General features: G+C 46.1%; 5 protein-coding genes across 12 annotated transcripts in view; 4 read left to right on the top strand and 1 right to left on the bottom strand.

Annotated features, from left to right (window-relative positions):
• The window catches only part of gle1 (GLE1 RNA export mediator), a 12,827-nt gene extending 11,053 nt beyond the window's left edge, over window positions 1-1,774 (top strand). The window contains exon 15 of one of the 2 annotated variants that reach the window (XM_015960256.3): window positions 875-1,774. In XM_015960256.3, the coding sequence (XP_015815742.3) occupies window positions 875-943 (69 nt within the window). In that variant the 3' untranslated portion in view covers window positions 944-1,774. Of the gene's footprint in view, window positions 1-856 lie in introns of both variants that reach the window. The other variant, XM_070555623.1, reaches the window with a different exon arrangement.
• A 2,515-nt stretch (window positions 1,775-4,289) lies between these two features.
• Window positions 4,290-10,894, bottom strand: ptgesl (prostaglandin E synthase 2-like). Of its 4 annotated transcripts, none has more exons than XM_015960258.3 (7): window positions 10,571-10,894; window positions 9,826-10,014; window positions 9,674-9,729; window positions 7,549-7,701; window positions 5,454-5,654; window positions 5,262-5,379; window positions 4,290-5,144 (listed from the first exon to the last, which is right to left on the bottom strand). In XM_015960258.3, the coding sequence occupies exons 1-7, from the start codon at window positions 10,877-10,879 to the stop codon at window positions 4,998-5,000; spliced, it is 1,173 nt and encodes a 390-aa protein (XP_015815744.1). In that variant the 5' UTR covers window positions 10,880-10,894; the 3' UTR covers window positions 4,290-4,997. The 4 variants fall into 4 exon arrangements, with proteins under 4 accessions (XP_015815744.1, XP_054587037.1, XP_015815743.2 ...); XM_054731062.2 differs by having other exon boundaries at window positions 5,454-5,666; window positions 9,826-10,035; window positions 10,571-10,890; XM_015960257.3 differs by having other exon boundaries at window positions 9,826-10,035; window positions 10,571-10,889.
• Window positions 10,895-12,225: 1,331 nt separating this feature from the next.
• On the top strand, window positions 12,226-53,514 carry ralgds (ral guanine nucleotide dissociation stimulator). 4 transcript variants are annotated; one of them, XM_070555622.1, is made up of 18 exons: window positions 12,226-12,394; window positions 42,489-42,793; window positions 42,895-42,969; window positions 44,479-44,672; window positions 44,833-44,957; window positions 46,135-46,350; window positions 46,993-47,096; window positions 47,188-47,272; window positions 48,663-48,740; window positions 48,871-48,957; window positions 49,034-49,066; window positions 49,157-49,278; window positions 49,351-49,446; window positions 49,528-49,732; window positions 51,090-51,164; window positions 52,431-52,697; window positions 52,777-52,891; window positions 53,163-53,514. In XM_070555622.1, exons 1-18 carry the CDS (start codon window positions 12,374-12,376, stop codon window positions 53,336-53,338), a joined length of 2,379 nt encoding a protein of 792 aa, XP_070411723.1. In that variant the 5' UTR covers window positions 12,226-12,373; the 3' UTR covers window positions 53,339-53,514. The 4 variants fall into 4 exon arrangements, with proteins under 4 accessions (XP_070411723.1, XP_015815747.3, XP_015815746.3 ...); XM_015960261.3 differs by lacking the exon at window positions 12,226-12,394 and adding an exon at window positions 22,394-22,705; XM_015960260.3 differs by lacking the exon at window positions 12,226-12,394 and adding an exon at window positions 28,364-28,603.
• On the top strand, window positions 19,006-21,052 carry LOC139072141 (uncharacterized). The gene is made up of 3 exons (XM_070555412.1): window positions 19,006-19,216; window positions 19,358-19,452; window positions 19,928-21,052. Exons 1-3 carry the CDS (start codon window positions 19,006-19,008, stop codon window positions 20,912-20,914), a joined length of 1,293 nt encoding a protein of 430 aa, XP_070411513.1. The 3' UTR covers window positions 20,915-21,052.
• Window positions 53,515-58,240: 4,726 nt separating the features above from the next.
• smarcb1a (SWI/SNF related BAF chromatin remodeling complex subunit B1a) lies at window positions 58,241-65,061 on the top strand. The gene is made up of 9 exons (XM_015960263.3): window positions 58,241-58,392; window positions 58,981-59,092; window positions 59,168-59,297; window positions 59,562-59,699; window positions 60,568-60,695; window positions 60,783-60,949; window positions 61,017-61,207; window positions 62,910-63,041; window positions 64,672-65,061. The coding sequence occupies exons 1-9, from the start codon at window positions 58,309-58,311 to the stop codon at window positions 64,709-64,711; spliced, it is 1,122 nt and encodes a 373-aa protein (XP_015815749.1). The 5' UTR covers window positions 58,241-58,308; the 3' UTR covers window positions 64,712-65,061.
• The last annotated feature ends 3,901 nt before the right edge of the window (window positions 65,062-68,962 follow it).

The following is a 68,962-nucleotide window of genomic DNA, read 5'->3' as shown; positions in this document are numbered from 1 at the left end:
AACCCAAAAATTCCACTATCTCCGCTCCGCTGCGCTCCGGCACAAATTCCGCAGCAAAAACAGTCCCATTGTAGTCAATCAGAGCTGTTCCACTACTGCGCCCGTGTGGCGCAGTGCGCCGCCCTCCGTTCCGCCATTCGGCAAAAATAGGATCGATTCTATTTGTGCCGGACGCCGGAGCACCTCCGCAGTAAATGGACAGAAATCACAACCGCCCAACAGGAAAGGGAGCAAGCACAACTTCCGTTATTTCACAATAAATTGATAAACAAAAAGCGTTTTTTGTTTCATATGCACAGGTTTAACAACTTTTAACAACTATCAATGGCGGCTGAACTTTAAATGCACAAAAGTAAGCCATAAATACAGTTTCTACTATCAAAGTAGTCACACTTTGTTGATCCAAACACTGCTGATCTCTCAACACAAATGATGGGCAGATTCAACAGTTCATGCCGATGCTTCTCCCACACAACGGTGTTTGGATCTAACTTCCGTGTTTATTGCTCGGACTGTATCGCAAGATCTCGAAAATCCCACGCATGCCTGTTTGTGCACCTCAGGTCTCCGCACCGGAGCGGAGCCGTTGTAGAGCGGGTACCAGTATAATTTGAGTTCGGAAGCGGAGGGCGGAGCGGAGATAGTGGAATTTTGGGGTAACGCCGCCCCTGCTAAAAAACCATTCATATTTAAATGGAGACATCTTCTGGAGTTAAGAAAGTAAAACACACACACACACACACACACACACACACACACACACACACACACACACACACACACACACACAAGCAGCAGCAGCTTAGTATGCCATTAACAGCTGAATATGTTGTTTTTACACATGAACCCCACATAGATTTTATTTTCTGTGCAGACATCGCTGCAGAACCGACAGATCAGTCAGCCCAAAGGTCAGCTGAGCTCCACCTTCTGGAGGTCGTGATGGAGGTCGTGATGGAGGTCGTGATGGAGGTCGTGGTGGAGGTCGTGATGGAGGTCGTGGTGGAGGTCGTGGAGCTTCATGATGTCTGTAAGACCTGAATAAATCAGACCAGTGTGGAAGCAGCTGCTGGTCTGGTGCCAGAGAGCTGTGGTTCTTAGCTAACCTCTCCGTGGGCGAATACACACTGAAGAGCTATTAAACACTTTTTTTGTACTTTTTAATTTTCTTCTCATTAGTAAAGGAACGTTTAACTTATGAAATATTTTCTTCTACATAAACAAATCAGATTTTTGCTGAAGCAGAATAAAGATCAGCATCATGGAGTGTTTCAGCTGAAATCTCTCCTAAATGAAGAAACTTTATCCAGGATGTGACGCACACACACACACACACACACACACACACCTGTCCAGCCTACACGCAGGACTGTAAGCTGCTCATGGTTTATGTGCTGCAGCCTGAGCTTTGTTTGACTTTAGTTTACATCTAAGTTAGTTCTTTTACAGCTTCAACATTAACCGTGCCTGTGTAACAGATCTGGACTCGTTTTTTCATAAGTCCACCGTGTGGAACGAAAGGTTTGATCAGCTGTTGTTGAATCATTCAGGATGAAATTTGTTCAAATTTACAAAACTGTGCAATAAACAAAATGAGAATCCGCGCACTTCAATCTGCGATGTAGGAGTTTACTGGTCAAGCTTTCGGTCAGAGACCTTCATCATGAATTCCGGATTCTCGTTTTGTTTATTCCACTTTTTGATCCAGCACCTTTTCCCAGATGAGCGGTGACTCCTTCTACAAAACTGTACAATAAAAACATTGAAGAAGAAATTAGATTTTTTTTGTCCAACCCAGTAAGTCCTCAAAATCCACTTGATTTTACTGATAAACTGTATAAATGAGGGCCTAATTGGTCTGTAGACATGTGGTCATTCATTACTTTGTTCTTCTTTTACACGGTTTAGTAAATGAAGTATTTTTTTAACCTGACTTGTTTTGACTAACGCCTCTAGTCATCATCAGAGTTCGTCGGTGTTGGTGGCGTCCCTGTAGATTATGACTAGAGGCGTTAGTCGAAACATGTCTGGTAAAGTTTTTTTTACTAAACTGTGTAAGAAATAAAGTAATGGATCCCAAAGTTAAACAGAATAAATGCACAAAAGATGTGTGGTCATTATTTTGGCATTTTAGTCCATCTTAAATGTTTCATCAGCCGTTGCTTCTGGATAGGAGTACCCATGTTACCTGTGCTGTCCTACGTAGCAGCAATGGACTGGACCGCCGCCGAGTCAGCCACGCCTCCGCTGGCTCGGAACCGCTTGCCTCTTTAGAGAAAAGTCGCTTGTTTTTTTTGTTTTTTTTTCCGGAACTGCGCTGCCCTGGGCGGCTGCATGTTGGAGTAGCTCTGTTGACTAAATGTAAGTTTTGCCTTTTCTTGGACATTTTTTCTTCTGGTTTCTCAATAAAAACTGTATTTTTGGACACTTTACTTTTCTGTTTCTGGTGCTGTGAAGCTTGGAGGATTTTTGCTGCTATTTTTTAGCTTTTTTCACTTTTTGAGCATTTGTTATGATGCGTAACCATGGCAACGAGCTGGTTTACAATCGGGAGCAGCCGATTAACATTGGAAAGGCTGAAATAATACCTCAACTGAAGCCACAAATCCTAAATGAGCTAAAACGCAAGAAGCGTGGGTGCAGAGCGGGAGCAAAACGGAGACAGGGAAAGAGGAAATTCAAACCATCTCTTCCATCGATCATAATGGGCAATGTGAGATCACTGGCCAACAAGATGGAGGAACTCCAAGCCCTTTCAAGGACTCAGCCAGAGTTTCGGCAGTTTCAGAACCGCTGGAGGAGAAAATGCAAAGAAGGATTCTCCAGAGAATCAAGAAAATGATGGACAACCCTGAGCGTTCTCTTCACAAGACTGTCCAACAAAAGAAGAGTGTCTTCAGTAAGAGGCTTCTTCAGTTTGGCTGCAACACTGACCGCTACTGGAGATCCTTCCTGCCAACAGCCATTGTAATATACAACAACTCTTTGATGACTTGATTATTATTATTATTCTGAGCTACTACAGCAATCAATGTCCCTCTGGGATTAATAAAGTAATTTTGATATGAATTGAAGAAATCCTCCAGCCTGCTGCTGTTTCCTCTGCTCCTCCACCTGAGCGCATACCCTCCAACCCTCCCGATCTTTCTTCTTATCCCTCTACACGTTTTTACTTTATAAAGCAACATATAAGCGTGTGGTATTTATATATTCCATACAAATCAGATCACCATTAAAACTTCGTCCCACATACGGTCAGCTCCCTTGGTCCGCTGGGCGACGCTCTTTTTGACGTATTTTACAAGCAAGAGCTGAATGGTGACTTTTTCTTTAGAGATTTTTGTCCAAAATGACTTCCTATCTCTGGCTCCTTCAAAGGCAGTTCGAAATCTGGGTGTTGTGATTGATGAACACCTGACCTTTAAAGATCATGTTGCCTCTGTTGCTCGTTCATGCCCATTTGAGCTGTATAACATACGAAAGATCAGACCATACCTAACACATTATGCCACCCAGCTCCTGGTGCAATCTGTCATCTCCCGCCTCCATTACTGCAACGCCCTTCTAACTGGTCTTCCAGGCTGTACTGTGAGACCTCTTCAAATGATCCAGAACGCAGCGGCGCGTCTGGTCTTCAATCAGCCAAAAAGAGCACACGTCACCCCTCTGTTCATTGAGCTCCACTGGCTACCGCTAGCAGCACGCATCAAATTCAAATTGCTAACACTAGCATACAAAGTCCGAGATGGTACGGCTCCCATCTACCTGAATCCTCTTGCAAAGGCTTACATCTCGGCCCGGCTGCTCCGGTCATCACAAGATCGTCGGCTAGCAGTGCCGACACCACGCTCAGGACAATCCAGACTCTTCTCATGCATCGTTCCACAAATGTGGAATGACCTTCCAAGCACTACCAGAACAGGAGCTTCCCTTTTAACTTTCAAGAAACTCCTGAAGACCCTGCTCTTCAGAGAGCATCTTCTTAACTAGCACCCTCCCTGCACCCGTCCCCCTCTCTACTGTCCACTCCTTGTTCCCTCCTCTCCATGATTGATGTCAAGTTGTTGTTGTTATTGTTGTTGTTAGCCTCAAGGGCTACATGCCGATTATCACTTGTAAGTCGCTTTGGACAAAAGCGTCTGCTAAATACATAAACATAAACAAATGAAGAACATTAATGAACATTTACCGTCCTGAATGTGGGTTTGCTTCCAGGCAGCAGCTGGTGAATCAGAATCAAACCTCAGTTTGTTCAGTTTAGTCAAATCTTCTAAAATAAATCCAGAACACACGGTTTGCTTTTTATTGCTTCATACAGTTTAAATACATTAAGCAGCAAGGTACATTCCAACTTATCCTGCATCAGTTACACAGAAACTAACAAATGCAGGTAATCTAACCTCGTCCTTGCTGCAAACAGCAAAGGAAATATCTACCAGCTGTTTTTAATGTCATATGAGGACGAACTGAAAAAGAAATCACAAAAATAAAAACTAAAAGTTCTGAACTTTTACACTAAAAAAGAAAACCATCTAGATTTACGTTGGATCAACTTAAACCTGCAAGTGACCTAAAGTGTGCATTTTTGAAAAGAGGTTTGTCTTTCGTGTTTTAGTTAGGAGGGAAATGCTTAAGAATAATGATAGATTTTTGTTTTAATCTATAAATCCAAACTGGCGGACTCTTTATTACACAAGTAAGGTGTCCACTTCTAATTTACAGAGCTGATATTTTAATTTTGACTTTTTAAATCCTAGACAATAACTGGGAGTAATCACGTCTAAATGCACATTTTCTGTATTCTGAAAAAAAAATTGACTTAAAGAGGTGGATGCAGTTCCTACGTCCACCTGCAGGTGTCACTAACCCAGATACAGCCACAACCTCTGCACAGGATTTCAGCAATTAGACAACCAGTTAATCAAAGTGGTGCAACTTTTTGCAGACTCTGGCAGCGTTTGAGAGTCCAACACAGAGGTCCCTTTCCGTTTGAAGGTTCAGTGGTTTGAAGGACTTTGTGACTGACCCTCGTGGTTGAGCGTGGCTCTCTCCATGCGCCTGTACCAGAATTTAACTTTGGTATTCTTCATCATGTCATCAAACGCCTCGAGGCCTTCCATCACTCTGAGGACTCCAAACACTGCCTGTGGACGTGTGACATCGGACTCTAAATCAAAACTCAATTTTCATGGATTTACTTTGTATTTCTAACATTGAAGTAGAAGCTAAACTGGTGGTGAAGACGGAGAGCGTTCCCTCACCAGGTCTGCCAGGTTGGGCTGATCTCCACCCATGAACTTTCTGCTCTTCCCAACTGCTGCCACCCAGTCGTTGACTGCCTTATACAGATCCTGCCTGACGTCGTCCTGCAGGTTGTGTCTGTTGAGTCGAGAAGAAGTTCAGCCCTTTAAGTCCCACTATTATCTTAGATGGAGTCAGGACAGTCAACTTACCGACTTTTCAATCGTTTTGAGATGATGAACATTGCTGCTGCTCCTACGTATTTAGCAAAGAAGCCTTCCACAGTACCGAACTTGCCTTCACGTACGATGTAGTCGAAGGAGGCCAAGGCCTCGCCGGTGGTCCGGTACACGTTTGGAGATATAAGGTGCACAAGCCAATCATCAGCCCATTGACGCCACTTCATCTCCTCTCTGGGACAAAAACTCATTTTTACAGACGTTAAGGTCTATTGCAGACTCTCCTGTTTATTGTCGTGCTATTTCATGCTAATTGTAAAGCACATTTAATTGCCCGTGTGTGAAATGTGCTATATAAATGAAGCTGCTTTGCCTATAGTACCAAAAGGTCTGTTCTGTCTCTGACCAGCTTTCTCATGTGAGTTAGTGAGTTGTGATGACTGTTGACAAATGTTTAGTCTCAGAAAAGCTGGTTAAACACAACGTAAGCTTAGACACACCCCTTAAATTGGCATATTCCAACCCAATTGCTGGGTTTCACTCACATGACTGCCATTGTGCGAAACTCAAATGAGGAACACAAAGTGTTTTGCTCCACAAAAACACAGCACAATGATGAATTTTTTTTTACTATGGATTTAAATGTCATGGCTCAGATGTGATATCAGCCAAAGCTACTGCTAACACCATCCAGAGCAACTGCTGACACCGGCCAGAGCTACTGCTAACACTAGCCAGAGCTACTTCTAACATTGACCAGAGCTACTTCTAACACTAGCCAGAGCTACTGCTAACACCATCCAGAGTTACTTCTAACACTAGCCAGAGCTACTTCTAACACCATCCAGAGTTTCTGCTGACACCAGAGTTACTGCTGACACTATCCAGAGTTGCTTCTAACACTAGCCGGAGCTACTGCTAACACCATCCAGAGTTACTGCTGACACCATCCAGAGTTACTTCTAACACTAGCCAGAGCTACTTCTAACAATAGCCAGAGCTACTGCTAACACCACCCAGAGTTACTTCTAACACTAGCCAGAGCTACTGCTAACACCATCCAGAGTTTCTGCTGACACCAGAGTTACTGCTGACACTATCCAGAGTTACTTCTAACACTAGCCGGAGCTACTGCTAACACCATCCAGAGTTACTGCTGACACCATCCAGAGTTACTTCTAACACTAGCCAGAGCTACTGCTAACACTAGCCAGAGTTACTGCTGACACCATCCAGAGTTACTGCTGACACCATCCAGAGTTACTGCTGACACTTGCCTGAGTTACTGCTGACACTTGCCAGTTACTGCTGACACTTGCCAGAGTTACTGCTGACACTTGCCAGAGTTACTGCTGACACCGGCCAGAGCTACTGCTAACACTAGCCAGAGCTACTGCTAACACTAGCCAAAGCTACTGCTAATGTCCTCATTGAATGAGAGGAAAACAACAAAGAAAGTCACATGTAATGTTCCAGGATGTACTGGGAATATCCAGATTTGAATGAAAGCTAGATGCATCCATAGCTTGCCTATGGAATAATCTGGATACTGTACATGGCTGTAGAGTTTTTAGCTTCAGGGAGCATCATAGTGCCATTGGTGTAAACTGGCCAATCAGCACACAGATAATTTAATATGTCTTGGCAGAGTGGGTGAGGCAACCAAGTCTTCATTATAGAGCAGGGGTATTCAATTCTGGTCCTGGAGGGCCGGTATCCAGCATGTTTTAGTGGTTTCTCTGGCCCAACACACTTGATTCAGCGGTTGAATCACCTGTGCAGCATTAATAAGACTGTTAATCACATGCTGATTGAAATAAGGTGTGTTGAAATGGAGTTAAAACTAAAACAGGCTGGATACCGGCCCTCCAGGCCTGGAACTGAATACCCCTGTTGTAGGGCTTTATTATGGGATTGTACTTGGTCATTAATCACGACTCCTGGGTCATTGTGCGTTTTTTCTGTTATAGAGTCTCACAGAACAGATTCCTGTTGTGAAAACAAAGTTTTTTCCAGATTTTCTAGTTTACTCACAATGAACTGTAAGTTAAATCATTGCACAAACACCATATTTCTGACTTATCGTTGACCAGAGCTAAACAGGAAGTTCAGATAAGAGCCTACTTACTTCTGCATCCCCTTCTCAGGGTAAAGTGCTCCGGTCTCAGCCTCGCTCAGCATCAACCAGTACTTGTTGTTGTACTCCATCACCTCCTTCCCTCTTTCGTTCAAAGACTTCATCTCTGGGTAGCAGCGGACAATGTCAGACATTTTTTTCTCCCTGAATCACACAAATTTCAGGTTTTTAAATTCAACCCTGCTGAGGTTTGGTCGTGTTGCACTGTTTATCATACCTGCAAACTTGTAGCTTTTTGGCGAAAATCACCATTTTTGAAACCAAATAAGGTGTTCAGTCGCTATTTCTAAGAATCCATTTTCAGAGAAAGGCAGCTTTGTTTTGTTCATGAACGTTTGTTGTGGTGGGTCGCAGAAATACAGACAGTATTCAACCCTGTTAAAACCTCATTTTAACAACAAGTATTTTTCCAGTCAATCAATCAAAATTTATTTATGAAGCGCTTTACAATATTAAAAACAACCAGACAGCAGTCGGTTTCCCACCCCTCCCACACAGATTCACATAACAGATCCCCTTTGTTTCTCCCTCCTCCCACCCTCAATCCCATCCCAAGCAGATGCAAACTCCCGCACACACACACACACACATGCACGCGCACACACGTAATAGAGAAAGGGCAGCTGGCTGAGTGCAGATGTAGTAGACACAAAGAAGACGAAAACGCCATCAAAGGAGCCAACCGCACCAGGATCACCAAGATTGGCAGCAATAGCCTTGGCAAGAGTAGACATGGGAAGCACCCCGGCCGCCACAGCCCACCGCTGCCCCCACAGAGGAAACACTAGTTTACTAATGAGACTAAGATAACAGTTAAGAAACAAATTAAAAATAAACAGCTGATAAATAAAAATCTAAATAAAACACAGTGATAAAAGATAACCAAGTAGAAAACATATAATTACATTTATAAAATATTGTACAACAAAGTATTAAGACTGGCTTAAACTAATAATTATTACAAGTTAAAATAAATATATAAGAAAATGTGTTATTTAATTAAAAAGAGTAAGTAATAAAACACTGATAAAATATATTTAAAAAAATGGTAAAAACAGGCTAAAATAGATCATTTTAACAAGTATTTTTCCAGTAAGAAATGGCCACCAGTACGCTACAGCCGGTCATTTATAAAGACATCCCAATTAAAGGACACAGTAGCACAAAACACGATGAGATAGTTTCATAATGAAGTAACTTTTCTGCAGCACTAAAGCGGAGTCAGGACAACTATTTGCTCTTAGAACTGTTCTATTAAAGAGCTGCTTTTCCCTGCAGCTCCAGCTCATTTTAAACATGAATCCAAACCGACTCCTCAGAGCACCTGCACTCACAACATCCTCTTACGGATGGTTGCAGTACGTGTGGAATACTTTTAGATGCTTTCATGTTTGGTGTTTTGTCTCATAATTCTTGGAACCCTGATCATTTTTTGATCATTTGATAATTTCTCACTGCTAGTGACGGTCCTCAGCTGTCAGGTGTGTTAAAGCAACAGACAGCTACAGCTTATAAGCGTGGCTCTCCCGTATTCCGGTTAGGACTGACAAAGCTCCTCGGATGAGAAGTGAAACGTCTTCCAAGAAACCTAAAACGTCCTGCTGCCTTCACCTGAACCCTCTGGAATCACCATGACCTGGCTGAATGAGAACCTTCACCAGCATATCTTCTCTGTCCAGCTTGACCTTCAGGTGTAGGTGGACTGCAGAGTCCTGACCTGAAGAGGTGGCTATCCTGTGTAGTGCCATGCATTTGTGTAATTGTTGTTTAGTTTCCCCGACGTAAACATCTGGACAGTCCTCACTACACTGGACTGCATAAACGACGCCACCGAGCTTCTGTTTGGGTGTTTTGTCTTTAGGATGGACCCGTTTCTGTCTGAGGGTGTTGTTGGGTTCGGAGATTTCTGTCAGTTCATAATATATTTTCTATTTTTCTGAGGTGAGGGACTGTCTAAACCTCGTGGTAGAAAATTGTTTGCATTTTGCAAAAAAAAAAATCACATTGGTGATGTTTTAATCATTATTCCTGCAGAACACTGCAGCAATAAAAAGTATGAGAATGTCAGAGGTCACTGCAAAACCCACTGATGCAAATCTGCAGCATGCAGACTCACTTGTTGGTCATAAACGTTCTGATGGAGCTGATGATGACTGATGAGTCGTTGAGTTGCTGCAGATAAGGAGGACACAACGGACAATTTAAGCACCTTCCACATTTTAATGACTAGAAAATCAGTGTACTCCTTTTAGTGTGTGATCTTCTCACCAGCTCTCCGTCCACCATCAAGATGGGCACTTTTCTGTAAGACGACCATTTGATCTCCTGCCTCATCACCGGGTTCACCTCTACAATGTCATACTCCAGGCCGTAGTAGTCCAGAAAGGCCCGCACCTTGCTGCAGAACGGGCAGGTCTTGTACTGGTACAGAGTCAGCTTCAAACCGTCGCCAGACACCTGAAACGAGGCTCCATTATCCTGTCACATCAATTCATTTAGTTTTTTATATGTATATATATAGCACCAAATCTCAACAAGAGTCATTTCAAGTCACTTCACAAAGAAAATATTCCATTTGAACCTACTTATTATTGGTAAAACGTTTCCTATATAAGGATCCCAGCAGGTTGCATCGAGTCACTGACTAGTATCAGAGTGCCTCGCTGAGCAAGTATGCAGCGACAGTGGAGAGGAAAACTCTCTTAACAGGAAGAGACCTCCAGAGGATCCTGGATAAGCAGCCTCAATGCTAAAACTGTGAGGACTCTCAACTTCCACTCATTCTCGTGACTTTATAATTGCTAACCCTAACACCTCACCTCTAAAAACAAGTATCGGGGATTTTTCACTGTGAGGACCTGCTAAAATGTTCCCACATTATAGGTCAAGTCAAAATGTGTCCACACACACACACACACACTTGTTAACAACTGAATATGTTTTAAGGGGGACCGCTACTGCTCCAGGAAGGCCTCACACACAAATTTGACCCCGAACCGGATCCCGAACTCACCTTTCTGTCCTCGTCAGCCAGGTGCTGCTGCACGGACAGCTTTACCGTCTGATATAAACCTAAACCTCCACCTAACAGAAAAGCGCAGCCCAGCGCACTGCCTGCTCCTGCCCGCACGGAGGTGAGCAGTTTGGACCGAAATCCCGGTTCGCCGGTACTGTACGCCCTTCTAGATCCGTGTGCGCCCACATTTCCCAGTAGGTAGGAGATGGTACCGGAACGAGTCTCCAGAAAACACCGGCCGACCTTACCGAGCCGTCGCACACAGGCGGCCGCCATGTTTGCTTTACGTAAAGTTCCACAATGCATTGCGAAGGTGGTCTTAGGGCTGTACTGCCCTGAGTTCAGTCTTACAGGATGTTTCCATCAGACAAAGGCCTAAACGCAACCTGTGACAGTTTAAAGAACAAGTCACACATAAATATTTATTTTGCTGATAAACAGTATAAATGAGTGCATAATAGTGCTGTGGTCACGTGTAGTCATCATTTGGACACATTTTTGGCCTGAAACTGTCACTGTGGCATCGCTAAGCCAGTGGTTCACAAGTGTGTGTGTGTGTGTGTGTGTGTGTGTGTGTGTGTGTGTGTGTGTGTGTGTGTGTGTGTGTGTGTGTGTGTGTGTGTGACTAAAAAGTAATAATAAAATGGAGCATATCTTGTTGATTTTTTGTCTTAACCTGCACGACAGCGGCCAAACATTCTATGTGAGACAGGTGTTTCTGTTGTTCGTCAATCAAAACCCAATAAAGATCAAAGACATACTCTGAAAATGAACTCTGACCTCGTTCCACTTGCTTGGACGCAGTGCTGTCTAGAAGGCGATTAATATTATGCAGGTGAAAGTAGGTAGACCAAGTGATGGTATTGATGTGGGATTGAAAAAAAAGAATGCCAGAAAGACATGCAACGTTAAACGAATCTAAAATGAAAATTTAAAAGGCCGGTGCTAAATTAAAATAGATTATATTTACAACATTTTTACGAGAAGTACAAATCATTCCAAAGTACAGCATTAATCAAAAGATACAATTACACCAGCGTTTTCTTGGGTACATTTCTGCTTTTGTAATGGTTTGTAGGTAAAAATCTGTAAAATACATCAAATAAACACTTCTAACTGATCTGATGTCTGTTTAAAAGTCCAGTTTCGTTCCAGCCGTGATGCGTTCAAGAGCGTAGTTTTTCCCAAAGATTCCTCAGACCGCATCTTGTCTCGCTGAGTGGAGGTTCCTCGCCAACAGCAGCATCCACAAATGTGTCACAGTGGCTGGACCCCCACTTCACCCCTCGCCTCGGATTCCCTTCTCCCCAATAAGATGTCGAGCCACGGCGATGGTTTGTCGGGGAGAGCCGATGCCAGCGGACGTCTTACTCTCGGACTGTTTCGAGCGTGACTGGAAGGGAGCGGAGCGACAATGGACGAGGATACAAGGGGACAAATAAAATTCTGATTTTCTCTGCGTTTAGCGGGCTGACGCTAGCAGGCTAACTAGCCTTCGGTTCGGCGCTTGTTTTCACCTCTGGTCACCGACAGTGGAAGTTTTCTCCACCGAACAAACGCTGCAGAAAACCTTTTACACTGATGCTGAGACATGCTGGAGTCGCTTCTCTCGAGGATAAAAGCATCGTAGCGATTTAGCCTCCCACTGGCGACGCTAGTTAACCGTGAGCATCAGTAACCTTCATTTTTTTTCTTGTTTTTTTTCTCCTTGTTCTGCTGAACGATGCTGACAGAACCGGAGGCTTTCTAACGGGGAACCTGCTTGGACACTCACTCCATGAAGGTCATGATACTGGGAGAATGATAATGCTTGAAAAACAGGTAAGTAAGCAGCCATCGGGCTTATGTTTAAGTACACACCTGGGCTCATTTACATAAATCACAGGGGCATTACTGGAGCCCATCATGGGCATTAATGGGATCCATCAGGGGCGTTACTGGAGCCCATCGTGGGTGTTGCTGGGGACCATCAGGGACATTCCTAGGGACCATCAGGGGCGTTATCAGGGCCCATCAGAGGCGTTAATGGGATCCATCAGGGGCGTAACTAGGGCTCATCAAAGGCGTTACTGGGATCCATCGGGGCGTAACTAGGGCTCATCAAAGGCGTTACTGGGATCCATCACAGGCGTGACTGGGATCCATCAGGGGCGTTAATGGGATCCATCAGGGGCGTAACTAGGGCTCATCAAGGGCTCTATTGGGGCCCATCATGGGGGTTAATGGGATCCATCAGGGGCGTCACTAGGGCTCATCAAAGGCGTTACTGGGATCCATCGGGGCGTAACTAGGGCTCATCAAAGGCGTTACTGGGATCCATCACAGGCGTGACTGGGATCCATCAGGGGCGTTACTGGGATCCATCAGGGGTGTTAATGGGATCCATCAGGGGTGTTAATGGGATCCATTGGGGGTGTTAATGTGATCCATCAGGATCATTAATGGGATCAATCAGGGGCGTTAATGGGATCCATCAGGGGCGTTAATGGGATCTATCAGGGGCATTAATGGGATCCATCCGGGGCGATAATGGGATCCATCAGGGTCGTTAATGGGATCCATCAGGGTTGTTAATGGGATCCATCAGGGGCGTTAATGGGATCCATCAGAGGCGATAATGGGATCCATCAGGGTCGTTAATGGGATCCATCAGGGGTGTTAATGGCATCCATCAGGGGCGATAATGGGATCCATCAGGGGCGTTAATGGGATCTATCAGGGGTGATAATGGGATCCATCAGGGGCGATAATGGCATCCATCAGGGGCGATAATGGGATCCATCAGGGGCGTTAATGGGATCTATCAGGGGTGATAATCGGATCCATCAGGGGCGATAATGGGATCCATCAGGGTCGTTAATGGTATCTATCAGGGTCGTTAATGGGATCTATCAGGGGTGATAATGGGATCCATCAGGGGCGATAATGGGATCCATCAGGGTCGTTAATGGTGTCTATCAGGGTCGTTAATGGTATCTATCAGGGTCGTTAATGGGATCTATCAGGGGCGATAATGGGATCCATCAGGGTCGTTAATGGTATCTATCAGGGTCGTTAATGGGATCCATCAGGGGCGTTAATGGAATCTATCAGGGGTGTTAATGGGATCCATCGGGGCGATAATGGGATCCATCAGGGGCGTTAATGGGATCCATCAGGGGCGATAATGGGATCCATCAGGGGCGTTAATGGGATCCAGCAGGGGCGTTAATGGGATCCATCAGGGGCGATAATGGGGTCTATCAGGGGCGTTAATGGGATCCATCAGGGGAGTTAATGGGATCCATCAGGGGCGATAATGGGATCCATCAGGGGCGTTAATGGGATCCATCAGGGGCGATAATGGGATCCATCAGCGGCGTTAATGGGATCTATCAGGGGTGTTAATGGGATCTATCATGGGCGTTAATGGGATCTATCAGGGGCGTTAATGGTATCTATCAGGGGCGTTAATGGGATCCATCAGGGTCGTTAATGGGATCTATCAGGGGTGTTAATGGGATCTATCAGGGGCGTTAATGGGATCTATCAGGGGTGATAATGGGATCCATCAGGGGCGATAATGGGATCTATCAGGGGTGTTAATGGGATGTATCAGGGGCGTTAATGGGATCTATCAGGGGTGTTAATGGGATCTATCAGGGGTGTTAATGGGATCTATCAGGGGCGTTAATGAGATCCATCAGGGGCGATAATGGGATCTATCAGGGGTGTTAATGGGATATATCAGGGGCATTAATGGGATCCATCAGGGGCATTAATGGGATCCATCAGGGGCGTTAATGGGATCCATCAGGGGCGTTAATGGGATCTATCAGGGGTGATAATGGGATCTATCAGGGGCGTTAATGGGATCCATCAGGGGTGATAATGGGATCCATCAGGGGCGATAATGGGGCCCTGCACCTCAGCAGCAGCTTGAATTTGACTAAATTGCGTTTATTGTGGGTGAATTTGTGCCTCTCTCTGTTGTTTTTTAAATTAGCTAATAAGTAAAAAAAACATTATACAGTAAATAAATGCCCATTTCTGCTATTAAATGACACGTTCTGTTTTTGTAGCAATCATTTGTTTAGGACAAATCCAATTTTATTTGATCTACATTTCCCCATTGGCATATGCATTTCCCTAGCTCCTCATCCTCATCACACGTTTCGGTTTTAAGAGTCTAAAACAGAAACGCTTTGGGAACTTATTGGATGAAATAGTATTTATTTTTCTGTTTTTGATGGCTTAAAATAGTCTGAGCAGCAGACTGGAAGCTCTTTAGAAAATGTCCTTCATCTTATAACCTCCTAAGCTGAGGAGCTGGAGGGGTGTGGATGACCTGAGGATGATGATGATGATGATGATGATGATCCTTTACTCAGGGACCAGACGCCAGAGCTGACAAGTCCTTCGAGCTTCAGACTCACCAGACTGGTGACACGTCTCGGAGAAGAGTCTTCTTTAATTGAGCTGCTAGTTTATCTGATCGACCAGCTGTTGCGAATATTGACAAATCCATTTCATGATGGTTTAAGCACTTTTGCCTTCTGGTGAGCATGAGTGTGATGCGTTTGTGTGTGTGTGTGTGTGGGGGGGGGGGGGGGGGGGGGGGGGCTCTGTGATATTTTGAGATGTACTCAGCCCACTGCATGCTGGGATTTCAGCCACCTGTGAATCCGACTCATGAAATTACCAGGAAAAAGAGCCGAGACAAACGTAAAAGTCCTCATGGTTAGCTGCTGATTTACAGTGTACTGATTTTAGGACTTCTGTGTCATTTGTTCACATTTGAATCTCCGATATTTTACATTTATTTTGCTCGATGTGAGGAAACAGATTCTGATTTAATGAATAACAAAGATCAGGAACCTTTTATTGCTCTTTTGTTCCATTTTCTCTTAACATAATCTGAATACTTCATTTCTTGTTTTTGCAGCTTACTAAACTTAAAACTACTTAAAATGTAGATTATGAATTAAAATTCCGTATCTGTAAAGCAAAAATGTACAGTACAGCATTTCTGGCAAATATGCAGTGAACTTGAGTCTGCAGTTACTAGATGATTTGGTCTCGTGCAAGCTTAAGAACTGCATGTGTGCCGACAGCTTTTATCACCTTTACAGGTACAGGTACTCTAAGTCACGCCCATATACTTCTGCGCCATGGATCCCCAACTCTAATCCCGGGTGACTTGTGCCTTGGATCACACACATCTTTGACTCTGCTGCCAAGGAAGTGCTTAGTTTTGACAGGCAGCAAAATATATTTTAGGTTTTGTGTGAGAAGATGTAGCAGACTACAAATGTTCTCCTCACCAAATTGGTGTCAATCAAATAAGACGTGCAGAGGAAAAATGGCCGAGTTTAGCGAGCTACCAATCCTTCTTCCAGGACAACACAAGGAGCACTAAATGTGGATAAAAGCACTCTAAACCCAAGCCCCCACAATAGGGGGGGAAAGATTGAGGCCAACGCGGAAGTGACAACAATTGCAGTTCCACCCTCATCCACTAGGGGCTGGTGTCCGAAGCGAGCAAATCCTCATTGACTCCCATGTTAAAAATACTAATTTCACAGCAGAAATAAACATGTTTACAGCCTGGTACCAAAACATGTTTTTGGTTTAAATGATCTAGTTTACACTCATGACAACTCTGTGGGGGGTGAATTTATTTCTCACTCTTCTGTTTAAGTGTATTAAAAGCCTAAAATTCGGTATAATTAATGAGCATCAGACCCACGTGACCACAGAGCTAGCTCCGTGGAAAGGCCTCAGTAGAGCCTCGGTCTGGCCTGGAAACTGCTCCGGGATTTTGAGTCTCTCAACTTAGACCATTAGTTGTAGCGTTTGTGCGTTCTTATTTGGATATTATTTGTGCAATTGTTGGACAAAATGACTTGCTGTGGCATTAATTGCACTAACAGAGCGTCCAAGGAGTCTCCACTTCATTTTTTTCGGTAAGTAAAATTATGTTTATGTATTTTAGGTCACTGCCGAGCTTAGATTTTAACATGTACTGTTTAACCATGAAATTTAAATGTAATAGGGTAAAACCCAGTGCATTTAACATAATGCTGCACGTTAGAAAATGGGTTGGAATATAACATGTTGGTGGAGCTGGATTCCGACTATCGGCTTGTGGAGCTCTCGGGAGACCGATGTTTTCCATCCGTTTCTCCTCGCAGCTCGGCGCATCTCTGTCTGATCGCGGCTTCTGTCTGCTGCACGGGCTGCAGGCTTGTGGAGCTCTGGGATGGAAACCTTTCCACCCGGTTCTCCCCAGCGGCAGCTCTGTGCATCTCAGATCACAGCGGCACTTGTCTGCTGTGCGGCTGCCGGCTTGTGGAGCTCTCGGAGACCTCTGTGTTCCACCCGGTTTTACCCAGCGGTCAGCCCGGCGTATCTCTGACTCAGAAGCTCTGGTGTTGTGCACAGTTAACTCCGGTTGTAGCTAGGTTGCTACCTCTGTTAGCTTAGCTCCCACCTCCACGTTAGCTTTGGGTTAGCTTCAGGTTAGCTTGTAGCTAGTTCGACCGGGTGTCGTCAGTTGATCCCAGCCTTACAGCCCCACCCTCAGCTCCACCTCTCTTCCTTTTTGTGGAATTGTCTGGGCTTGACGGAACCTGTGACACGGTCAAAATGGCGGAGGTGGCCACCTCCAATTTTTCTTCAAAAATGTGTTATTGGAGTCTATGGAAACCCATTGTCCAATATTTATATGTCGATGTCTGAATCTGGTCATGTGGTCAGCAGGAGCTACGCTGGAGGAGATGTCATGTGACACGTCTGATTTGCAGTTGTTTTAATTACATAAATTTACAAGCTGACGAATCTTAAATTATGTGACAGTCAGAGCGGATATGAAAATAGCTTTCATAGCCCCGTTCGGGGACCTTTGAGCCAACTGAGAGGGGAGGAGCCACGTGGCGTTTTCACATCTGGCCCAGTCCAGTTCAGTCCAGGGTTTGTTCACACAGCGTTCTAGGGCAAGTGGGAATCTCCGAGCATATGGGCAGGGCTAAAGACGCGCAGATAAGTCTGTGGTGTCGGCCGTGAGCGGTGTTGCTTTTTGGAGAGTCTGACGCTGATATTGCTTCCTGCTCTCTCTCTCTCTCACTGAGACTGCTGTGTGCTCGTAACAACATTCCTTCTTGGTGCCGCCACGGCTGGAGCAGCGTCTCTGCTGACAGAGGAGATGTTTGCCTCAGCATCCAGAGTGATGATGACTCATGCATGTAGGAAGCCCCTGCTGTGAGTCGTGGAGGATGGCTGCTTATACTGAGCCAGGATCCTCTGGAGGTTTCTTCCTGTTAAAAGGGAGTTTTCCTCTCCACTGTCGCTGCATGCTTGCTTAGTATGAGGATTGCTGTGAAGACTCTGACACTAGTCAGTGACTCGATGCAACCTGCTGGGTTCCTTATATGGGAAACTTGTTACTGGTTGACTCAATGAACCGACCTGTATTGCAATGTTTACTGTGTGAAGTTCCTTGAGACGACTCTGGCCCTGATTTGGCGCTTTATGTATGTTTTTGAATTGAATTGAACTGAATTGATTTGCTGGCTGATTCTACCCACCAATCGGAGGCTCCCCCTAGTGGTAGGTGTGAATTTCAGCTGGCCAATCAGTCGGCAGTGGGTGTGTTGGGTCAGTTCAGTCCGAAATGGACCGCTGGGATAGGAGTCTGAAAAAAATGGTTGGCTGAGCACGTAAAACACACCAGCGACCCAGATGTGAACGCAATAAACCCTATCAGGGCGGGTCCAGATGTGAAGGCTCCCATATCTGACTGGTGCTCTAGGGTATTAACTAACTGGTTTTAGTCATTTTTATCCTTCGTGCCTTAAATGGATCTCACGACTCACCTTTAGGGGTTTTACATCAGATGTGTTTAGATGTAAAATATCTGAGTAAACTTTTGATCATTTCAAATATAATCCTGATAAATTTGACAGAGAGAGTTACTCAGCTTGAGTTCTGCCTCCAGATGTTAGGTTTGGGTCCTCTCTGTCTGAATCTAGCCGTGGTGCGTGCACCCTAAAGGATTTTTTGAATCATGTTCCTTTGTAATAATTGGAAAAATGATTTAAGGACCTTTCCCCTCGGTGGGGAAAGCTTGGTGTCACAGCAGCCATGACGCTCACTACAGGAGCAAAAACAGAGGAAAAAAAAACAAGAATAATGAATAATACTAATGAGAAATGCGTCACTTTGTCCTGGTTGGGGTTTTGTGTTTGGGATCGTTTTTAATTAGGTTTAAAAATGATCTTTTTCAAACCGAGGCTTTATTTCTGCGCTGTAATCCACTTCCTGGATTCACACGAACGTTTCAAAATGATACTGAAGGAGGTGATTGTGGGAATGTGCTGAAAACAGGAAAAAAGCTGATCAGAGCTTTGATTTTTAAAGAGAACATCTCGTGCTGCTTCAATCATCCAGTAAACATGGTGGACGTGTGTCAGAGGTCAGCGTTGGTTTGGGATTCTCCACGTGCCGCTTCCCTCTGCTCCATATTCTTCTCCAGCTTCCATATAAATCCTGTTTCCTGTCGCTGCTTTTATGATGTTTGTGTTTTTCAAACATTTATAACTGGGTTTCAGCTTTTGAGGAGGTTTCAGATACAGTCTCTGCTTCTTGGGGCTCGAGTTCAACAAAGTAAATCTGATGGAAAGAGTCTGATTCATCGTCCTCCAGAGTTTTATTCTTCAGTTTTTTTTTATTTGCTTTCACATGAAACTTTATCATGTAGTAATTTACAATAAAACACCTGTAAGCAGCTCTAGAACTCGTGTGTAGGATTGGGGCCACAAAGAAGGGCCCGGCCCGCGGGCCGCCTGTTGAGTGCCGTTCTTTTAGTGATTTCTCTGCCTGTTAATCACCTGCCGGTTGAAGTCAGGTGTGTTGAAGCAGGGTTAAAACTAAATCGTGCTGGTACCGGCCCTCCAGGACCAGAATTTAACCTGTTATTCAAACATCCCATTATCCTAAAATTCACTGTAGTTTTTCCCTAAATAATTTTCTGTGCACGTTTTTAAAGGATTACATGCGTCTTACTAACTGGTTGAGCTGCTAGTTTATTTTTCTGTTTCCACATACTGAGTTACAAAATGCTTATGCTGAAGCCAGCTGCTTGAGTTAAAGCCGCTGTAGCGGCTCTGCAGACAAGCTAGGTTTTAAACGCAAACACGATCAGCTGCGTTGTCGGAGAAAACAAGATGATGTCATCTAGATAAAATACACCGTGTTAGCCACCAGGTTTCATCTTTCGCTCATTCTTCTGCTCGTATAGAACCGTAGCGCGCTTTGTGGCTCGGCCCTCTGAACAGTCAGTCAAATGTTACACGCTGCTTTGATTAGTCAGCTTAGAGGAGGTCACCTCCTCCACTTGCACCGTCTCCTCCACTTGCACCGTCTCCTCCCATCAGCACCACCTCCTCTCCCTGCACCACCTCCTCCAGCTGCACCTCCATCAGCACCACCTCCTCTCCCTGCACCACCTCCCTCAGCTGCACCATCTCCTCCACTTGCACCATCTCCTCCAGCTGCACCACCTTCTCCATCAGCACCACCTCCTCCACTTGCACCATCTCCTCCAGCTGCACCACCTTCTCCTCCTGCACAACCTCTTCCACTTGCACCATCTCCTCCATCAGCACCACCTCTTCTCCCTGCACCACCTCCCTCAGCTGCACCTCCATCAGCACCACCTCCCTCAGCTGCACCTCCATCAGCACCACCTCCCTCAGCTGCACCTCCATCAGCACCACCTCCTCCAGCTGCACCTCCATCAGCACCACCTCCTCTCCCTGCACCATCTCCCTCAGCTGCACCACCTCCTCCAGCTGCACCACCCCCTTCACCTGCACCACTTCCTCCACTTGCACCATCTCCTCCAGCTGCACCAACTTCTCCTCCTGCACAACCTCTTCCACCTGCACCACCTCCTCCATCAGCACCACCTCCTCTCCCTGCACCACCTCCTCCAGCTGCACCTCCATCAGCACCACCTCCTCCTCCTGCACCACCTCCTCCAGCTGCACCTCCATCAGCACCACCTCCTCCTCCTGCACCACCTCCTCCACCTGCACATCTCCTCCAGCTGCACCACCTCCTCCTGCACAACCTCTTCCACCTGCACCATCTCCTCCAGCTGCACCACCTCCTCCTCCTGCACCACCTTCTCCATTTGCGCCTCCTCCTCCAGCTGCACCACCTCCTCCTCCTGCACCACCTTCTCCATTTGCACCTCCTCCTCCAGCTGTCCTGTTTGTGTCTGAGCCTACAGGAAGCAGACCTGCAGCTTTAAATCTGGCTTCCTGCTCTAGTGTATCTGTAGAAGGAGGAGGGGGGTGATCTTATGTAGCCCTCGCTATGAGGAGCTGGCTTTACCTCCTTGTTTCCATGACAACCAGTCTCCTACAGTATTCAGCCACGGGACGGCCTCTGCATCTGAAAACGGTTCCCAGTGGTGATTGAGAGCGGCTTGTTCTTTTTCTTCAGCTGCTGCTCCTCTTCCTTGTCTCTGTGGAGCAGCTTCAGCCGCTGCCTTAACCGTTAAACCTCCACGCCAGACATCTGAAATCGGCCTGTTTAAATTCCTCCAGAGCTTCCGCTTGAACTGGCTTCAATAATTAAACCGACATCCAGATACGTGTGAGCAACACCACGAGTGAGCAGCAGGAGAGCACACCAGACCCTCAGACAACCACAGAGGCTGTTTTTCTCTCTGGGTAAACGCTGTGTGACCCACATCAGCTGAGTCTGACCGGCATCTCGGGCCGTCGGGTTCTGGCTGCAGACGTGATGAAGGAACGAACCCCAAACATCTGGGAGTCTAGCTCTGATGGATCAAACAGCCGCCCAGCGTGATCTACTGTCTGTCTGGGTTCCTAACTTCATCCCAGCTGCTGAGATTTCTGTTCTTAAGAGGTTTTCGTCTCCAGAACTTTCATGCTGCTGTTTTTGGATCTTCAGTGATTTCATGGCAGGAAAGCAGCAGAGCAGCTGGAGGATTGGCTACCGTTCCCCGTGGGTAGGATTAGGGTTGGTTTGTATCTGTATTTAGGTTTCTGCAGACCTTTGGCCTTCAGCAACACTTCAATGACGAACCTCTGCGGTTTTGTAAGTGGAGCCTAAACCATTAATTGTGTTTTCCTTCAGCCCACCCGCACCTGTTCTGAGGTCAAACGGGTAAGAGAGCCAGCGAATTGATTCATGGAGATGATTTAATTCCTCCCAGTGCTTGTTTCTGGTCTGTAGTGCGAGTCAAACCTCTGAACAGACCTTTGACCCCATAAGGGTTTGCTTAGAGGCCTTTTCTTTAAACAGTTTGTGTCAACGGTAAAAGGAAGAAGCCCCGGGAACCCGTCACCATCGGCTCCTGTCTGAAAACTACAACCCAGTGATCGCTGGGTGAGAATTTCCCCAGGACAATAATGAAAGTGGAGGCAGATGCATACATCACTCAGCCTGCTCCATCTTTAATGGGCTCACACGGGCAGGCTGCCACGACCGGACCGGACCCGAAGAGAACCGGTCCCTCTCTCCTGATTAAATTTATGCAGCAGAAAGATTCAGACATGAACTCGGAGAACCTCTTGGCGTTCCTGCATCTCATATGTTCTGCAGCTCTTCCTGCTGGACACACGCCTGCAGACGTCATGCGGGTCTGACCAGCTCAGCGTGAGCGCCACGGAGACGAGGGAACGCCGCGATGGAGGTGGAGGGACAGCTGAGTGTGTGAGCTGTTGGGGGATTTCTCCAGAAGAAAGAAAGACGGCAGCACCTGCTTACAGTTAACGTGGCGGAGGAGGCGGAGGGGAGGGACAGACGAGAGGAAAAGGAAGAGGGTGGGCAAGTGAGAGAGAGAGAGAGAGCGAGAGGGTGGGGTGGTGGAGGTGTTCCTCTCCTCCCTCTCTGGTGAGAAGCAGAGGGAGCGGAGAGGGGAGTCCCTTCCTCCTCCTCTCCCTTTTTTATGCCTTTTTTTTTACTTTGTTTTTCTCACCGTGTGTGTGTCGTTTCCACGCCGTGGAGCTGGAAGTGTTCAGCATGGAAGCCAAGCCTCTGTTCAGTCTGCACAGAGCGCTCGCTCAGCCTGTCAAGATGTGCATGTTTGATTTCCCTGTCAGCATCCTGGACGACCTGGTGAGCTCCGACGCCACAGAGGGGTGCGTGTGTGTGTGTGTGTGTGTGTGTGTGTGTGTGTGTGTGTGTGTGTGTGTGTGTGTGTGTGTGTGCGTGCGTGCGTGCGTGCGTGCGTGCGTGTGTGTGTGTGTGTGTGTGTGTGTGTGTGTGTGTGACAGCCTGCAGAGGCTGTGAAACGCTGGCATGTTGGATCATGTCTTTTAATTCCACTGAGTTCTGAATTGGTTTCCTCTTTGGTCTGAAGTCTTCGGGGCATCGCCGAGGTCTGTTTGGGTTTTAGAAACGTTGGATTAATGTTCCGCTGGGTTCGAGGCGGGAACCTGCAGCTTTTGAGTCAAACATGTTTTTGTCCACGAGCGTGTTTTAGGGACGGTGGTGGCAGAGGCGTCGAGGGTCCGTCTCGTAACCAGAGGGTTGTGGGGCTGATTCCCGCTCAGTCTGTTGCAGTTGTTGTGTCCTTGGGCAAGAGACTAAATCCCATGTTGCCTTTTGGTGGTGGTTGGGAAAAACATATTTATCCGGAACTACCTGCTTCATGGACAGCTGTTTTGTTCTGAGTCATAAATATTTTCTTGAATTCTGATGAATTTGGAATATTTTGCTTCGGCTGAACTTGTGAGCGGTTTAGTGCTCTCGAGGGTGAACGGGAGCAGCACTCGTACTGATGGCCTTGTGGGTTAGGGTCAGACGTTTTGTTGTTAAGGTGGTAAAATAGGTTTATCATTAAACCAGAAGAGGGTTGTGAACGAAAGTTGCTTCGGGTTAACCAGCTGTTCCAGACCCTTCCGATGGCGTTTGCACGTTTATGAAGGGAGAACTTTTCGAACTAGCTGCAGACGTTCGCTCTACTTGATTTTTCAACCACTTTCTTCCCCGTTGCACCTGTCCCTGCCCGCCTCTTTCTTCCTCTCTGGATCTAACTGCCCACTTTGCCCGACTTGCTGAACACGTTTCTGTTAAAAGCGTCAGAAGGTGATTGGTTGTGGTGTGTTGACAGCTACAGGAGACCGACTAAGCGTGCACTTTTTTCACTGACGTTGTCCTTAAAAGCATGAAGTGGTGTGAAGCTTCGAGTGTTCTTTGGGCTTAGGTGAGGGAACGAGTCCATTTTCATTCGGCTCATTTCTGTTGATGTGAACTCAGTAAAACTCTGATTTGTTTGCATAAAGATCATAACCTAGGAATGTTTGATATTAATGTGTTTTATACTCAAAACATTCTTCCATAAAATCAAGAACAAAAAAAAACGTTTTGTTTTGGTGAGATGAAAATATGTAGGTCTTTTACCCTGAAATGGGCCAGACGATGGAGATGGAGAGCTTATCTGCTAACCTGCCCACGCCGGTCCTTGTTAGGGTTAACCTTCCCACCGTCACCAGTGGTGGCGCTCATGCTCAGGTTTAGCTGAAGATTTAATGAAAGTAAATTAAATCAGTCTTAAATCTGACCCGTTGCTTTTTTGGACCGTCAGAACCTTTTTGTGAGCTGGTGATTTCTAAATAAACAGACTTTTTCCCTTAGTCAGTGAATGCAGCTTTACAGGTCTGGTTCCCATAGAAACCATGTAATACTTCTGGGGCGACGGTGGCACAGGAGTTAAGTGCTCGGCCCGTAATCGGAAGGTTGCAGGTTCGAGCCCCGCTCAGTCTGTCGCTGTCGTTGTGTCCTTGGGCAAGACACTTAACCCACGTTGCCTGCTGGTGGTGGTCGGAGGGACCGGTGGCGCCAGTGCTCGGCAGCCTCGCCTCTGTCAGTGCGCCCCAGGGCAGCTGTGGCTACATCGTAGCTCATCCCCATCAGCGTGTGAATGTGGGTGTGAAAGGGTGAATGACTGATTGTGTTGTAAAGCGCCTTGGGGGGTCCCAGGACTCTAGAAGGCGCTATATCAAATACAGGCCATATACTTGTTCTTTCTGAAGTACCATCCGTCGTTCTGAGTTTCACACGCACGCTGAACGGGAAAATGTTCTCCGTCCCGTCTTCTTCTTCAACCGCAGAAAGGAAACAGACAAGAAAACGGTCAGGTCAGAAAAAAGCTGGGAAAATTAGTATTTGTGGCCCCGCCCACCTCGGCTTAGGCCCACCCATGGGAGGGCTGAACGATTTAAGCACGCAAAAAAGCGATTTTAGTTTGATGCACGATTTTCTTCCAGCCAGATCGGAATCAGAAGGTTTTATGGCCATTTGTGCGAGAATCACAACATTAGGAAATGACTGCGGTGCAAGAAAAAAATTAGAATAAAGACATAAGCCCAATGAAATGATAATAATATAGGGAGGCAATAATAAGAGAAGCAGCTACTTTATACGAGTCAGTGTAGATAATCAAGCTTCTGCACAACATTGACAATCTTCAGTAATATTTCCAAACATCGAACCATTTAACTTTGAATTACCGTAACTCTGCAACAGTTGAAGAAAGAAGAAGAAAATATAATTTTTATAGTTTGTGCCATCGGAGAAAATCAGAGAAGTTGCACCTTCAAGTCAACTTAGTGTTATTACGGTGAATCCCGTTCCACCGTTGCAGGAAGCCAGAGAATAGACGGGAACAGCATTAGCATCAGCTAGAGCAGAACCATGAAAGAACACCAACCAGGTGTGCAGCTCTTAACTGAACCTGGACTGTGAACTGAAGGTAAAATCTTCTACTTTTGGTTGTGCTGCTTTTTCTCAGATTCAGATTGAATTGAACCTCGTTGTGAATGTAGCTGACAAACAGTAGAGCTTTAGTTTAGCTGATCCATTGCAGCCGTGCTTGTTTACTATGATTTCTTTAGGATTTAAATGTCTTTAAACCAGTTATTATGACACAAATGTCACCTTTAGCCCGGTCCCACCCTGCTGAGGCTCTACATGAAGCCGTTTGGACCCAACTCTGAAAACCTCCTGGGATTTTTGTTCAATACATTGTTTTCCTTGGGAAAAACATCTGAGCCTGTTCCTGTTGAGTTCATATTAATTATCTGGTGGTAACTTGTGAGTTAGTTTAATCAAAGATTTAAAATATGTGCTTCATCACTAATTTATACCAAGTTCTTAGTGATGTTGCTGCGTCGTTTTATCAAAAACCTGCCGACCTGTTTTTTCTTCTTTTCAAGTGGTCAGAAACAAGAGTGTGTAGGGATTGGATTAGCCGTTGTTGACGTCCAGTGGCGATAAAAAGTCAAACAGCAGTCGGATCATTTCAGCTGCAGACAGATCAGACTGTCGGCTGACTGGAGGAAAGGGGTGGATGTCTGCTGACCTGTTGATAATGTTCCCAGAGCATCTGAATGATCTATGCTAACTCTAATCCTCCGGGCTGGCCCTACTCAATGGGATCATTTAGGGCATTTCCACATGTTGAGCTAGCCGACTCGTCAAAACGACCAAAAGTAGCAAGTAAAGGCTAATTAGTGGGGGGGGGGGGGGGGGGTGTCTGTATAGTTCTACGGTTTTGCAACAAGACAGTATAAATATTTGCTTCCCAAAGTACATCTTAAAGGGATGTTATTCTGATGGGATGTCGTATATCTATGCTAACCAGTCTTTCCATTGTAGAGCTAATTATATTTAACCCTATTGCACTGAGCATGCTCGTGATAAAATAGTTTCCCTCTTGATAATAAAGTTTTGTCTTGTCTTTATTAATCGGGTTGTATTTGGCCGTTTATCGGGGCTCCTGGGTCATTGTGAGCCCCAACAAAATAAAAAAACGTTCTAGGACACCTTTAAAAGAAAAAAGGCTTGATCAAAGAGCTAAGGGATTTGGCAAAAGCTCTAAAAGCAGAGGAAGTATATAAGCAGATGACATCCTGTGGTTTCAGAAGTTGGCACCAAACAAAAGCTGCAGGGCGTTTACAGGAGGGAGCAGGTGGGTGTGGGGGCGGTGTAGGGAGGCAGGAACACCCCGGAGACGTCGTCTGGACGGAGACGGCTGGAAGAAGGTTGTAGGAAGGAGAACACATGCATCAGCGCTGCTTTTTATCAAACACTGTTGTTTCTGTTTATTTTTTCTCTAAGTGTTTTTCTCCTCAGAAGAAGCTACAATGATGTTCTGCTGAGCTGTGGTGGCCTCATGGAGAGGACCATCGGCTAGCACGCTGCTGCTAACCACTTAAACATTCTCCCTCTCCGGATAATAACTTTTTACTCTGACATTGGATGTGCTACTACTAGTTTACCCATTTAACTATAGATTCACTAGGATAAATACAATACAGTTGTGTGTTTGTATGCGTGTGTGTGTGTGTGTGTGTGTGTGTGTGTGTGCGTGCATGTGTGCGTGGGTGTGTGTGTGTGAGTGTGTTTTCGTGTGTGTGCGCGTGTATGTGTGTGCATGTGTGTGTGTGTTCGTGTGTGCGCGCGCGTGTGTGTGTGTGTATGTGTGCGCGCGCGCGTGTGTGTGTGTGTGTGTTTGCGCGCGCGCGTGTGTGTGTGTGTGTGTGTGTGTAACTTAAAGTTCTGACACAAGCCTCAGCCTTTTGTTGTTTTGTCTTCACATGTGGAGTTAGGAGGCTCTCCCGACCCTTCATGCTGAGAGTATTGAGTTGTTGTGGATATTTGTAAGTTTCTAGACTTCTTTACCAGGATTAGTACTTCCCTCTAAAACCTGCACATGTTCTGCCCTGAAGGTTACAGTACCGCGGCTGAAAAGTGCTAATTGTTTTGTTTTATTCACGTGTTAGAATAAACATTTAGTCCTGAATGAAACGTGTCACATAAAAAACATGAATCAGAGCTAATATTTATATTGCAATAGCTAAGTTTGTGTGCTTCGATGGTTCTGTGTCCAACTTTTTATAACTGGGCCATCCATTTTCATCCGCTTATCCGGAGTCGGGCCGTGGGGGCAGTAGCCTAAGTCGAGAGGCCCATACTTCCCTCTCCCCAGCCACTTGGGCCAGCTCCTCCGGGGGAATCCCAAGGCGTTCCCTGGCCAGGTGAGAGACGTAGTCCCTCCAGCGTGTCCTGGGTCTACCTTTAGGTCTCCTCCCGGTTGCACGTGCCCAGAAAACCTCACCAGGGAGGCATCCAGGTGGCATCCTGACCAGATGCCTGAGCCACCTCAACTGGCTCCTCTCGATGTGGAGGAGCAGCGGGTCTACTCCGAGCCCCTTCCGGATGACTGAGCTTCTCACCCTATCTCTAAGGGAGAGCCCAGCCACTCTTGGGAGAAAACTCATTTTTATAACTGATTTTCTAAAGAAAATATTGACATGAACATTTTAACATGCTAGGCTAATTGCTATTTTATTGCCATGGTAACACCCAGGGTGACTTTTGCCCACCTTTTCCTTTTCTGACATTTAAATCCATTCTTCCTCATTCTGTTGCTCTTCCAGGTTACTCTGACTAAGCCATTTACTCTTCAGGTTATGCTGCAGAGCAGGTAAACTGGACCATCCACTCGTGGTATTCTGTTGTCATTTCCTGTGGCAGTCTAATAAGGAAGTCCTCTTGTTGTGTTTAGCTTTCATTTTCTCTCAGGGTTGCTACGGCGTGTTTCAGCCTCATGCCACTCTTGTTGTTAGGAGTCCAACATTCCAGCTGAAAGGTTTCACTTCACCCTTGACGGAACACACGGACTAGCCGAACTTCCCCAAAACTGATTTCTGTTTTCCGAGAACAGGTTAATTTTTGTCTAGTGTTGTTCTTTGCGTTGTTGACACAGCTGGTAAAGTCAACACATGCGAGGGTCCGGCCAATCTGCGACGAGGGGAGTGGGGCCCCCGGGGGTCCGTTGATGGGGTTTTGCTCCGGGATCATCTGGAACGGAGGGTTTCTGGACCGGTTCTGAGCAGAGTCGTTATGTGGTGCTGGGGCCGGCGGACCTGCAGGCTGCTGGTCAGGTCGGATTTCTGCTGCTGGGACGGAGAGGATTTTTACCACGCAGTCCGGAGAAGAGACACACAGGTTGGATTGTTTGTCTTTGGTTGTCAGACAGCAGCTGATTTTTCCCCCACTTAGATTAGCTTTAAACACGTTTGTCTGAGGATATTCTGATAAAAACCATCAACTTTTTTATTCTCTTTCCTGTGCAATACGTAGCCCTGAACTGGCATAACAATAAATATAATAGTTCTTCATCTTTAGTATTATTTTTAACAAGTTTTTAAGCTTTTTATGTTTATTTTCAACTGTGGCTTTGGGTAAAAGCTCTTAACTTGAACTTTCCAGACCTGATGGCACTAATATCGTATGAATGTTGTTGGGTTTATTTCATTAAAATAAGATTCTCTGCTCATTTTTAGTAACAGACACAATATCAGCATTCAGTCACTTCCTGTTCAAAAGTATTTTCAGGTGTTTCAGGAAGGGTTTGGGTTGGGGTTAACCTCAAATCCCAGTCAGCACCTAGCCACGATTCTGAAAGGGATCGGTCTGAAAAAGATTCTGCTTTTGTGATTTTTTTACCTTCGACTGAAGGAAATTATTGAGAAGCTACTCCACCGTGCCCGGGTGAAGGACAGAGCGGGATGTGCAGAAGTCCTGCTGCTGATTGTAGAGCTGGACAATTCATAAGATTCACGATGCAGCAGGAGCTTTGTGGAGAGGGCTTCCATGGTCCAGCTCCTGACTGCTAGCCTCACATCACCATCATGTTTACTGTTGTTTGTGGGGTTCATCAAGGCTCCATCCTTGGTACACCTCTCTTCACTGAACATGATGGTGGCAGAGTGCCTTCTCTGTTACAGGAGGGTTGCAGGTTCGCACCCCACCCTGTCTGTAGATGATGTCTTTTTGAGCAAGGCAGTCCATCCCTGCTGTTAGTGGTTGTAGGACAGCCTCGCTTCTGTCTGTTAGCCCTGAGGCTGCTGTAGCTCAGTGAGTGTGAATGGGTGAATGACTGGCGTGTTGTGAAGCACCTTTGGGGGTTCTAGGATTCTAGAGGGCAATTTGTACACACAGACCACTTACCATGATTTCAGGGGGATCTTTTTTTATTGTTTTGCTGATATTCTTCAGATCTGTATGACAGTCAGGCATTTATTCAGACGTTTCTGAGTAGTAGAGGGAGGTGGAGTGTACAGTCGGTAAAGACGGCTCTCCCTTGCCCTGCCTCCAACATGCCTCCATCTAAAAAGGCTAGGCTATCCAGAGTTATCTCTGTAGTTATGCTGCTATAGGCTTAGACTGCTGGAGGACACACTGACCACTTTCCACACTCGACTACTTTCTTCCACAATCTGCTCTTTAACTGTATTATTTCCTGCTACTTCAGCTGCTAACATCATAACTAAATCAAACATATCAGATGTGTTTATGATCTAAAACATGCAGGAAACCTGCTGGAAGCAGACTGCAGCACCAGCTATGTCAGCTAACCACGACTCTGGTCCTGATTTGGCGCTTTTTAGAAATAAACTGAATTGAATTTCTGAACAGTGTCAGGAAGCAAAGTATTTTTTGGGGACAATCAGAACTCCTTGGTGTTTAGGAGGAATCTCATTGCCCAAAATAAAGCCCTTCTTTCCATCGGGCAGTAATACAGTAACTCTAACCCTAAACATGGGCGACCGTGGCACAAGAGTTCAAGTGCCCGCCCTTTAACCGGAGGTTTGTGGGATCAGGCTCAGTCAGTCGCAGATGTTGTGTCCTTGGGCAAGACACTTCCCCTTCCTTACATTCTGATGTTGGTCAGAGGGGCTGGAGGTGCCCATGTACTGCAGCCTCGCTTCTGTCAGTGTCCACCAGGTCAGCTGTAGTTTCAATGTAGCTCATCACCACCGGCAGTTGAATGAGTGAATGACTAGTTGTGTTGTAAAGTGCCTTGGGGTGGTTGTAGAACCCAAGGAGGTGGCGTATAAAAACGGTCCGTGTACCATTTAATTACAGGCCATTTACCCATTCCTGGTCTCCTAAACTGGCTTCCTGTTCAGCACAGAGTTCGGTTTGAGCCTTTGTTTCTAGCCTGGGTTGACACCACCAGAGCTTACTGGACTCCTCCGTCACCACACCACCCAGAGCTTTGAGCTCTGCTACTTGTGGACATTTCCAGATCCAGACTCAGAACCGCAGAAAAACAGCATTTTCTGTTATGACCCGAATCTGTTGATGATCCCTCCTTTACAATAGATCTATTGTCACTTCGGTCAATGATATTATTATCTTCTTTATTACATTAGAGTTAATTTATGTTGCTTTTGCCTTACTCACTGGTGTGTTTTGGACATTTTGCAGTGCTTTGGCCAACAAATGTACTGTAGACACAAGCATGATTGTGTCAGAGGTTGTGGAGCAGCACGTTTACAAAGGGTCATGAATCACCTTCTGAAGTCAGATGGTGAAGTCTGGATTTGATGGATGCTAGGAAACCACTGATTGTGTCGGCTAAAGTTCAGTAGAGGAGAGATGAAGAGATGAAGGTTTGGGGCAGATTTTCAGGGTGTGGGCGTGGCCTCATCAGCTGACACTTAGTGGGGAGCACAGCACATCATTTAAATGAACCTTGCCACTGAGGTTCATAAGGATTATGTCATTGAGAGGGGCTTTAAATATGTTTTTAGTCTGCATAAGTCATTAATAAATCTGACTGGATTTATTTTTGTGCAGCTGGAGTTGGTCTATAGGCCCTCCAGGCATGGTGCCTTGCTTAAAGGCTCTCCTGCAGGAGAAAAACTGCAGACCAGAATGCCTTTGGAACAGCCTCTCGTTACCAGTTTGGATGCTGATGTAGAGTTTGGACGTTTTGCATCCCAGTTTCAGCTGTTTCTTTGTGTTTGTGTGGGAGAGCTGGAGATGAATGCAGGCCGATAGCGTCGCCCTCCTGTGGGAGCAGTAAAACAAGTGGGAGCACCAGCCGGAGCCTCGGCAGCATGACAACATGTTCTGGGATTGATTTCTATCGGATGGAAGAATCAACAACATGGCCGCTCCTCAGCGTGCTCTGAATGTTTAGGGATCCGGGACGGATATTAGCATCACACTTCTGCTCATAGCTGCCGGGTTTGGAAGTAAAAAAAAAATCTCTTTCATACCAAAGTTGTTACAGTGCTCAGGAATTTGCAGGAGTGCTGTTTAGGAATTTCTCAAGGATTCCAGCGCGTCTTTAGCAGATCAAACAGGAAGTTTTATTTTTTTCAAATGCACTAAATGTAATCTAATGGTAGCTAAAAGTAAGATCATCAGAACGATAACTGAATCTGAACAGCTTCTTTTGATGTGGTGCAGCTCAGTGATGAGAAAGTCTCTCTCTCTCTCTCTCTCTCTCTCTCTCTCTCTCTCTCTCTCTCTCAGCACAAAATATCAGTTTAGATGATGACGTGATCATCCTAAAGCACATTTCTTTCTAAATGACCACCATCAGTAATCCGCTGTTTTGTTCAGATCAAACAGCTCAGCTGATTTGGTCGTGATGGGTACAGCGCAGCAGTAGTTCTGTCTTATTCTGGAAAAAGAGCAGTTCCTGACACTGGCCAGCAGGGAGCGCGGCTGGGCGTTAAATCCTCTAAATCTCTGTGATCCAAAACCAATAATCTCCTTTGCATCTGCTGTGTCTCAGAAGCGGCCTGTAGCAGCTAATGATAGATTATTTGGTTTCATATGAGTTACTTTTGGAATTATTCCGTTTAGTTTAACACGTGGTTTGGTTTATTTATACTAAAACGGAGATAATTTTGTGGGGGTGTGGAAAAAGTAAAACACTGCTCCCCTTGGAGTAAACAGAGAGATGAAGAGCCATGGCTCAGATTCTCTGTTGAGACGTTTTTAATGTTTACTGTTGAGCTGCGCTTGTTTGTGTATAAGTTCGTGATTTCAGGAGAAAAGCAGAGCCCCCACTGTAGCTGATTGTTGTCTTTCCCCACACTGTCCTGCTGCCATAGCGAGCAGAAACAACACAAGGCCTTCGTTCCCCAATGCGTGACGTCAGAGCGGAGGAGTTAACGCTGCCTTCAGGAACGTCTGGGGTTCCTCCCTTTCAAAGTATTACAGGAGCTGTTAACGTTATCTTTTGAGTTGTTTCTAATGACACAGATAAATACTTTAAATAAATAGGATTGCTACACTAAGTCAAATACAGATATATTAAAAGAACAACAAAAACGGAAAGTTTCGGCCTAAATTAAAATCAATCGGGTTTTCGACAGTCACTAATCGGCTCAGCTGGAGAAATAAAGGTTTTCCGATGCAATTGAAAGCATCAATAAGTTGGGGGCGTGGCTTAGAACCCCCTCAGTGTGAGTCAGGAGGATTCTGAACGCCTCACGCCGCAGCGGTGATCTAACAGAGCTGATTTTACGGTCGAACCGACCCGAACCGGGCCGCTGCTTTGGCAGCAGCGGCACTTTAGGTTTAAAAACGCCAAGAAAATCTCTCTAAAATGCCGCTGTGACCAAACGCCCGGCATCCATGGTCTTTTTCCCGGGTATGCACGCCGAGGCGCGCGGCCTCAAACCGGGACAGCTGCTCGAAATGTTTGACTCGTCATGGAAGGTGCGGGACATTTGGGACGGGGTGAAGCTGGAGGTGGTCGAGGACCCCAGTCCAGTGGTCCTGCACAGCTTCACCCACCTGGACCCGGACATGCCGCTTCTCGAGGTGAGGATGAGGAGGGTGGAGGTGATGGGGACCCGTTAGCTGATGCTGTTTGTTGTGGCTGGGAGTAAGATGGGTCCGGGGTTCCTGTCTGATTCATCCGGATACAATAGTAAACTATTAATCACAAAGCCTTTGTACCGCAAAGCAAGCAATAACTACATTTATGTTTTCTTTCCTTTTGTTTGTGTGTGTGTGTGTGTGTGTGTGTGTGTGTTTGTTCGTGTGTGTGTGTGTGTGTGTGTGCGCCTAATATTAATGTCGATGGTGTGTACCCTGCGCTGACAGAATGGTTTGTTCTGATCCAGAACTTTATCTCTGCTCATCCTCGTTAACCTCATGGTGTTTAATCAGTTTACTGTTGTTGCGTGACTGTGTGTGTGACCCCCCCCCCCCCCACACACACACACACACACACACACGCACGCACGCGCACCTGTTTATGAGTCTGACCCCATCATGGTGATGTAAGTCACAGCATCTCTGCTGGGTTGCACTTTTTATGTCAGCTTTGTGTGTGTGTGTGTGTGTGTGTGTGTGTGTGTGTGTGTGTGTGTGTGTGTGTGTGACCTATGTGGCTCTATATGAATGCAGGACATTTACCATATAAAACCATATAAAATCGATCCAGCAACAGAGTGAAATAAACCAATCTGCCAGTTTTTCTTTAATTCTTCTGATGATGATTTGATCTCTAAAGGCCACGTTGTTTTGTACGTTGTTTTGTACGTTCTTCGCTCTGCATGTAGATATTAAGCTCAACCTCATATTTCTGATTGGGGAAAGCAGTTGTAATCCTTCCGTGCTTTGATGGTTTACTACTTCCAGTAAAAGTAAATCTCAGATTACGCAGCACATTTCTTAACCCATCAGAGAAAGAGGGAGGATAGGCTAATCTGGTCAGTGTGACGTAATCCACCATAACTCATTTTCCATTTGTTTTAGTGCATTAATTCAACTTAGCTTCATCTGTCAGACCTGGTCTGATCTCACCTACAACTCTACAAACTCATAGCTGTTTGCAGATTGTATGTTCATAATTTAAAAAAGCATTGTATACTTTAAGTATATTTGAGTAACCCCTAAATCAACTTTATTTTTCTGATCATCTGTATAATTATTATTTAAAAATGTAAAATTCTGTCTAAACTGTCATCGTTGCTCCTCTTCAGGCTAAAACTACATTGATTTTGAGTCAGTCATTGGCGCTTTACAACACAATCAGTCATTCACCCATTCACACACACATTCACACACTGATGGTGATGAGCTACGATGTAGCCACAGCTGCCCTGGGGCGCACTGACAGAGGCGAGGCTGCTGAGCACTGGCACCACCGGTCCCTCCGACCACCACCAGCAGGCAACGTGGGTTAAGTGTCTTGCCCAAGGACACAACGACAGCAACAGACTGAGCGGGGCTCAAACCTGCAACCTTCCGATTACGGGGCGAGCGCTTAACTCCTGTGCCACCATCGCCTGATTGTATAATAATAATTAGTCTAGTCTCGGCCACGCCTCTAGCAGGCTTGACCACTCGAGCTGATATTAAACAATACGGCTCAGAGCCGCTCGCCTCCTAAAAAGACGTCTTCCTTCCTTTCTTCTAGTGTAGGAGGTGGAGGGAAAATCCTCCGGCCTGCTGCAGTTCCTTTGTTCGTTCATCCTACTGAGATGTGTGTGTGCACGTACGCACTTGTTAAAGGCTTGTTTGACTGACAAACTCTGATAGCGCATGTGGGGGTGCCGTCAGTCACTGCCTCCTTCGGTCCACCGGGCGAAGCCACTTTTAGGCACATCTGAAGTTTGGGTGAAGTAAGACTCCATCCAGGGGTAACCAACCCTTCAAAGACCAAGTTCACTTGTTTTTTCAACACATCTGCAGTGGTCTCTAGTATAAATCACACCTTGTGAGCTCTGGTGCTCTTGTTTCAGGAAATAGAAGCGAGCCAGATCAGACTTGAGCAGCAGACGATGGATTTGGAGTCTTATATCCTGATATTTGGACACCCCGCCTCTGATTGGATGCTCGGTGCCGACGTGGTTCTTATTTGAAAGTTGTCGGGTTTTTGGAAGCAAAGCGACGGTGAAACCAGAGACGAGTGTTGATGTTGTCCCTCCTCATCTTTATCTGCATCCTCCACGCTGACGCTGACTCAGCAGAGCTGCTCCCACGGCAGCTTAATAACAGCCTACGGTTCCGGGCTTCCCAGAATCTCCTCCAGCACAATCTAAAACAACGATTCATTCCAGAACCGGAACAGAACACTGCGCAGGACTCCGGTGACCCGCATGTCCTGTGATGTGTTTGACCCAAATCTGCATTTATTATTATTATTATTATTATTATTATTATTATTATTATGAACACAAGAAAGCAAACCCAAACTGCTGCTGTGATGTAAAAGCAGGATGAGCTGAGGGCTGTTCTTCATGAGCTCCTAATGACTAAAACACAGTTTGGCGAAGCGGGACGGATCGGGTTGGATCACTCGCTGTGGAAGACCTGACGCCTGGAAAAACACTTCATACTGTTTCCTTAAGCCTCCTGTCTGTCTGTAGGGGGGGGGGGGGGGGGCATGGCAGCAGGTTTGTTTGTAGGGAATCAGATGTTGTTTTCCTGCAGAAATCTGAAGACTTTTAATCCAGCTGAAGCTGCCTGGACGTCCTCTCTTCTGGAACTGCACCAGGACAACCAGTGAAACCAGCTCAGATGTTACTGGTAGATTTGTCCTCAGTGGAAGGACAGACATGTGGACACAGCTGGGGGAAAGCTGCTGAAGGTTCTTAAATGTCACAAATTCTTCATGTTGGCTGGGAAATGATGCAGCTACTGGTGGCGTGTAAGTGGGCAGCGAGTGCTAACTCGGGCTATTTAATTAGCATTTGGGCTCATTTCAGGGATGCGTTTTTACTTCTAGTTGTGATGAAACACCTTTGATTAGAGGAGGTTTACAGAAAACCATGGGTAAGGTTTTGTGGGTGGTTCCCTCTTCCAGATGACCTCAGAGGCCTTGGACGCTCATTGTTGGCGAGGGCTGTGGCTGTAATGGACACTACTGTTGGCTTTGTTTAGCTGTTTACTGTTTGGGATGGAGGGTTAGGGTAGGGATTCAGCGGAGATCTGCAGATGTCCCAGTGTGCACCTGGTTCTCCTCTAACCATCAGGTGGAGGGTCGCTGTTTAGTCAGACGAGAGGGTGCTCGCTGCAGAACCACAAAGGCGGAGCTGCACCAGAGTCAGCCCCGCCCATTCACGCAAACTCAGCCTAGCCCACTGGCTTCTTCCGTTTTGTTTTTCAACTTTATCGCAAACTAACCTGACCCACATGAATTACGGCTGTTACTGGTTTACAATTGTTGATGCTATGTTCTATGCTCCAATTAAACAAGATATATATAACTTGCTACATGACAAAGCCTGAATATATCCCGAAATGAAAAGGTTTCTTTTAGCGAATATCTGCCCACAGCCGCTCCAACAAAAGTGGCGTACAACAGCATTTAAGGCTATTGGATGGGTTCTGGTGGTCCAGTGGCAAGATCGTCTGACTTAAGTTTTGCCTTCCCCTCTGCTGATGCTGGTTCGACTCTCGGTGGGATCGGCAGCAATCTATTTAGCCAGCTGAAGCATTTAATTTGTTTATATTTTAGTTGTAATGTTTATTTTCTGCAAAATATTTATGTCTCTAAAAGTTCTTTGAATTTGGTCGTTCCTAAACAACATTTTAGTTGAAACTCTGCTCACAAATGGACTCACACTGGCTAAATAAACGAATAAATAAAAAAAACTAACGCATTAGTCATTATATTGTAAACGGTATACCAATAAATTGTTGTAAACATAGTACTGGCAGTGTAGCTAGAAAAGAAGAAAAAGGGTTTTAAACTACCTAACACTGCCGCTACCGGGAGGCGAACCTGTGCAAAACTGCATGTTAATCTGACTCCATAACCACTTCACCGATATATCTGATAAAGAGCTAGTGGCGTTACATGTAATTGTGCCATCCAGTGTGTCTTTGGAGATGGGATGTATGGTTTATTGGCGGTGTCTCAGTAGAAGTCATTTCAGAAATAATTTGTCAGAAAATTCACAGAATATCCAGATTTGAGAACCAAGACCAGACCCGCTTCGGGGGAGGAGACCAAATTGAAGCTGAGATGGGAGGACAATGTGTGAATGAGGCCAAAAATGGCTTTGGCGTGTTTCTTATGAGGAAATGACAATATAACACGGTACAAAGTTCCAAAAGTTAGATTTTTAATTATATGGAAACTTTACAAAAACTGTTCAATTAACTTCTCAACTCCGTCCTCAATATTAGCTATAACACCCTCTTTAGTTCCAGAATGCTATCTAGTCTTGACAACTGGAAGGAATTGGACTGACTCTGATGTAATGGGCGGGGCTGACTCTGGAATGGGCGGGGCTGACTGGTGTAGCTCCACCTTCTGGTGCAGCTCCGCCTTTGTGGCTCTGCAGCGAGCGCCACTTGAGTCAGACGCCTTTTCAAAAAACAAACAATGGTGCCACTTTAGTGCGAAGCTGAGGCAGCACCAGGGAGCCTGTGGTCATTCGTCAGGGGTCGGGCTGGTGGTGATGTCATGTGGTCGCATGTTTTTCACTAAATATTACACAATGGCAGGATAAAAGGGGGGTTAGCTTGGTGTAACTTGAGTTTATCCCAATGAAAGCCACGTTCCTTACATTTTTTTCACAAGCAAAATTTAAGCAGCTTAAAAAACAAACAAACAAAACAATAAAACTGGTGTTGTGTCTATGCCCATAAAGACGTCTTCCTTCCTTTCTTCAAGTGTAGGAGGTGGAGAGAAAGTCCTCAGGTCGATTTTACCAACCCGGATTTTTTCCACCTTGTTTCCAGTTTCTCTGTTTCAGAGGGTGAGGGGGTGATGTTTATGTTTATTTATTTATTTAGCAGACGCTTTTTATCCAAAGCGACTTACAATTTATAACCTACAGGGCATGTTGTGATCTGTGGGGGAAACCGGAGAACCCGGAGGAAACCCACGCATGCATGGGGAGAACACGCAACTCCACGCAGAAAGGCCGCAGCCGAGTTTCGAACCTGCAACCTTCGTGCTGCGAGGCAACAGTGCTAACCACTGCGCCACCATGCATGATGTGTATTTGTTTAGTCGTGACCGTGATTATAATCATATTAATGCCTGTGTATTGGTGTCAGTTATCGGCCATATTAGTGATACTAATATCTGCATCAGCCCAGAAATTTCATATCGTTCCATCACCCAGTCCTAGTTTCATGTGTTCTCTAGAGGCTCAGAGAGCGGTTTTCTATTGTTAAAAAAAACAGGAGAAGTCCCGGAGCTCGCTGGGAACAGATGATCCTGGTTCTGAATGCCACACAACAAAATCAGACAAACCTGTTTTTGGAACTTCTTGATTGAATTTACAAAAACTGATGCATTTATTAGGTTTGAGGTTCATTAGGAAGGACTTAGCTGAGGACATTTATGAACTTTACTCCAGTAATCCCAGTTTAACCCCATGTTTGAAACCACTTCCTGTTTTTAACCAGGATAGTTTTCTGTAGGAATGTGAAGCCATTCAGACACAAAAACTGGACTTTGGAGGTTTATAACAGAATCTCTTAATAACTCTGTTGGTTTTTCCAAAGAAAACTCTCTGAGAAAATCAGAAGTAAAGATCTCGTCGTCTTAAGAGTTCAGCTTGCAGACAAACCAGCTCACGTCTGTTTGAAGTGTGGCAGAGAGAGTTTGTTCTCAACCTCAGACATGAACCGGAGCTTTATTGTAGGACCCGACTGGTTGAATGGACCGAGGTTGCTTCGTTTCCAGCGTTGATGGCAGCTCAGCCTCCGAGCGTCTGCTGATAAGTCGCTCGCCATCAAGACCCTCAGCTGCAGCTGTGCTTCAGCCATGACACCAAACAGGATTTACAGCACGTTGCTTCCTCCGTCTCAGACAAGCTCTCTGCACACATCACTCATGTTTCTGTCCTCTTGTGCCAGCAGCTGCTTCACATCAGCCACAGGCTGGCATCCTGACTAACCCCAACTAAACCAGTCACCTTTATCAACTCCACTGACACCTAAATGTAAGGACTGATCGGAGTTGGACACAGAGAGGTCTGTCGGGTTTAGTCCGTTTCTGCTGAACCCAAGCAAACTCCCCCAAAGCTGCAGGAAAGGACTACACACTGGAGGTTATGGTCAAAGGTCAACTTGCAACAACTGAACTTGATCTCAAACCTGGAACAGCCACAAATGCTGCATTTAATCCTCCGTTTGTTCAACTTGTAATTTTGAGATCGGCCTACTACTTAAACAATGTTTTTAAAGCCAAGCTAACACCAAAATAGTCGACTTTTAAGCAGGGTAGCCGCGGGTCCTTAAAAAGTCTTAAATTTGCTTTTCCAAATTTAAGGCCTTAAAAATCCTTAAAAATGACAAATAATCATTAAATCCCGTTTCCAAAGGTCTTAAATGACCAAAGACCCAATAAACAAAATTATTTTATTTCTATAAAATTTTCGTGAATTTCTAGTTAGTGTTCAGCATTTTTTGTGTATGATGTTGGCGTAAGCGGAACCGTACACATTCAGTTGGTTGTGGAAGGGGGCTATTTTTAGATGAGCACAGAAGCTGGTTAAGTTAGTGGGAGCTTGCGCCATGGGGAAGTGTAAGTTTAATGGTAACTGGATGGCTAATCCCACGTTTGCGACGTGGTTAACACCGGTTCCAGGCAATAGCTGGGAATTATAGCTTAAATTTAATTTTAAAAATAGCTTAAATTTGGTCAAAGTGGCCTTAAAAAAGGTCTTAAAAAGTCTTAAATTTGGCTCTCTTAAACCTGCAGATACCCTGTTAAGTGAATATGACGTCTAATAATAACGCATTCAGCTTTTTCTTGTATTTAACGTCATCAAAACGCTTAAACGCTAGTTTTGTTTTCTTTTATTACAGAAGCTAATTGTGAAAAACACAATGAAAGCTGTTTCTTCACAGGATCATTTATGGCTGGGGTGGTCAGGGTTCACGCACGCTATTCAGGCTCTGTGTACTACCCTGACTCGGCATTAGAGGGGGTCAGAGGTCACACTGATGACCCTGATAAATCTCATCTGCTCTGCTTAAACCTGTAGCGACATGAATGACCTCATATTTGTGACAGAAAGGTCACACTTTCCCAGCTGGGTCAAGCTGGAACTTTTGTTCCACAGATTAACCATCAGGAGCCGTGAAGTCTGCTAAACATCATCTTTTATCCGTCTGCTGTTCCGTCCCAAGATGAAGGACACTTCAAGATTTTTAAATAATAATTTTAATAAACAGTTTTTACTGTTTATTACAATCATATAATAATCATCATAAATAATCATCATGGTTCAGTATGAATGTATTTAAAGAGCAAGTCACCCCTACCAGATTCTTACTCCACTCCCACTTCATGTTTGAAAAATGCAACAAATGCTGTTGCTTGGCAGACCGAGAGGGTGGAGCCGCTAACAAATACAAACACACACAGGCTCACAATGGAATTATGACATCATAATATACCAGATGACATCATAGCATACCTCTTAGCCAATAGTGGTGGCAGATTTAAATTCAAATACAGTGCAGAATTTTTCCCTGACGACGGCGCAACACTGACAGTTTTAGGCAGAATATTTGAATTTTAACCAAGATGCACTGAACTGCCAAATTATTGACTACACGTGTCTGCAGCATGATTAGACACTCCTTTATATAGTTTATCAGCAAAAAAAATGTGATTTGGGGGTGACTTGCTCTTTAATTACTGAAATGACTTATTATTATTTGGGTTAATAATAATTATTATTTATGACAATCCGTAATGTGTGATCATTAACCAGAAGGTCATTGGCACGTGTGCACATCATGCAGGACTGAATCCAGGGTAAAAGTTAACCACCTCACACGCCTTTGCTCCATGACAAAAGCTTTCTGACGCTGAGAGGGCGCGTTCTGAGGTTTTGTTAAAACCAAATCTCCGCAGCTCAAGTTCAGTTCTTGAACCAACCAGAGGACGAGGGTCGGCCGCCCAAGCCTCTACTAAGCTGTTCTGTCACACCGATAGAATCGCTCCGAATAAACGTTTCTGTAACCAGCTGACGCAAAAACTCCTTCAGAGTTATTGATTTTGAGACGCAAATAGTTTCATCAGTCGTTGTGACCCAGAGACACCTCAGGACCGATTTGAGTCGCACTAAGGTCCTTCTACCAACCTCGTGCTCGGAGGAAACCATCTCCACCTGACATCTCGGATGCTCAGAGGGTCTCCTGAACCGGGTGAGGTAGGCACTTCCTGACAGATGGTGTCTGATGCCGTTCTCTTTAACCCTTTGATGCATTATGGTCACTACAGTGGACAGCTACTCAAAATTGTTATTTATTTGTTTTTGCTATTAAGCACAGCTGTTGAAGACTTTATTGCGTTTGAGCCCCTCCATTTGGACTTCAGTAAGCCAAGCCAACATATTTCATGTTCAGATTGCACGCTGTCCACCAAGGTGGACATGTAATAAATTATTTGTAAATTATAAAATTTAACAAAAAAGTATTTGTTGAAATTTGTTTCATTCACAGCTAAAGATTTATGAAAAAAACTGTTAAAAAAATCATGTTTGAAGATTTCATAATTCATGCATCAAAGAGCTAAGAAACCATCAGTTAGCTGCAAAAACAAAAGTTTTCACCCAGAACGCGTTTCTCTCTCTGAAAGAAATCTTCTGAGATTCATTCACGCATCCAAACCTCGCATTTCATTTTAGCTTTTCATTCAGACACAGGTAAAGCTTTTAATAACAAGTTTAATATCAAGCTGTTACAAATTGTCATTTCAAATTGTCATCTTTAAAAGTGTTAGTAATAAATTCTTGACTTTCTAAACCTGACTCTTCTTTGAAATGAAGCACAGAATGGTTATATTTGGTTATTGAATAAGCAAAGATTCCTTTAAGCTTCTGATTCAATAAACTTTTGCTAAAATTTAATTATCTTAAATTAAACCTTAATCTTTGGATTAAAATATAGACCAAGACAGTTGGTGTATGAACTTCTATCGATTGCATTAATATCCTAGATATTTATGCATGATATAAGTTCATTTGCTAATGTGTCTGATCTTTTCTCAGGATCTAACCAAACTGAAGCAAACAGTGTTAAATCCTAGTATGTGGATGTGCCCACGCTGCAAACCAGACTAAAGACTTGTCTGACGCTTCTCGTCCCATAGAGCTCGACGCAGGAGATCGGCGAGGAGGCCGAGGAAGATGCCATCTTCACCATCACGCTGAGGAAGGTGCAGCTTCACCAGTCGGCCAGTAAGGGTCAGCGATGGCTGGGCGTGGAAACGGACTCTGCTCTGAGCCTCTACGAGACCTGCAAGGTGCGAACCATCAAGGCTGGCACGCTGGAGCGGCTGGTGGAGTACATGGTGTCGGCTTTCAGGGGAAAAGACTCCACCTACGTCACCATCTTCCTCTGCACCTACCGATCCTTCGCCACCACCAGGCAGGTGCTGGATCTCCTGCTCAACAGGTACAGAGATGTTCGGAGATTGTGTTTGACGTTCTTTTGAACCGTTTCTAGAAGCAAAGCGCTTTCTGTCTTGTTGCTCAGTGCTTCGTTTGTCTCCGTAGATACGCCAAGCTTCAGAATGTTCCTGCTGCCACCGTGCACCGGGTCTCCCAGGACGACCGCACCGAGCTGAGAAAGTAAGAGCAGCAGCCCGCTCCCCCGCCAGTGAAAGGCCTGACAGGAGCGGGGTGTTGATAACACAGGCTCCATGACCTGATAGTCTGTAAAAATGACTAAACAAATACCCCCCACCCCCAAAAAACCAGATAAATAAATCACTCCCCCCTCCTCTGAAACAGATAAACAAGCTCATAAGCGCCTATGATTACGCACAAGCGTGACGCGTCAACCCGGTCTCACAGTAAGACCGGGTTGGACCTGTTCAGGTTTACGCAGACAATCTTTACATAGAATTGACTTACAGATATAAAATGAATTCAGTAAAATATAAAGCATTTTATTTAAATATCCATTCATTATTTTACAAGCACAGAGAGCCGCATCAGATGGATGGAAGAGCCGCGGGTTTCCGACCCCTGGAATAGCCTATAAAATGACATGTTGAGGACGCAAACTCAATACATCTCATTTATTGTGAGGTAATAATTTCTGAGTTTTGCGGTTGCGGGCGGGAGTAGACATGCACACTGCAGGTGCAGGCGGAAGTGTAACACACGTTGCAGTTGCGGGCGGTAATTGTCAGAAATTCAGCGGGATGAAGAAAACAGTCCCGCGCAGGGCTCTACTGCTGCGTTTTAAGTGTTTCAATTTTTTTTATGAATTTGATTAAAAATAAAGGCGCCCGGCTCGTTTCCGAGGTAATTACACAGTCGTTGGCCCAAAGTCCGGCTCTTGGGCCGTCGGGCCGACTTGAGGGCCTAGGGCTTCAGTGCAGGGCTCTACCCCCCCCCCCAAAACAGATAAACAAATCATTCCTCCCTCCTCTGAAACAGACAAACAAATACCCCCCCCCCCCCCCCCCCGAAATGGATAAACAAATAATACACTTCCCCCCCAAACAGACAAACAAATACCCCCCCCCCCCCCCCCCGAAATGGATAAACAAATAATACACTTCCCCCCCAAACAGATAAACAAATACACCCCCCCCCCCATAGCAGATAAACAACCCCCCCCTCCGAAAAAGATAAACAAGTACCCCCACCCCCAAACAGATAAATAAATCACTCCCCCCTCCTCTGGAACAGATAAACAAATACCCCCCCCCCCCCCCTGAAATGGATAAACAAATAATACACTTCCCCCCCAAACAGATAAACAAATACCCCCCCCCCCCTTCCCCGTAACAGATAAACAACCCCCCCCCCCCCCCTCCAAAAAAGATCAACAAGTACCCCCACCCCCAAACGGATAAAATAAATCACTCCCCCATCCTCTGGAACAGCTAAACAAGTACCCCCCCCCCCCCCCCCCCCCCCCAACAGGTAGACAAATACACCCCTTCCCCCACTCCCAAACAGATAGATAAATCACTCCCCCCTCCTCTGGAATAGATAAACAAATCCCCCCCCCCTCCCTCTGAAACAGATAAACAAGCACACACACACACCCCTTATTGAGTTCCAGAACTGCGCACACTCCAGCGTGGTGTGTGATGTTTTGTCTGATGGCGTTTGTGTGTCCAGCACCGTGTCGTCCATCCTGGGTGCGTGGTTGGATCAGTACTCCGAGGATTTCTGGAGCCCTCCCAACTACGAGTGTCTGCACCAGCTTATGTCTTACCTCCACCTCCACTTCCATGGCTCGGACCTGGAGCGCCGCGCTCGCAACCTGTTGGCCCACTTCCACCGCCGACAGCAGTGTGAGCCTGATCCTGATGGTAGGGGGGGGGCGCTTGATGCTCTGCTTAAGGTCACTTTTATTGAGTTGAAGTTACTGTGATGAGTTTAGATGCTGCAGGAGGATAAAACCCCGGAGCAGACGTTTGGGTGAAGCTGAGGTGGAGGCGGTGCTGGTGAAACTTGTCTTTTCTCCTCCAGGGGAACACATCGGCTGTCCTTTCGCTACGCAGGAAGAGAGCGGCTTCGATGACGAAATTCCTTCTTTCAGTTTCCTGTCGTTTGATCCCATCATGGTGGCCGAGCAGTTCACGCTCATGGATGCGGTGAGGATGTTTCTGTCCTCTCGTGTCTCGTGTCTCCGTCCCTCCGGTTTAGATCAGCAGAGGGTGTACCAATAATTTCAGTTTTAGACAAAAACTCTGAGACTGATGACGTCTTCCTTTTTTACGTCACTTTGTTCTCTTTTAAAGGTGTGGTTCATTCATTTAATCGATGCTGCAGCGGTCTCTAGTAGGAATAAAGGCCTTGTAAGTTGATCTCTGGGGGGAAAAGCTCCGGTGTGCCTTTTTGAGGGTCTAGAAGTGAGTCACATCAGAGCTGATCTTCACACGGCAGGATTTAGTGTTACTCTGGTGTTTTATCTCCACAAAGAACACATGCCTGGAGGAGTTCTGCTGTGTGGTGGAGTTGCTAATGCTAACGTTAGCTTCTACTAGCAGAGACGTTCTCTGCTGTTTCCTGGACTAAACCAACAACAGCCTTCCCCGTCTTGAATCCAGATGGGTGAATCCATGAATGTTAGTGACAGGGTGACGTAGACCTGTCAGGATTTTCTAATCCTAGAGTTTCACCGTCTGTTTTCTACCAAAAGCTACTGCAGGAGATAGGTGTAGGAGATAATTTTCATGTTCAGCCTCGCCTCTGTTAGCGCGCCCCAGGGCAGCTGTGGCTACATCGTAGCTCATCACCATCAGTGTGTGAATGTGTGTGTGAATGGATGAATGATACACTGTAGTGTAAAGCGCTTTGGAGTCCTTACTCTGAGAGGCGCTATACAAGTGCGGGTCATTTATCATGAAACACTCAGAGTGACCCGTTAGAGTCAGAGATGATCATTAAAGCGTGGATTATCAGTGAGCCACACCTTTAATCTGCTCCAGATGGAGTCAATCAAAAATATTACCAGTTTACTGGTGTGTGTGTGTGTGTGTGTGTGTGTGTGTGTGTGTGTGTGTGTGTGTGTGTGTGTGTGTGTGTGTGTGTGTGTCATTTGGACTCGAGGCAAAATAAAAAGTGATACTAGAATGATAAACAGACTAAATTTCTCTGCTCAGTTAAAAAACACCAAATGTGTTTATTGTTTCAAAGTAGGCATTTGTTCACGTAACAGCTTGCCATACTTGCTTCTGCAGATGGACCAGAGAGACAAAGTTTGTGGTTCTGGGGCAGCATGGACCAGAACCTTCTGGTTTAATGTCCTGTGTCCTTCTGTCTGCCCAGGATCTGTTCAAGAAGGTGGTGCCGTACCACTGCCTGGGGGGCATTTGGTCTCAGAGAGACAAGAAGGGGAAGGAGCACTTGGCCCCCACCATCCGAGCCACCGTGGCTCAGTTCAACTCCGTCACCAACTGTGTGATCACCACCTGCCTGAGCACGCCGACGCTGAAGCCCAGTCAGAGAGCTCGGCTGATGGAGCGGTGGATCGACGTGGCGCGGGTGGGTGTTGGGGCTGAAACCAGCGCTCGGGTTGTTTTATTCAATAAATTCTTCCTATCAAGCGGGGGCTGAAAGAGACACGACGATCGTTAGGAACTCCACTCGCATAAGAAAAGCTCCCCCCCCCCCGCACACACACCTTGTTTGACCTGCAGCGGTGTGTGGCTGCCCCGCAGCAGCCACCTGCCATCGCTGCAGGGCTATGGCAGACTGTTGTAGTATGTAATATACAAACACTTTTTTCTTTGAACGTAATTTTGGATTGACCTGTAATGCAGTAGATATGCCACTGTTATATTGGTACCAATAGAAATGTTATTGGCGTTTCCAGTAGCTTACACTGGAGCTTTGCTAATTCCGACTGGAGTATGGGAGAGCCAAGTTTATAAACTGTAGCGTGACTCTCCCGTAATCCAGTCAGAATTAACAAAGCTCCTTGGATTAGGAGCGAAACATCTTCAGGAAACCAAAGAGGTCCAGTCCAGTTGCCTTCATCTGGAAACCTTTGGATGACCGTGACCTGGATGACTGAGGGTTAGGGTTAGGGTTAAGCCTTCACCAGCATGTGGTGTAACTGTCGGGATCAGCTGCCGCTGAACTGGAGACCTGGTTGTGTCTGACCGTGTTGCTTTACTCCTTCAGGAGTGTCGGATCCTGAAGAACTTCTCCTCGCTGCGGGCCATCCTCTCTGCTCTTCAGTGCAACTCCATCCACCGCCTGAAGAGGACCTGGGAGGAGGTGTCTCGGTGGGTTTGGCGCTCGGCTCGGCGCTGTCGACGGACACGTTTGGTTCACACTTCATCCTCTTCATGCTGGGATCTTTGTCTCTGCCCACAGCGAAAGCGTGAGAACGTTCCGCGAGCTGTCGGAGATCTTCTCAGATGACAACAACTACTCTCTGAGCCGGGAGCTGCTGGTGAAGGTGAGTGTGGGCTTGTCGGCCGGCTCGGAAGTGAACAAAACTCAGAAAAACGCCGAGGACCACTGAAGTGTCAGAGTACACCCAGACCGTGTTAGCTGTTAGCGCTGATGCTAAGTTAGCAGGTGAGCAGCAACGAGCCTCGTCTAAATTCGCCTTTCCTGATTCAACCACATTGTTTTTGTTTAATAAACTAAATCTTTATACGTTTATTAGAAATTATTTTTAATTGAATTAACTGTAAAAATGATAAAAACAAGCTCGTCCAGTTATGGCTTTTTTTTAACCCTCATCTCTTTATTCCTTCCAGTTTTTATTATGATCTTTTTCGGCTTTATTTTTATTGTTGTTGTGAAGTGCCTCCAGATTTTAATCTTGAAAGCAGCTACATTATAATATCCTTTCACCCCACTCTCCCGTCTCATAGTCCTATGCCATTTGACCTGAGAGGCCGTTGTCCATCCATCCATCTCCATGGATCGTCCAGAGTCAGGTCGCGGGGTGGCAGCCTCAGCCGAGAGGCCCAGACTTCCCTCTCCCCCATTTCTAAGGGAGAGCCCAGCCACCCTGCGGAGAAAACTCATTTCGGCCGCTTGTATCCGCAATCTCGTTCTTTCGGTCACTACCCAAAGCTCATGACCATAGGTGAGGGTAGGAACGTAGATCGACCGGTAAATTGAGAGCTTCGCCTTCTGGCTCAGCTCTCTCTTCACCACGACAGACCGGTACAACGCCCGCATCACTGCAGACGCAGCACCAATCCGCCTATCCATCTCACGCTCCAGTTTTCCCTCACTCGTGAACAAGACCCCGAGATACTTAAACTCCTCCACTTGAGGCTGGACCTCATCCCTGACCCGGAGAAGGCCAAGACCAAATCAAGACCATGGTCTCCGATTTAGAGGAGCTGATTCTCATCCCAGCTGCTTCACACTATATAATTTTTTATCTTCAGAATAATAATCGGCGAGCTAGAGGCACACGTGGGGGTGGGGGGTTCCCTGCTGATGTCAGCGGGAGGAAACCTGAAGCAGGTGTAGATATCTGCAGGGCGTTGCCCGCTCTGCTCTCTATCAGCCTTAGACCAGGCTCGGCTCGTGATCTGCAGAAGGTCTGCTTGCATTACATCACTCTGAGGAATGTGGGGGAGGGGGACAGCAGGAGATGGATCTGCTCCCACGTTCCCTCCTAAGTGAGTCCGATGAGGTTTTTCCTGTTTGGAAAACGGCAACAAAGAAAACTTTTTAGTGATGAAATAAACCTAAATCGTGCCTCAGCTGAACTAATCTGTAATTTCTCCTTCCAGCTCCACCTTCAAAGCCTCGTTTCACACATTTGTTTCCATTTTCAGGGTTGCAGGAAAAGTAACTCGGTCTGATTCTTTGTCCATCAGGAGGGAACCTCCAAGTTTGCAACTTTGGAAATCAACCCAAAGCGAGCGCAGAGGAGACACCAGCAGCAGAGAGACCTGGTCAGTCTGAAACCCTCAAGCAGCCTTAGGCGCCACCTAGAGGCAGGAGGAGTCTCTGCAGGTTCTTCGGTCCTCCGGTGGCATTAAAGGTTTGACACGTTCTCTGCTCTGATGGTCTACCTGTGAACAGGGCGTGATGCAGGGCACGATTCCTTACCTGGGAACCTTCCTGACGGATCTTGTGATGATGGACACCGCCATGAAGGATTACACCGAGGTCCGACCGGAACTGGCTTTTCCTGGGTGTTACGTGTTTTCATGTTGAAGCTGACGTTTGTGATCCTCTCTTTCAGGGTGGTCTCATCAACTTTGAAAAGAGAAGAAAGGTGAATTTAAGCTTTTTGTTGCTTTAAGATGTGATAAAGGAAGTGAAAAGGTCTCCAGAGGGAGCTCAACGCTGGATTCTTCTCTTGCAGGAGTTTGAGGTGATCGCTCAGATCAAACTGCTCCAGTTGGCCTCCAACAACTACAGTTTCACTCAGGACAGCCACTTCAGAGAGTGGTTCACATGCGTGGACAAACTCAGCGAGGCAGAAAGGTAATCCGTCGGAAGTCTGAGGAAGGAGCATCGGGCGTTTTGGGGGTTTCAATGAAGCTTCTTGTCTCGCAGCTACAACCTGTCCTGTGAGATCGAACCTCTGTCCGAGTCCGCTAGCAACACGCTCAGAGCCAAGAAGAACGGAGGGATCATGAAGCGCTGGAGCGAGTGCGTGGCCGAAAGTTCCATTTATCTGCAATTCTTCTCGTTTAAAAGCTAACAGACTCGACCCTCCTCCTTTTGTTTCAGCCGGCAGCTTGCGGAGGCTGGCTCCAGCGGCGGCGGCTCTCATTCCAAGTCCTTCGACCACTCGCACTACAGACCATACCAAGGAGGGGGAGGGGGGGACAGCGGCGACGCTCTGAGCGTCACCTCTGTCAGCTCCAGCGGTTCGGACCTGGAGGACGTGAACACTAGCTTCCTGTCTGATTCACCTGAGGGACACGAGCGGAAGGTGAACACGAGGAAATCGTTTAGTTTTGTCTCAGTCCCTCATTTGGGTTGTCAGGAAACTATACTGCCCCCTTCTGGCCAAAATAGGCTCCTGACGACATGATGTCACAAAGCACTTAAAACTTTTCTGTCAAACATTTTCTTCTTCTGTTTATTTTCTGCAAAAGAGCGTTTTCTCCCCATTAATCAGAGTTTGTCTCTGAACCCGTTCTGCTGTCCAGCCGTCACCAGGCGAGAGGCAGGAGACACCTGGGGCCAGGCGGGAGGCGGGGGACACCTGGGGCCAGGTGGGAGGCGGGGGACACCTGGGGCCAGGCGGGGGGCACCTGGGGCCAGGCGGGAGGCGGGGGGCACCTGGGGCCAGGCGGGAGGCGGGGGGCACCTGGGGCCAGGCGGGAGGCGGGAGACACCTGGGGCCAGGCGGGAGGCGGGGGGCACCTGGGGCCAGGTGGGAGGCGGGGGACACCTGGGGCCAGGCGGGAGGCGGGGGACACCTGGGGCCAGGCGGGAGGCGGGGGGCACCTGGGGCCAGGTGGGAGGCGGGGGACACCTGGGGCCAGGCGGGAGGCGGGGGACACCTGGGGCCAGGCGGGGGGCACCTGGGGCCAGGCGGGAGGCGGGGGGCACCTGGGGCCAGGCGGGAGGCGGGGGACACCTGGGGCCAGGCGGGAGGCGGGAGACACCTGGGGCCAGGCGGGGGGCACCTGGGGCCAGGCGGGAGGCGGGGGACACCTGGGGCCAGGCGGGAGGCGGGAGACACCTGGGGCCAGGCGGGAGGCGGGAGACACCTGGGGCCAGGCGGGAGGCGGGAGACACCTGGGGCCAGGCGGGGGGCACCTGGGGCCAGGCGGGAGGCGGGGGACACCTGGGGCCAGGCGGGAGGCGGGGGGCCTCGTTTTAAAAAATTTCTAATGTGATCAGCTGTTTCTGTATCACATCCCTCCTCCTGGGATCTTTCTGCATGGAGTTTGCATGTTCTCCCTGTGCACGCGTGGGGTCTGTCTGGGTACTACGGCTTCCTCCCACCATCCAAAAACATGACTGTTAGGTTAATTGGTTTGTCTAAATTGTCCTTAGGTGTGAGTGTGTGTGCAGGATTGTTTGTCCTGTGTGTCTCTGTGTTGCCCTGCGATGGACTGGCTCTCTGTCCAGGGTGTACCCTGCCTACTTGCCCGTTGACTGCCTTGAGATTGGGTCATAATGAATCTGTTCAGTTTGAAGCTGCAGAAGACTCTAAAGATAACCTTTGAAATGTTTAAAGTCTACCCGTGAACTCTAGCGGGAACTAAATGTGGATTAATCATGGGACATTAGTGGCTGTGTCGGGTTTTAAACCGTTTTCTGTGTTTTGTCTCCAGACGTCCACGCCTTCGGTGAAACTCACCGTTTCTGCTCTGGGGAGAGAAGCTCCAACAGCAGAGACAACATCAACAGTAGGTTTGGGGCTCCAGAGACACTTTTTACATGAAATTAAAGAAATGTCTGCATTCAGGGTTAAGTTCTCAGGTGGAGTTCAAACCAACTTTATTTAAAAAGCACCATTTCACCACAAGCGCTGAACAAAAGCTGTTATGTTATGCAGTCGTGATCCTAATAATAAGATGAGCGTTAGCTTCATCTGGACCTGCAGGCAATGACACAGACATCAAACCCACACTGGTAAACAGGAAGTCCAGATCAGGAGAGCTTGGGAACTACAAGCTCCGCCTCCCACGCTGGTCCTTCAGGCCAGGCTGAAGACCAATGGTGCTGCTGTGGCCCCCAGACTCTGGACCTCTCTCCCCCTGAGCCTGAGATCAGTGGACTCCTTTAAACTGGCCTGTTCAGGCTTTGGTGGGACCCCCTCTTCATCCTCTTCTTCCTCACTAGCTTCTCCTCATGCTGCTGTTTCTACCAGTTCTGCCTTTCTCGGGATCCTGTGTTACATTTTCCCTTTTTTATTATTAAATCGTTTGATCGTTTTCTTTTTTACTTGAGGCTCTCTAAACGGGGCATCCGCGGGTCCTTAAAGGGTCTTAAATGTGCTTTTCCAAATTTAAGGCCTTAAAAATCCTTAAAAATGACAAATTATCCTTAAATCCAGTTTCCAAGTGTCTTAAATTGCCAAAGACCCAATAAACAACACACAAGATTCTTTTATGTCTATAAAAATGTTGTGAATTTCTAGTTAGTGTTCAGCATTTTTTGTGTACGATGTTGGCGTAAGCGGAACCGTACGCATTCAGTTGGTTGTGAAAGGGGCTATTTTTAGATGAGCACGTTAGCTGGTTAAGCTAGTGGGAGCTTGCGCCATGGGGAAGTGCAAGTTTAATGGTAACTAGATGGCTAATCCCACGTTCGCGACGTGGTTAGCACCGCTTCCAGGCAATAACTGGAAATTATAGCTTAAATTTGGTCAAAGTGGCCTTAAAAAAAGGTCTTAAAGTCTTAAATTTGGCCTCCTTAAACCTGCAGATACCCCGTTTCTTCCTTTGGAACCACCTTCAGTAACGCTGCAGCTCTGAAGCGCTTCTAACCCTGTCCGCTGACAGGAGTGCAGTGATGGCGCTGTCAGTCACAAACACATGCTAATGCAGGACACAAAGCTCCTGATTTCTGAGACCTTGTTCAGATAAAAACATAAAAAAAACCTGATGAATTAGTTTTAGTACAAACAAAGTTAAGTCATCTATTACCTTCCTGTTTCCTCCCTCCTCCAGTTCTGGGAGTGCACGTCTCTGTCGTCTCTTGACACCTCCGGGATGGGATCCAGCTCTGGTTCCGCCTCAGGCTCCAGCAGCGCCTCCTCCTCCTCCGTCTCCTCCTCCACGCCGCTGTCGGCCTCTCGCTCACACAAACGCTCGGTGTCGGCGGTGTCGAACTACTCCACGCTGTCGCTGCCGCTCTACAACCAGCAGGTGGACGACTGCTGCATCATCCGGGTGAGCCTGGATGTGGAGAACGGCAACATGTACAAGAGCATCCTGGTGAGAGCGGAGCAACCTTTCTGCCTTTTACGCTTCAGGAATGGCGTCTAATGAATACGTGACCTTTGGGTTAACTCAGGTGACGAGTCAGGACAAGACTCCCGCCGTCATCAGGAAGGCCATGATCAAACACAACCTGGAGCGGGAGAAAACCGAGGAATACGAGCTGATGCAGAAACTCTCAGAGGACAAAGGTGAAGGCAGAAAATGAATCCATGCATCGCGGGTTCTCCTGACGAGAATAAATAAGATGTAGCTACTGCTACCGGGCAGACCCCCACCTGCCATGTGGGGTCACTAACATTAGCTTAGCTTCACAACCAGACCAGCTCCTTCACTGCTGCTGGTGATCAGATGCGAGTCTGGGTTGCCATGGTGACGACACTATCTGTAACAGCAGCTTTTCTCGTGGATCTGACCAATAAAAGCCTCTTATTTAACCGCATTAATGCGTTTGTTCCGCAGAGCTCCGGATACCCGACAACGCCAACGTCTTCTACGCCATGAACTCCACTGCCAACTACGACTTTGTGCTGAAGAAGCGAGGCCCGGCGCGGCCGCCGCGGGCCAAGAACGTGGCCAGCTCCACGCTGCCTCGCATGAAGCAGAAGGGACTGAAAATCGCCAAGGGGATTTTCTGAGGGGGGCGGGATGCTCGCCACTTCCTGCCTCCTAACCGCCATTTCCCCCCTGGTGTGGTTGCTCCTCTTTGGGAGACGACCTGAAGTGTCCACGCTTTAGTTCGGACAGCGGCAGAAACGTTGGAGGACGAACCGACTGGTGTTTCCGTGGAGTCGCAGGAAGCAGAGGAGCACTTTAGCACTTAGCTGCTCAGCAGCTGTCTGCGTTTCCGAAACTCACCTGTGGGGAAAAGCAGCCTCTGTTCTCGGCACTACGGCAACCCTTTATGTCATTTATGGAAAATTATTAAGAGTTCCTGATCCATCACCTTTTGTTTACAGCAGTTTACGACCACGTTCACTTTTACACGCCGTGACTCTTCTGGCACTCCCCCAACCCTAACCACACACACACACACACACACACACACACACACCCCTAACGGACCGGTGGGCGGCGCAGACACTGCAGCTGTCAGAATGTGTTTCTGTGGTTCAGGGAGCTTCAGCTCCGAATGCGTCGGGATGCGCGTTGGCCCTGACGTGCTACAAAAAAACTGGAGACCTGTCAAAGCGCAGTGGGCGTGGCCACGAGTCTGGCCCTGCTGTTTGTTATGTTACTAACACACGTTAACCACTACATCCTGGAGGGCGAGCATCGTCCTTGGACCGCGACTGAAAGCAGACGGAGTGTAAATATGTCTCGTAGGAGACTCCTGTTGTTGTTGATGTTTTGTTGTTTACTTCTCTGCTCTCACATGGTGCTGTCACTCATCTCTATGAAAAGGTTGCACCAACCGTGTTCTGCTCTTAAACACAAAGGCGCCATGTTGGGGGGTGTTGGGGCTCGGGGTAGACTCGTGTGGGGTCTTAACACAATCTCGGATTTAAGGAATCTTTTAGTCGCTTCATATTGTTTGTTTTTAACAATTCAGCAAAAGTAAATCCCAAAATATTTCAAAAGGCTAAAAAAATGTGAAAGTAAGATTCCAAACATTTGACTTGGAGGCACTCGTTTATTATTTATCAGCACGAGTCAGTTTGCAGAGGAAAACCAGGAATTCTGAGGTTCCCAGGTTTTTCCTGCAGCTGTGCTCTGTGGCATTCTGGTTTGGGCCGGTTTAGCTCTTCCAACATGGCGGCTGGTGATAAAATCCCTATGTGCCGTGAGCGGCCTGCAGACCGTTCTCCCGCTAAATCTCCTTCCTGTTTTTTTCTCTTTGGAGCTCGCTGTGAAAGCACTCATGAAGGATAATCCAGAATAATCTTGAGTTTAGGGCATGAAACGAGTTAATGCTGCGTGTTGAATCCCAGATGAACGACTGCGTTGCTGCCAAGCCGAACGTGAGGGAACTAATTTAGTTTCCTCTCTTTGGTGACACGATTCCGACGTTTCCTCCGTGTTTAATTCCCACATTCAGGCTGATTTAGTTTCTGCGCCCGTTCTTGTTCAGAGTTCACTCAAAGCAGCTTGCAGGTAAAACATTCCACCTTAAATAAGTTCTTGGATATTTTCTGCTCCGCGGCTTTAATTTTCCTGTTACTGCAAAGCATTGTGGGAATTGTAGGAACTCAGTAGTCGGTCACCAAAAGCATTGGGATTTCCTTTTTCCTGCAAAAACGCCCAAGTTTTCCTGCTGTTTGGGACCAAGTCGTTTCCTGTTTTGTTTTTGTTTACGTCCGCTATCTCAACGATCAAACGATGGGAGACAAAATCCAACCTGTGGAAACACATTGATGAGCAGCAGGCGGCACATCGTCTGGCTGAAACCCTTTGCACTGTGACCTTTGACCCCTCTGGTCCGCCCTGTTGGCACGGCACGTCTAGCACTGTGAACTAAACTCACGCACACCTGCTGGTGTCATAGTGAACGTCCACCCAAAGGCTGGATCCTACATGTGCCAAACAGGAGCAGCTTTCATGTTCGGGATTAGAACACTAAAGGCGGCGGCGCTGGGGACGGCTTGGTTTGTCCAGGAAACGCGTTTGTAGATGAAACCGATGCAGAAACTGAAGCTCGTTATTCTGGTTTTTGCTCAAACCAAACATGAACACATTCAAATGTTTAAGTCTCCTTTTTGGTTTTCTGTTTTGCTCCATATTTTAGGTCAGTTTAATAGATTAAAACTCAGATTATTACACGTCATCAGAATTCCTCATTCAGGTTTTACACTGGAACAAAATTAAAACCAAACCGGTGAAACTGAGCTAACGGCGGTAATCCACATTTAACTCAAAACACTGTCATTGTTTCTGCAGAGGTTTTCTATCTGCTCGCGTTCCTCAGAGTCCTGGAGGGATGTGTGTGTGTGTGTGTGTGTGTGTGTGTGTGTGTGTGTGTGTGTGTGTGTGTGTGTGTGTGTGTGTGTGTGTGTGTGTGTGTGTGTGTCGTGGCAGCCCGTGTTGAAATGAATTTTGTGACTGGACCTGATTTGTGAGTTTGAACAAGAAAAAAAAATCAGTTTTATAAGAACAAAGCAGCGCGGAGGCCTGTGGTGTGTCGTGTGTTTGCTGTTGCTCTGGTGCCATTTTCCATTCGAACAGAAGAATTGCAAACATTCTTCAAACAGCAGTTTGTTTTTTTCATGTTTTTCCCCCAAACACAAAACCTGTGTAGTAAACCAACAGTTCTTGGTTGTTTCTTTGTTTTATTTATTGATTTGTATATAAAGATTTTGTTTTTCATTGTACATTCTCCTTTTCTTTGTTATAGATTAATATATTCATGTATATATGAATAAACATTAAGTTTGTAAAATTAAAATCATGTCTTTGCCCCTTAGTTGATCTTTAAGGTTTAGAAATGTATTTCATGACCAGACTGTTGGGAGTCTCCTCTTGTCCCTGATCCAGCGTACCACATGGTGATAGAAGAGGTGAGGATGACTCTGGACCTTTTTATCATGGAGGTGATGGTGGGCTCCCACTTGGGTGATGGTGGTGATCAGGAATTCACCATCGTGATGGGAGTGTGTGACAGGGTTATGTGGGCAGGGGAGCTGTGTGCTTTCTAAAGTCCACAACAACCTCTGTTGCCTTCTGGGTGCTTAGCACCAGGTTGTTGTGGCTGCACCAGGACACCAGCCGTTCCACCTCTATTCTGTAGGCACTCATCCCCGTCAGAGTTGAAAGAGAAAAGGATAATGCATGCTAGACATACCAGCAGAGGATGTGAAACCAGTTGGGATTGCATCAAATACAATGGCAAGTTCTCTAGGGGTAGCTGGGGTGTTACAGTCAGAAAGTCATATCTAAACGTGTCATTCCCCATGTCATTGGGGCAGCAGTAGCTCAGGTGGTAGAGCGGGTTGCCTCATGATTGGAGGGTCATGGGTTCGATTCCAGCTCCAGCCAGGGGTATCCTCCTGTTGTGTCCTTGGGCAAGACACTTCACCCAACTTGCCTGTGGATGACGGCGCCAAATGGCAGCCTCGCCTCTGTCAGACCTCCCCAGGGTGGCTGTGGCTACAAGTAGCTTACCATCACTAGCAGTGTGTGAATGTGAAGAGTGTGTGAAAGCTTCTTTGGGGGTCTTGAAAAGCGCTATATAAGTTCAATGCATTATTATTATTCATTCAGTCATTCATTCATTTATAGAGCGCCTTCCTGCTGCCAACCAAGGCAGCCCAAAGCACTGAACTCAGCAGTGTAAAATTAACAAGCATTAAAATAATAAAGAATACATCACAAGGAGTAATAAGTACTATACATGAATTCATGTTATGTACCAGCACCCAGGTTGTTGTGGCTGCACCAGGACACCAGCCGTTCCACCTCTATTCTGTAGGCACTCATCCCCGTCAGAGTTGAAAGAGAAAAGGATAATGCATGCTAGACATACCAGCAGAGGATGTGAAACCAGTTGGGATTGCATCAAATACAATGGCAAGTTCTCTAGGGGTAGCTGGGGTGTTACAGTCAGAAAGTCATATCTAAACGTGTCATTCCCCATGTCATTGGGGCAGCAGTAGCTCAGGTGGTAGAGCGGGTTGCCTCATGATTGGAGGGTCATGGGTTCGATTCCAGCTCCAGCCAGGGGTATCCTCCTGTTGTGTCCTTGGGCAAGACACTTCACCCAACTTGCCTGTGGATGACGGCGCCAAATGGCAGCCTCGCCTCTGTCAGACCTCCCCAGGGTGGCTGTGGCTACAAGTAGCTTACCATCACTAGCAGTGTGTGAATGTGAAGAGTGTGTGAAAGCTTCTTTGGGGGTCTTGAAAAGCGCTATATAAGTTCAATGCATTATTATTATTCATTCAGTCATTCATTCATTTATAGAGCGCCTTCCTGCTGCCAACCAAGGCAGCCCAAAGCACTGAACTCAGCAGTGTAAAATTAACAAGCATTAAAATAATAAAGAATACATCACAAGGAGTAATAAGTACTATACATGAATTCATGTTATGTACCAAAACAGTAAAATCATAGATAAAATCTTCATTTAGCTAAAAACTACATGCAAACAAAGACTAAAAACCAGACACAGTTAAACAGATCAGAGGCCTAACGGGTGATGTGAGTCTGCAGTGCATCTTCAATTTAGCTTTAGAAGCATCAAGTGTAGTTGAGAGTCTTAATTCCAGTGGAAGGCCGTTCCACAACTTTGGGGCCAAAGCACTAAAAGCTCGATCTCCGCGACTCTTACGTTTAGATCGTGTCCATGCTTGTTAAAAAATATCTTTACTTTTATTAATGATTTTAATTTACTTTAATAGCTAGATCATGATCCACTTAATTTCTTAAAAGCAGTGATTTATTATGATTGAAACAAATATTCTGGTTATTCCAAATGAAACTGCTACGACGGGAAAGGTGATGAACCAGCGTGCAGCTCCACACGTTTGCTGGAAGTTTTTGCATCTTAACCAGAACTTCAGCTGATTGACAGAGCGCGTAATGCTTAACGTCATTTGTCTGCGACTGGAGAACGTCGACGAGTTCGTCCTTCGCGCGTGCGCAGTAGCCCGGAGCTTTGTTGTGTCCTCTCGCTATGGCGCTGAGCAAAACGTTTGGACAAAAACCGGTGAAATTTCAGCTCGAGGAGGATGGGGACTTTTACATGATCGGTTCAGAGGTCAGTATGTGTGCGTTTAACGCCTTGCTACATGTAAGACTATTTTATTGTGGGCAGAACTTTCAGGTTAAGCCTGACAGCTGGTGCGTTAGCCGCTAGCTCTTAGCTTAGCGGTAATCGCAAAGATGCAGATCGTGTTCATTCATTTTTAATCCGAGGACAGAGCGAAGATAAAACTTACCGAGCAGAACAACGAGATCAGAAAAGTACGCTTTTCTTTTAAAAAAAAAGTCACTCTGAAGGCTCATTGGTTTGTTGTTTGAGTAAGCTAACCGTTAGCACAAATGCTATCTTGACTTCTCACAACCAGGGTGCTAGCTTTAGATTAATTTCAGATTTTAGGAATGTTTCGGTTTTATTTCATTAGACCAGCACAGATTCCTGTTGGTTCTGATACGTCACTCGTGTTTCCTTTTAGAACCACGTTCTGTTCTCTTGCTTTATCTCTTAACTGAGACGCTACCAGCTGCAACTCCTTAAAACTCTTACAAATATGTGTCTTTTATTCATCTGGTCGTTGTCATGTGCTTTGTTTCCTTTTGGTAAATCGCTTATCTGGAATAGTCATGTCTTTTCTTTTGTGTTTAGGTTGGAAACTACCTTCGTATGTTTAGAGGCTCCTTGTATAAACGCTACCCATCGTTATGGAGAAAACTGGCAACAGTGGAAGAGCGAAAGAAAATAGTGGAGTCGTCACACGGTCAGTAGAGCACAGCCCTGACTCCCAAACGGAATCTGTTTCCTATCAGATTGGGTTTCTGTTCTTGTCGTTTAGATCACGGCTACACTCAGCTGGCCACCAGCGTGACGCTGCTGAAGGCCTCAGAGGTCGAAGAGATTCTGGATGGAAATGATGAAAAGTACAAAGCTGTGTCGATCAGCACTGAGCCCCCCGCCTACCTCAGGTACAAGTGGCTAATTAAACACTTTACCTGAGAAGGAAACAAGCCATAAATATTATGACTTTGGGATGAAAATAGTTTTAATCAAAGAGTCGTAGCAGCATTTAGCCTTACTGGGATGATTCGTAGCTTCTCTTTTGTGCATTCATACTGTGTTTTTGTCCGTCTGTGGTAGCTTCTGTCTACAGTTTAAATCTGAAATGTTGGACAATGTGACAGTGATTAAGTCACCTGATGGGGTTTTTATTGCTGGTTTGTTGCCATCAGGGAACAGAAAGCCAAGAGGAATAGTCAGTGGGTTCCAACGCTACCTAACAGTTCCCACCACCTGGATGCAGTCCCCTGCTCCACCACCATCAACCGCAGCCGGCTGGGCCGGGAAAAGAAGAGGACCTTCCCTCTGTGGTGAGCTTCAGACCGCGTGTGTGAACTTTACTTTGAAGTCGGGTTTTTTGTTTGTTTGTGTTTACAAAGATATGCATTGTCTTAAGTCACAAAGCTTAAAGGTAATGTGGAGGATGTTTCTGAATAGCATGAGAGAGAAGGCCCAGTTTTCCACACTCTGTTTACCAGCAGCTGCCTGCCTTGCAACACTTCTTCTGGCTGTAGACTGAAATGGATTTCACATGAAAACTACTCGGCAACAAGCACGTATGACAGATGCCTTACGTGAAAGCTTCGCCAGAATGATTGACAGTTTTATGGACCGATGGTTCCGATGATCCACCTGGAAGAAAAAGAAGAGGCGGTATTGGTGCACCATTTCTCAGTTATTCCTGTCACAGCCGAGCTACTGACGGCAGGTTTCGAGTCTTACTTCCTGATATGTGGACATCTCTCCTCTGATTGGCTAACAGCAACACGACTCTACCACTGACTGTCTGCTCAGCAATGTTGATGTTTCGTCTCCACAAATAACACAAGCCTGGAGGAGTTCTGCTGTGTGGTGGACTTGCTAATGCTAGCGGTTAGCTTCTACTAGCAGAGATGTTCTCTGCTGTTTCCTGGATGCTAAACCAACAACAGCATTCCCCGTCGTGAGTCCATGAATGTCAGTCACAGTGTGACGTAGATTTGTCAGGATTTTCTAATCCTAGAGTTTCACCGTCTGTTTTCTATCAGAAGCTACTGCAGCAGATAGGTGTAGGAGACTATCTTCATGTTCAGCCTGCAGTAAACACTCAGAGTGACCCGTTAGATTCAGAGATAAGAATTAAAACATGGTTTTCCTCACCTGTAATGTTTATATCTGTCAATACTTTATCCTGCCCAGCTTTGATGACCACGATCCAGCTGTGATCCATGAAAATGCCACCCAGCCCGAAGTCCTTGTCCCGATCCGCCTGGACATGGAGATCGAGGGTCAGAAGCTCCGAGATGCTTTCACTTGGAACATGAACGGTAGTTCCTTTCGTCTCTCTCAGCAGGTGGAAACAACGTGAAACCAGTTATAGAGAATTTGTGTATTTTCTGCTTGTTCATGTTCAGAGAAACTCATGACGCCAGAGATGTTTGCGGAGATCTTGTGTGACGACCTGGACCTGAACCCACTGGCGTTCGTTCCTGCCATCGCCTCGGCCATCCGACAGCAGATCGAGTCATACCCGACAGACAGCATCCTGGAGGACCAAACGGACCAGAGGGTGATCATCAAGGTGAGGCCCCACCCCCGCCCCGGTGTGTGTAGTGCTCTACAGACGTCTGAGTTGTTTCTTGCTCCAGCTGAACATCCACGTGGGGAACATCTCTCTGGTGGACCAGTTTGAGTGGGACATGTCGGAGAGGGAAAACTCGCCGGAGAAGTTTGCTCTGAAGCTGTGCTCGGAGCTCGGCCTGGGCGGAGAATTTGTCACCACCATCGCCTACAGCATCCGAGGTCAGCTGAGCTGGCACCAGAGGACCTACGCCTTCAGGTAGCAAATCCCCGCCGCGGATCACGTTCGGTAGTTATGATCAGAAATAGATGAGCAGCTTTCTTCTGATTGGCAGGATTTTATTTATGAATTCCTTTTTTAGATTCCAACACGAAGCAGCTGCTTTGTTTGATGGAGTCTTTAAATGTTCTTTCAGAATTCCATGAAAACAAAAATAGTGGAGATCTTTGTTGTTCCCTGCAGCCTTGAGCTGGAAATGCTGGAATCCACCTTCATTTAAATGCTTTTGAAAGAGTTTTAATAACTAAATGAAATCATGTAAACACGAAGACGCGATACAAAGATGGTTTTGAGCTCATGTTTGTGTGAATCAGCACTCCGGACGCTGCTGGAAAACAACATGGAAGCATGAATTTCATTTAGACAAAAAAAATCTCTGTTTTGATCAGATTCATTTTTAATATTTAACCATTTACTTAAGCTGCTATGTTGCTTTATTTAAAGGGGCATTACGGAAGTTTGACGGCCAAAACATGTATAGAAATAATAAATGTCTTCTTCATACATTCTCCTGCAATGCCCTGGTCCTGTAGAATGAGCCCTGGCATTTTTACTGTGATTGCCTGTTTTTCTGTAAAATCACAGAAAAAGAGAGATGCTCGGGTCGAGCAGGCTGCTTCATGCGCGTTCACGCTCAGGCATCGCCCGTAGCATTTGCTATCCGTAGCTTTAGCAGCAGAGAGAGAGGCAGTGCCACTTTGTCGCTGTTCCTAACGCCTAGTGACAAAGCTAGCTACATTTCTGAGGACCCTTAGCTACTTTCTGTAGAACTTTCTTCTAGATATTTCCTGCAAATTAGCAACAAAATAGCCATTTTCGCTCCAAACCGTTCTTTGAACATTGTTTCAGCTGTCATCAAGGATATAAATGTTACAGATACAAAAGACGTCACTGGCGCTTTAGCTCACCTAGTAAGACGTTGGACTCTCGTGCAGAAGACCCGGGTTTGATTCTGGGTGTGAACGTAGTTTATTTAGAGTTTATTTTTTACATTAATGGTATATTTTTTACAGTAAGATGCCCAAATTTTTATTTGAGACTCGCCGAACGGCATTGAATTCACAGATAAAAAAGATGTGGGTTCAGCTTTCATTTTGGAACAATTTTTCAAGCAAGGGAAGGGAATGATCTGAGCATGCAGGAGGACTGACCCATCATAAACCTTTGTCGGCTGTGCTGAAGAGAAAGGTACAGAACCAACTTATTTAATTAATTAGCTGCACGTTCTCCTGTCCTCTGTCCTCCGGACCACACACACACACACACACACACACACACACACACACAAGGGACTGTCTCAGCTGTTATTTTCGTTAAGGTGTGTGCACGTCCAGCATGCGCGCCTCGTGCACAAGCCTACTATTGAAGCTGCCGTTACGCTTTTGGCCTGAGGGGGCAATCACGAGCATAAAAATTCAAAACTCCGTAAAGTCCCTTTAAGGTGGAATAACTGAAAGGACATTTGTATTTAAAAAAATCCACCTTTAGGTTGTAAGTACACCTTTTTTTAGATCATATCTTGATCAATACAGCAATGTTTGTTGTCAGCTAGGCTGATCTTTGGCACAAACGACAGTTCTGATGTGACGACGAGTCTCGGTGCACGTTAGGGTTCAGGTGTCTGAATGTGAAAGTGTTGGTTTGAGACTGATCGTGCCGTGGCGTGTTTGGTGTTGTGCAGTGAGAACCCGCTGCCCACTGTGGAGATTGCCATCAGAAACACAGGTGATGCTGACCAGTGGTGTCCTCTGCTGGAGACCCTGACAGACGCAGAGATGGAGAAGAAGATCAGAGACCAGGACAGAAACACCAGGTAAGCTGTTGGCTGGATGCCAGAATCATAAATGGCTTTTAAAGGTGCGATGTGCAAAAATGGTCAAATGTGCTAGCCTGGCCTGCCAGACTCGTCCTCTGTTTCATCCTGCACAGAGAAAGAGTCTGGTAACTCACAGGCAGAGGCACATGAGGGGCGGGACTAGGCGGCTCAAAAATAACCAATCAGAAGAAAGAAGGAAATGCCGGCTGTACCGCACAACCCTAGTTTTCTAGTTGTAAAATTTAACCTCACGGTTATTGTGACCAAAATTATCACGTTTTTCGGTATTATCACGGTATATTTTTTAAATGTGTTACATTTTCAGACAACTAAATAAACCCTATATCAGGAAAATATTGTCCTCGGTTTGTGTCCTTCCAGTGAGCTTTGCAGATGTGGGAAAATGTCATCAGGCAGTAATCATTGTTAAATTCATAATTATTCTCGGAGAGAGACCAACTCTTATCTGCCCCTGGGAGCCCCGTAATGCATAGCGTCATTTCAACATGGCGGTGTCCGCGACACGGTTTATATGCAGGTAGCGGCGCTGCGGCTGCTTTATATAGCGACTCGTTGCATTCTCCCTAAACCCAAATCCTCGGATCACGCATTTTAGCTAAAACGCTAACGTTAGCTTGCCTTGCGTTGACTGTAGAGTTGTGGGTGATGGTCACGCAGATGTGTCATGAGATTTGAAGCGTTGCTGCCTTTCACAGACACTTTTTCTGCACGTGCTGCAAACAGGATAGCCGTCTTCTATCAGCTGTCTCTCGGCATTCTTCAAATATACAAAATATGCCCGTACTTCTCACTTTGTCTTCTTTGAGGGATAATAAATGACCTGAGCGCTGCCGTCTCCTCCTTTGGCCATTATTTCAGCTTTAGCTTCAAGAAAGTTTTGGTTGTAAACAACAAAGTGCGCATGTGCCGCCGGCAACTTGAGCAGATGATACGGTGGCTGGTAAGGGTCACCGCGCCTACACCGCAGCCACGGTAACCCACCGAGATAATATAGTTTTTAAAAACAAGACGGTTATTATTATTGTCAACTTTTTTTACCAGGGTTTACCGCTGCAGCGGTTACCGTGACAACCCTAGTGTGTTTACATGAACATCAGAAAACCAAAATATTGCCTTAAATAGACTAACTCCCCTTTTAGAATGCATGTGCAGCGTTTCCCCCAGCGCTCTATAAGGCTAGCAAGTCGCCAGGCCGTGCTTGGTCTCTCTCCCCCCCTCCCCCGCAGTCACAGATTACACATGGTAGCTCGCCCGCAGTCGTGGAAGACCGACGGTAACAGAACGAGCCGTGTACCCCTCTTCCAATGTCACGGTTGACTGACGCTAGCGGAACGATCTGTACTGAGCATGAAGCTGCTTCAGCGTAAACTTCCTTCCTACATGATTCAGAAATTTGACTGAAATGTTTACATATTGCTCCTTTAACTGTATTTAACTGCATTGGATTTGTTACAAATATGGAATAATTTTCAGTCGTTTGCTTATTAATTAGTTCATATTTATGTAATTTTTTATCTTGCCTGTTTAGTAAACTGGGTTTTGGTTAAAACAGTGCTGTTTTTTCAAAATAAAAGCAGCTGATGATGCTCCTCTTGTTTGTCCCTAGGCGAATGAGGCGTCTGGCGAACACGGCACCAGCGTGGTAGCTGGCCTGGCATTGGCGCCACCTACAGGATTGTTGCTTGTGCTGTTTGAGGTCATGGTTCTCCTCAGCAGCAGAGTTTCGTCCTTCATCTCCTCTGCTCTGCTGGGATCTCGGTCTACTCCTCACGCTTTTATTTTGCGGTTAATTTTAAAATTTAGTTTGTTGGGGACCGTTAGAAAAAACCCTCCGTGTCTCCCACGTGACCCTCAGAGAAGCTGCTCCCTTTGACCACTGACTCTACCCGACCAGACGGGGAAACACGCAACAGGCTCAAATAATATATTGTTTTGTTGTATTTGTTGTCTTTTTGTACATTTTAATAATTCTTACAAAATAAAAAATACAAACGTTTATGTTTGAACCTGTTTGACCTCTGCAGCTGCACGCTCCATCGGCTATAATAGTTGTTTAAAAACATGTTTATGAGGTTCTTTGCACTAAATCACACTCACAGCCAGCCAGCTGAATAAGGCTGGTGTCATCTGGATAATAGTGAAACTAAAACGGCCTAACGTCATTTTTTTTACATTGGTAAATCATTTTACATATAGTTTTGCATATTTTTGGTTGTATATGTACTCTACGCAACAGGAAATCTGAGGAGCCAAAAGAACCTGCTCTCTAAAAAGAGCCTGAATTCCCATCACTATGCTGCTGATCAGGACCAAGCCCCCACAATGCGGGTGAAAAATTGAGGCCAACGCAGAAGTGACGACAATTGCATTTCCACCCTCATCCACTAGGGGCTGGTGTCAGAAGCGAGCAAATCCTCATTGACTCCCATGTTAAAAATACTAATTTCACAGCAGAAATAAACATGTTTACAGCCTGGTACCAAAACATGTTTTTGGTTTAAATGATCTAGTTTACACTCATGACAACTCTGAGGGGGGTGAATTTTTTTCTCACTCTTCTGTTTAAGTGTATTAAAAGCCTAAAATTCTGTATATTTAATGAGCATCAGACCCACGTGATCACAGAGCTAGCTCCGGGGAAAGGCCTCAGTCTGAGCCTCAGCCTGGCTTGGAAACTGCTCCGGGATTTTGAGTCTCTGTGTTTGTGTATTCTTTTTTGGATATTATTTGTGCAATTGTTGGACAAAATGACTTGCTGTGGCATTAATTGCACCAATAGAGCGTCCAAGGAGTCTCCACTTCATTTTTTTCGGTAAGTAAAATTATATTTATGTATTTTAGGTCACTGCCGAGCTGAGCTTAGATTTTAACATGTACTGTTTAACCATGAAATTTAAATGTAAAAGGGTAAACCCCAGTGCATTTAACATAATGCTGCACTTTAGAAAATGGGTTGAAATATAACATGTTGGTGGAGCTGGGTTCCGACTATCGGCTTGTGGAGCTCTTGGGAGACCGATGTTTTCCACCCGTTCTCCCTTCCCGCAGCTCGGCGCATCTCTGTCTGATCGCGGCTTCTGTGTGCTGCACGGGCTTTCAGCTTGTGGAGCTCTGGGATGGAAACCTTTCCACCCGGTTCTCCCCAGCGGCAGCTCTGCACATCTCAGATCGCAGCGGCGCTTGTCTGCTGTGTGGCTGCCGGCTTGTGGAGCTCTCGGAGACCTCTGTGTTCCACCCGGTTTTACCCAGCGGTCAGCCCGGCGTATCTCTGACTCAGAAGCTCTGGTGTTGTGCACAGTTAACTCCGGTTGTAGCTAGGTTGCTACCTCTGTTAGCTTAGCTCCCACCTCCGCGTTAGCTTTGGGTTAGCTTCAGGTTAGCTTGTAGCTAGTTCGACCGGGTGTCGTCAGTTGATCCCAGCCTTACAGCCCCACCCTCAGCTCCACCTCTCTTGTCTTTTGTGGAATTGTCTGGGCTTGACAGAACCTGTGACACGGTTAAAATGGCGGTGGTGGCCGCCTCCCATTTTTCTTCAAAAACGTGTTATTGAAGCTATGGAAACCCATTGTCCAATATTTATATGTCGATGATCAGGACCTCTGAGTCAACACAACAGGCTCCGCCCCGCCCCTTCATACCAACAACAAATCCTGTCACCATTAACACCTTCCACTCCTCACAGGGAGAGAAGCAGAGCTTTTACATCACATATTCAATTAAATTAGAGAAAATATTAATTAAATTTGCTTTTACATTTTTTTTAATCCAGAAAAAGATTTTAGGTCATGTTGATGAAAAGGCATAAAATAAAAATAACTCCAGCTTTAAAAGTTTTAAACATCTGAGCTGTTTTTCACATTTTAATCTCTGATGTGTAAAATAGTTTCTCATGATCAAATGTGTCTGACTTTACGTCCAACAACAGAAATTTGAGCAGATTTTCCTGGAAACTTTTTCAAGTTCACATTTAATATTGCCTGATTTTTACATTTAAACTAGATTTGAGTTTAAACGTATTCTCTGTAGTTTTTATTAGATATAAATCAACTTTAACTCATCAGGAAACGGTTTGAAAAAAGACAAAATATTTATTGAACGTAATTTAAAAACAAGCTAAAAGGCACAGTGCATACATTTATACAGGTTACAGGGTTACATGTGAAAGTCAGACATGTATGTACAACAATCTGCTGTTGGTGTATAAATAAGGTGTTGGGAGCAGAAAAGACTCATCAGCGTCCCGCACTGAAACAAAAACCTGTGATGATCCCAGCGGAGCCTTCAGAGCTGGAGCAGGGGTTCTCCACCCGGACCCGCTCACCGGGCGTAACATAACAGCATTCAGGTTCCTGCTGATAGTCAGACTCATGAAACAGGGTTTGTGTCTAGGCAGCCAGAATCCTTAAGTTTTGTTCCATATTCTGAAGCTTTTTTATGGACATCGCTCCAACATGGTGGTTCCCAAAGAAAGTTTCCTCAAACCTGCAGATTCCAAGTTAAATCTGGCTCTTTGGACTTTTAATGAATGTGAATACATTTGTGGCACAGAGCTGCTGATCCCCACCATTGCTGCTGTCCCTGAACGTCTCACTGTTTAAAAAAGCACCATGATGAAGAGGAGTAACTTCATCAGAAGGCTGCAGGGTGACATCGCTCTCCAGGTGGCGCCCTGCAGCTTCTCCAGCATGTGAGAAGAGTGACATCACAACATGCCAGCAGATACTCGAACCCACAGATGGTTAAATGAGAAGTGTGTGTGTGTGTGTGTGTGTGTAAATGCGTATGCACACGTGTGTGTGTGTGTGTGTGTGTGTGTGTGTAAATGCGTATACGTGTGTGTGTGCGTGTGTGTGCGTGTGTAAATGCGTATACACACGTGTGTGTGTGTTTGTGTGTGTAAATGCGTATACACACGTGTGTGTGTGTGTGTGTGTGTAAATGCGTATACATGTGTGTGTGTGTGTGTGTGTGTAAATGCGTATACACACGTGTGTGTGTGTGTGTGTGTGTAAATGCGTATACACACGTGTGTGTGTGTGTGTGTGTGTGTGTGTGTGTGTGTGTAAATGCGTATACATGTGTGTGTGTGTGTGTGTGTAAATGCGTATACATGTGTGTGTGTGTGTGTGTGTAAATGCGTATACACACGTGTGTGTGTGTGTGTGTGTGTGTGTGTGTGTGTGTGTGTGTGTAAATGCGTATACACACGTGTGTGTGTGTGTGTGCACACGTGTGTGTGTGTGTGTGTGTGTGTGTGTAAACACACATGTATCACCTGATTATAATTCCTGTGTCCACACGAGGACTGAATTAAACTTTTAGGACACGTTAAAAATGCTGTTTTTACGCAACACCTGAGTTAGCCTGTTACCTCTGAACCAGTCAAGATGATCACACATAAATAATAAACATATTCAAAAGTGAATAAAGGTCCCACGCCATTATCAGCCCTCGGCATCAAACTCCTGGCATTCCGGGTTTCTAGGTAAATCCTATTTGCTTATTAAATGAATCGGGTGAATGAATCCAGGATGTGTCCATCGGACAGAATTCCGAATGAGATGGAACGTCCAACGCAGTGCTGGGAATTGCTAATGACACGCGCTCATTAGCATCTACAGCAAAATCAGTGTGTGTTGCCCCAACCACCTAGCATGAAGGTTTCTGCGTGAGGAGCAGCAGCAGGACCCGGGTTAGCTAACCTGCTGCTGCGGTTTGACTTTTCCTCACATGACAACAAGAAGAACTCAGAGGGAACTCCGCGGCGGAGCAATTAGTGTTGACTACAAAATAAAACGGAGCAAAACCAAATCCATCTGTTGGGTCACATGACTTCTCATCTTTATAGCGTCTCTACTATTTTACTCCTTTTGTCTCGTAAAGGGTTAATATTTATT

This window comes from Nothobranchius furzeri, chromosome 10 (assembly GCF_043380555.1).
Source record: "Nothobranchius furzeri strain GRZ-AD chromosome 10, NfurGRZ-RIMD1, whole genome shotgun sequence".
NCBI classification, from domain to species: domain Eukaryota; kingdom Metazoa; phylum Chordata; class Actinopteri; order Cyprinodontiformes; family Nothobranchiidae; genus Nothobranchius; species Nothobranchius furzeri.
Note: the sequence above shows the minus strand (reverse complement) of the source record. Positions and strands in the feature narration are given on the sequence as shown.

Excerpts from the sequence above, each read along its gene's own strand:
- ptgesl (XM_054731062.2), bottom strand. The coding sequence starts at position 10,879 with ATGCATTGTGGAACTTTACGTAAAGCAAACATGGCGGCCGCCTGTGTG. Across the intron at positions 10,036-10,570 it reads TGGCTGACGAGGACAGAAAG|GATAATGGAGCCTCGTTTCA; the intron begins GTGAGTTCGGGA and ends TTGATGTGACAG. Across the intron at positions 5,667-7,548 it reads CCTGAGAAGGGGATGCAGAA|TTTTTGTCCCAGAGAGGAGA; the intron begins GTAAGTAGGCTC and ends TGTAAAAATGAG.
- LOC139072141 (XM_070555412.1), top strand. The coding sequence starts at position 19,006 with ATGGTGGACGTGTGTCAGAGGTCAGCGTTGGTTTGGGATTCTCCACGT. Across the intron at positions 19,217-19,357 it reads TGGGGCTCGAGTTCAACAAA|GATTGGGGCCACAAAGAAGG; the intron begins GTAAATCTGATG and ends ACTCGTGTGTAG. Across the intron at positions 19,453-19,927 it reads TTAATCACCTGCCGGTTGAA|AGGAGGTCACCTCCTCCACT; the intron begins GTCAGGTGTGTT and ends TAGTCAGCTTAG.
- ralgds (XM_015960259.3), top strand. The coding sequence starts at position 33,041 with ATGGTCTTTTTCCCGGGTATGCACGCCGAGGCGCGCGGCCTCAAACCG. Across the intron at positions 44,673-44,832 it reads GTGTGAGCCTGATCCTGATG|GGGAACACATCGGCTGTCCT; the intron begins GTAGGGGGGGGG and ends TTTCTCCTCCAG. Across the intron at positions 44,958-46,134 it reads AGTTCACGCTCATGGATGCG|GATCTGTTCAAGAAGGTGGT; the intron begins GTGAGGATGTTT and ends CTGTCTGCCCAG.
- smarcb1a (XM_015960263.3), top strand. The coding sequence starts at position 58,309 with ATGGCGCTGAGCAAAACGTTTGGACAAAAACCGGTGAAATTTCAGCTC. Across the intron at positions 59,093-59,167 it reads AATAGTGGAGTCGTCACACG|ATCACGGCTACACTCAGCTG; the intron begins GTCAGTAGAGCA and ends CTTGTCGTTTAG. Across the intron at positions 63,042-64,671 it reads GACCAGGACAGAAACACCAG|GCGAATGAGGCGTCTGGCGA; the intron begins GTAAGCTGTTGG and ends GTTTGTCCCTAG.